Source organism: Phaenicophaeus curvirostris, chromosome 15 (genome assembly GCF_032191515.1).
Source record: "Phaenicophaeus curvirostris isolate KB17595 chromosome 15, BPBGC_Pcur_1.0, whole genome shotgun sequence".
Taxonomy (NCBI): domain Eukaryota; kingdom Metazoa; phylum Chordata; class Aves; order Cuculiformes; family Cuculidae; genus Phaenicophaeus; species Phaenicophaeus curvirostris.
In genome coordinates, this window is record NC_091406.1 from 11,794,085 (window position 1) to 11,846,934 (window position 52,850).

The 52,850-nt window shown below is 40.4% G+C and overlaps 1 protein-coding gene across 2 annotated transcripts; it reads left to right on the forward strand.

The window, feature by feature from the left end:
• The first annotated feature begins 8,035 nt into the window (after positions 1-8,035).
• On the forward strand, positions 8,036-43,375 carry ADRA1B (adrenoceptor alpha 1B). 2 transcript variants are annotated; one of them, XM_069869721.1, is made up of 3 exons: positions 8,036-8,117; positions 23,476-24,756; positions 40,808-43,375. In XM_069869721.1, the coding sequence occupies exons 2-3, from the start codon at positions 23,796-23,798 to the stop codon at positions 41,353-41,355; spliced, it is 1,509 nt and encodes a 502-aa protein (XP_069725822.1). In that variant the 5' UTR covers positions 8,036-8,117; positions 23,476-23,795; the 3' UTR covers positions 41,356-43,375. The 2 variants fall into 2 exon arrangements, with proteins under 2 accessions (XP_069725822.1, XP_069725823.1); XM_069869722.1 differs by lacking the exons at positions 8,036-8,117; positions 40,808-43,375 and adding an exon at positions 27,569-27,813 and having other exon boundaries at positions 23,351-24,756.
• The last annotated feature ends 9,475 nt before the right edge of the window (positions 43,376-52,850 follow it).

The following is a 52,850-nucleotide window of genomic DNA, read 5'->3' on the forward strand; positions in this document are numbered from 1 at the left end:
TTCCTATTCAACAAAGATCAAGCAGATCCCAAAGGGAATAACTGACTTGTGTTGCCTGGAGCTATTTAGTTGTACTATTAATCCACCTCTAGTTGTAGCCTTTCTCCCACATAGCCTCCTAGTTTTATATAGAATTTTTATAGTATTTTAATCTCTGAGGATTTAATTCATTCAGATAAAGCCAGTATGAGGGTCGACAGCTCTTCTGGATAAGGAAAAAATATCCAGTAACTCTTAGCCAAAAACAGGAACAGAATTAGGAGTTTTACCTTCTTCCAATTAATTTTACTTTTAAAAACCTAGGCTCTGCTTGGCCCTGGGATTTTGTCATTTTAAGCACAGCTTTTGAGACTCACAGCAAACACACAGAAGAAAGGCAGACACTACATGAAAGGTTCTAGCAGAGGAGCAACAAATTAGTCAAAACCAATCCCACACTGGTTGTGTTCTTTCATAACTTCAAAAACTTATTCCTTGATAGCTTTGAAAAGCAGCAAGCTTCCTGCAACAAGTTTATCCTATCCACACTAGCTCAGGCCCACCGAAGCCACTAAGTCTCACCACTACCTGCAGTAAGCATTACAGTAGCCCCTAATCATCATCTCCAGCAGCCGTTATCCAAGGGAAGAGTCTTTCTGAACACAACAGCTACATAAGGTGAGATTAGCTTTGTAAGACCTATATCCATAACATGTAAAATATTTTCATTACACACAGTGCTGTTGAGTCAGAATATCAAAAGGAGACAAGACTTACCCTTCACTGCTGCAGAGCACATCTACTCAGCCCCAGATTCAACCCAACAACAGCTCCCACCACCTCAGGTGCCAGACTGTTCACTAACTCCACAGGTGGACTCAATTTGAGGAAAATCTTTCCTAATCCCTGACACTTGGGCTGTGGTGTGAGCCAGGAGGGTTTGTAGCCTTCCAAATCCCTGCTTTTTCCTTCTAGTGTTTACTATCATTTTCTCATTTCCTATTTTCGTTATACTCCATTTACAAACACTGACTAAAGATTCATCGATGCTGCTCTTATGCATTTTGAAGGTGTGAAAGCCACATGTGGGAACTACAGTGAGTGCCTGCTCTCAGTCCTCTCCCAGCTTCTTATTACACGTAGAAGAGGATCCCATTTCTTGCTGTCACTCTCAGCCCCTTATTTTGGTTTCCAGCAATGTCAGCACAAAACATGAGGACGTTCTCACACTGTGAGATCATAACTTCACATCCTTTGGCGCAGATGCTATCGTACAACTATGAATAGCTTAACATCAACTAAACTGAAATACAGAGAGTTGTGGTGACTTTCTCACAGCTGCAGCTTCATAGTTAGGCTACAGGTTTGATTCCAGACATGAATTCAAGTCCTTCATGATAAGTAGCGCTTTAGTTTTCCTCATCTTATAATGTATACAGTGAAAATCAAATTTAAATTAAATTAAGTTCAGCTGCAAAATGAAATTCCTAATGGTTAGAATTCCCACACATATTGAAGCTGGAGCTAACATTTCTTTCTTTGTTCATTCATTTTGAAAACTGAAGGAGACAAGAAACTTGAGTATACGCTACAAGAAAATTTAATTGCTACCACGTGATTATGATAGACTGTTAACTCCTTCTATGACTTCTGGAACTACATATGTGACAGAGATACATTAAAGGGAAAAATCATCTCACCTCACCATCCTTAATACGTTCTCCCTAGGAACTCCCACTTCAGGAGATGAGCAAAAGTGTAAAATTGGGAGGCTGGGAACACAGTGAGTATGCACTGCTGGTAAGACTATCTAAATAAGATCTGGGCTTTCTCTATCCTTATATCCCTCTCCACAATTTGTATTGCTGCTGACCTCAGGGGAGGAAGACCCAAGTTTGTGTTTCATTTCAGTGTTTGTAGTTATTAGCCTGCAAATATCATCTGAGAAATCTTAAATGAGAGAAGGGAATTCCTGTTTTTTTTATACTGTTAGTAACACAACCAAACTAGTACTGCCTAGAAGGTGGAAAGATGCAAGGACTTTTCACTCTGCTGAATGTCAAGCCTCATCTGCTGAAAACTGAGATGTTAGAAAACCTTTTAAAAATAAATCAACTTGCAAGAATACTTCCATAATCAAGACTGTTGAACAGTTAGATGCTGAAAGCATGTGATAGCACTGTCTTGGGCAGATGGCTGGAGAGCACTCCTGAACAGCAAGGATCAGCCACCCAGCCTAGTATGAAGGTACCTGGGGATGCACATGAACACATGCAACCCTCTAATCCACTCTGCTGACAGGTACTGACCTAGTTATGTGCTAGAGGCCCTCAGCAAAGAAGCCAGCACTGAAAAACCTGTAGGACACAAAGGCGTTTCCATGGGTTACTCTTTCTTGTGCTCCCATCACAGGCCTGTTCTGAAGAATCCTCAAGACAAAGGGCAGCCAGCAGCACAGCTCACACTTGGCTCAGAGTTGCTTTGGAGAGTCTGCTTTTTGGACACCCAGTCCAGATCAGACACTGGACAGAATCTGAGTATAACCTGAAGAGAGAAAATAAAATATACTCTCCCCAAAACTGTAGTCCCCTGTCACCATATACTGTTTGCCTGTAACACTGACTCTTACTTGTGTCGTTTTTTGAAAGTCATAGAATCTTGGAATCTTTCTCAGTTTTCCCAGATACTGTTTTGGCATCGGCACAAGATTTCAGTGTGCTGAAATTTCATTTATCATTCTTAACTGATCAACAGCAGATACCAAATGTTATCCCTCACAATTGGCTAAAATTCTGCACTATATTCTCACTTGTAAAACAAACATTTAACTGCATTTGTATCTTTCTTGCCATATGTCATGGTGCTGAGAAAGAAGATTCTATTCTAGGAAGAGGAAATATGCAATGAACTGTAAGCTAACCTGACCACAAATTTGTAGACAGTTACTGCTCTGTGCAAGCCACAAAACATTAATTAAGATTATTTTAATAAAATGTGTATTATATTGCTACCAGATATAATCCAGATCATCTATGCCTCCATCAAAACATCTGCCATAAGTCTGCTGAAAACTTCTCTAAGTAAAAATCCATCATACTCATTATTCAGTCCATAAATGTCTGAATAAAAAGTGGAGGAGGATGATGAAACAGAAACAGAAGTCCACAGAAATAGCAGTGTTCAAGCTGTGAGTTGCACCAGCAGTCTCCTCATCAAACGTAAATCACTGCTGTGTTAAACCAGCTTGATGCAGCTATGACTTGCCTGAAGTAATAGGAGAGAAAACATTACAGCACAGAATGGGTAAAACACCCAAATGAAACAATGTCTGAGAAGTTTGACCTCAGGAGGGTAATAAACTTGAACTTATTCCATTAAACAGAGTTTGAAGTTTTAGGAAAGGAAATGAGACAGTCTCGAAGCTACAAGAACTGAGAGTTGAAATTACACTGTTGGATTTTTTTTGCTTTTTTTTTCTTAAATAACCTCAGTTTGTGCCAGCTCAGAAAGCTGCCTCTGCCTCATGACTCCATGCTCTAGTAACAACTCTTCTGGCTCTCCTAGTTCTAGGAAATGTTGCGTCTCTCTGACGATTTCATTAAGTGTATCTGATTTTGCTGGCTGCCATGGCACCAGTGCTCACAGTGCTCACAGACTCAGACTGAGAAGCCCAGGACTCCTATTTTTTCCTCAGTAGCTGCAGAGTTTGGTACACCCTTATCTGGCCAAGACACATACAGGCAGGTTATGGGAATGGGTACTACTCAGGATGAGATGTGGGTGACATTTTCAGAGGATCGTGTCCTTCAGGGCAGACCTGTGCAGACGCCAAGCTCCTCTCCATCCAGATGTTCTGTACCAGAAGTGCTGCATTTATATCCTACAAGCCCATGAATCAGAAATCCAAATGCCTTTGCATGGCACCTCTCCCAACAGCATGGGCAAAACTCTTGAAAATACTTCTCTTTTTTGGCTGGCCTTTCGCAGCAGGTCTACAGGTCAATCAGACGAAATACCCTGCTAAATTCAAGTAGCATGCTTAGCAAACCCCTCTGCGATGTGGGAAGGCTCATAAACAAAGCAAGAAAAAAGCAGTCCGCATCATATCCTATGGATATGATGAAGCAGATCATTCTGGAGGTGTCAAGTCTAGTATAATTTCTGTTTCTGTCAAGCAAAGTAGGTCAACAGCATGTCTACAGATGATGCAGCATGTTATCATTGCTTAAACCTCCATAAAACATAGAACAGCTGGCATAATGCTTAACAAAAATAAATATTATGACATGAAATGTTAGCATTGGTCCTTATCTAAGAACATTAGTAATGCTTTGCACATATTCATCCAAGTCTAGGAGGCAGGAAATATATATGCATAGCTGTTAGAGGATGAAAGGATAAACTCTAACAAAAACTTAGCAGGGATGATGGAACAGAGAGACAGCAAAGGAAACAGACATTCAGTATTCATTAAATGCTGCACCGCAAAATTAAACTGAAACGATTTTGAGATACAGAAAAGAAACTGCCATATATGTAATGCACTATAATGTTACATCTGAATGTTGCTTATGATTCTTTAAATTTACTATCATATCTGCTTTCACACAGCGTAAAACCATTTCCTTGACGCTACAAGAACTGGAGCACTGAGGAGCACTGGTGTTTCATTCATACAGACTCTTTTTTTTCTTGTAACTTATCTATGCAGTATTTAGAACTAATGTTGAAATCATCATGTACAAATGAAACACTGCATCTGCTTATTGATGTGCACAGAGAGATGGACAACCCAGATTCTAAAACTTCGCTGATTAAGGATGCTTCCTATTTAGGAAGCTGTAGAGAAGATGACTCTAGTCAGAATGCCAGGTTTGCATATAATGAAAATGCTACCATCATGTTCTCTGACTTGTCTGATACAGTTTTTTTAAAAAATTGTATTGGTAGAACCTCTACCTCCTATACTCAATAAAAATTATCCCACATGCCATGCAGGTGACAATAAAGAATAAAGGAATAAAGTAGACTTTGGTATTACATGAATGACAGTCATAAGAAAATAGCTTTTCTATTTACTACCAGCTGTTAAAAGACTCTGTCATTTATGATTATTAATGTTGTGGAGCTTGGCTGTATTCTACTAACTAAAGTTGTTTTTTCTAGATAAGGCAACAAGAAATGTAGCTAACAAGTAATAATCACACCTTTCTCCCTAAAACGCATTTAGAATCATAGAATCATAGAAGGTCTCCTCAGAGCCTTCTCTTCTCCAGACTGAACAACCCCAGCTCTCTCAGCTTGTACATTTTACATGTAATAGTTATGTGGATGTATTTTTAGGGTACAGAGAGATAAATGTATAAGTAGAACAGTAACAAATGCAGACCAATCATTTAGCTGACAGTAATGTGTTCAATTAACTGATTCCATATACACAGGATCAAAGCCATTATTTTCAATAAATAGGTAACATCCATTTATGATAGAAAACTATTTTCTTTCAAAGACATGCAAGTACATTAATAAGATCCATTTTTCCTATGAAAGTGTTTTCAGCTAATATACAAAAGATCAAAGACTCCTAAGAAAGCTTTGTGTCTTCAGAAATGAAGGCCGAGTCTGATTTATGGAAAGTGTGGCTATATCGGAAAGGAAAAATACCACTGAAATGAGTGTAATGACAGCATCTCCACAAAAATGAAATAGCTAATAAAAAAAGTTCTGCAGTGAACCTTTTTATTTCTGACCCCTTTAGGTCTTTTCATTCAGTAAATTAAAACAATAATTCCATTACATTTCCATTTACCTATGGGGCCAACATTTTACCTGGAAAACTAGAGTTAGATTATGCAGCTCAAGAAGTCCTAAGAAAGATAAATAATATATTTTATGATGAGTGTCTATAACCCCAACATTAAGGAATATGCAGGCTCTGACATAAATTCTCTAAATATAGTTGTCCATTTCAAAGCAACATTAACACTGTGCATTTGTACTGCTATTTGTGAGAATGCCAGGCATTCAAGCCATACCCTGACATTTTCAGAAGGTCGTTTTGGGTCAGACTGCTGTAAATCACTGCCACAACTCTGAATCTCCATGGGCAGGTGCTAAGCAAACACCTGCAGCCTTTCAGCTAAACTTTCACCCGCTCAACGAATTAGGAAGAGCAGTAAATTGTAACTAGGCTGAGAACACCAGCACTCAGCAGTTTAATCTGTCCAGTTCTGAATAAATGTCAATAAGGAGAATTTTACCAAAGTGTTGCTATTTTTAATTTCACCTGAACGGAATAAACAAGTCAATCAAACCAGGTCCATAAGGAGCCTCTATCCCCATCTGTGTCCCTGCATATTACTTACTTTCTAAACCTGTAATGACTTCAAGCTAATGCAGTTGTATATATTTCGAAGAGGTTAAATTTGGTTCTTTTCACTTGTGTAAATAAAAAGCTCCGCTCTCAAAGATACTTATTAAATATGTATGTTTTGTGAATATATTCTTATTAATGTTTGCAAAATACTTTCAGACTCTTGGTTAATAAAGGCAAATAAGAATTTGGGAGATGCAAAGCTTCAGAATATTGGAATATGCCTTGAGTCATGAAAATTTAATGAGGTTCATTATTACCACTCACCAGAAATCTCAAAATCAATCAAGTTCATTATCCAATATTTAATGATCTTTTATGTAACAAGTTTTTAATGTAAGTTCAGACATGGATCTGCAAATTATACAGTGTTTCTGCTTTCTACTTCTAATTTGTAATAAGTTTTTAGACAAATAGCCCACTGCTCTTCATTTGCTGAGCACATGATCACAGTTGCTTCCTTTGGGGCTTCCCTTGCTACTGCAGGAATGGTATCTGGGCAATCGTTTAATGGATAATGGACGATCACACTGGAGATAATAGAAATATGGTTGTTAGACTTCCAGCAAGAACAAAACATATTAACTATCCATCTGATGTTTCCCACCAGAGGAGTAAGCCAAAGGATTAGTCAAATGCCACCCTGCAGTGGGAGTTTCTAAGCATCCTTCCCAGTAGGCTTCACCCATTACAGTCCTCCCCACCCTACTGCTTCCCCTCAAAGCTTCCCCTCCACAGCCCATGGCTCTGACTCACTTGTAGGCAGCAGCTCTTTCTCAAAATACAGCAGATGCATCAGGACAATACTGGAAAATCCATTTATATGCCAGCAGTGATCTCCACTCCAACTCTCACCATGATCACAGATCAGCAGCCTCCACCATCTCTGGGAAGTCTCCAGCAGCTCCCTTCCAATACACACCTTCCTATATTCCTAGAGAAATCTAGCTATTAGTCAACCTCGGTGATTTCTTCAGTCTAAAAGGGGGAAAAAGCCTTATTTTTCACCCTGCTCCAGGTACAGCTAAATGCACTCCAATATTTACCCAATCCTTCTGCGAGCATGCTGAAGACCACATCTACCAGCCAGGTAGCCAACCGAATGCACTCAAAGAAAGCTGCCAGCCAGATAGGTGGAAGAGGAATTTGAATGCTGGCTTACCCATGATTCAGATGAATAACATTGTCACAGAGCTATCTCATGATGGTTCTTCATCTCTCTGATACTGATTAGAATTTCTATCCTGCCACATAACAGTAAGTGAAAGTTAGCAAAATCTCTGCATTTCTATGGGAAATTTGATTACAAAGAATTTAAAACAATTTGTAAAAATTTTGAAGTATTCGTGATGAAAATCTCTTTCACTGGACATTCTGATCAGCATCTCTAAAGCATTTGCTTACCAGAGACACAGCTTAAGTTTCAGACACATGGAAACCTCTTACGGTACAAACCAGCAATAAACAGTAAAAAAAACAAAACAGCTAATATCCCCTACTTGGGAGTTACCTTCATTTTTTCTAGTAGCAGTTTAAATTCATCATGCAGCTGCTGCAAGTGAGACTTGCAGTTGGAGACACATCATATGTTCGGCAGCACTGAGATCACAGTGACGTGCAAAGCAAGGCAAGAGAATCACCCCTTCATCCATTCCAAAAATACTCTGTTACAGCCAGCTGCAGCCGAGCCATCCACCACCAAAAAGACCCAAGTTGTATTTCCAACTGCTCCATTTCCCAAGACTGAAGGATGACACAGAGACAGGTACATCACTAAAGTTCTCGGTTGCTAATTTGTTTTTAAGCATTGATGTTATTTCTCTCTGTAATAGCCTCAGAGTCACACAACAGACGAACAGGCACTCACTCTGTTAGTATGCGTAAAAGGCTACAGAGGCTCTGTGAAAAATTCACTCTAGCAGAAGCAGAGACACAGGAATCATGATTGTAAGTATAAACGGAAGAAAATCACACTTGTGCTGAAGTGGGTTTGGAAAAAAAAATAATATTTATATGCATGTGGAAAGGGGGAAAGCTTGGATATTCGCAGAATTATATTTTTGTCCAGCTAGGAATAGTACCTTTCTGATATACCTCTTGCCACTTAAATGTGTGAAGGTATTTTGCTTAAAAGACAGGCATCATCATTTCCTTGTGAAAGGCAGAGAAACTGAGGCTCTGGGAGAGTGTATGACTTGTCTAAATTCACTCAGCAACCCATTAGAAGAGCTCAGACTACAATTACTATGTCCTCGTGCTCAGGCCATTGCCCTACCTGGTAGCAACTCTGCTTCTCCACACCAGACCCGTGGTGGGGTATAGCAGAGAATTAGTCTGATCAGAAGAGATCACAGTCCAGAGGCTGAGGAAGGGGATTGTGACATTTGTGATATTCTTAATGTTCATTGTGCTGCTGTTAACTTGCCTCTCTGTTATACATATGCATAGGCAAATTATTCATGTAAAATCATGAGAGCCCTTGTTTTCATTAAATAACATGCATGACAAGGACTTTTCTCTCCTTCATCAGCTCTGTATCTATTTTCTTGCTGCAGTTACTTTATGATCACAGTCAAGATGATTGACAGATATATTACAGTGAGACAGCCTGATTTTACCTTTGCAGATGTAAATAATTTTTGTCCTTGAATATATTTCAATACCTTTACAGTAATATCACACTCTGAAGTGGTAGGACTGAAGACAGATAAGTGAAATACAACCTTTTCTCCAATGTAGATTCCAAAAAGTCTTGCAGGGCTCCACAGAATTAAAATTGTTTTAGCTCTTTTGCAGTTTTATTACCATAATGTGCTTATTTAATTTGTGATGGAAATAGCATGTTTGAGTTATCATTAGTCATTACTTTAGCTTCTTCTACAGTTTCATTTGTCATCCTGAAACTCTTCATTGAGTTTTCTTAGGCTATAAATAAAGATCTCTTGGGATCCTGTATCTTGCCTTCTGAACAAAAATTTTGGTGACTCATTCTCAAATTTATTTTCTTCCATTATCTTCATCACAGGCAAATGTTCATTTTCATTCCAAAAGGTCAGAAAGAAAGAAGCTGTGACTAGCTTCTTGTCAGAAGTAGGTCAGAATGCTTTTCCTTAGACGTCCTTAAACAAAGGTGAGTTATTTTTTAACCAGAGACTGTTGGAGCAGTTTCTGGTTACGACTAAGTCTCCTTAAACCACAGAGATGTTGGGTGATTCCTTCCCAAAAAAGGAAAATTGCTAATCAGAAGAGTGGTGCCAGACTGACTGACAACTCTAATGACTTCATTACTAACTTGTAAGCTAGTCGACGCCTTATTGAATTATTTTTACTAATGGATATGTACGGTGCTAGAGTCAAGGATGTCATTCTTAATTACAACAAATATTAACTGGAGTAATAGACTTGGAATGGACAAAGTCTGCAGAAGCACTGTCTGGTGGAGACAAAAATTATCAAAATGAGAACCTACACATCAGCTCATCATAATTTCATATTTGTTTGAAACGTGCGTTTTGTTAAATTAAAAAACTCAGGGACAAGAAATCATTGACAATAAATCAAAACATGATTTTCTGAGAATGCTAGCAAGTGCCTAGCCCTTTTTCATACACTGCAATGTACCATACTCACTGGTGCACTCAGCTTTTCCAAAAGACTCCCACTATGTGTCTCTCCACATACTTCTGGCAGATTCATGCAGACAGTTACACTCACAGAGCTCCCAGGTATTTCTCTGATCTTTACTGGACACTCATAGTCCTCCTTTGTCATTCAATTCTTTACACCAAACACTAGCAGGATAATGAGATATTCTCCAGGAGAGGTGGTTAGGACTGGCTGTGGGTCATACATTGCCTGGTGCTGCTGAGGACAGCCTGGAGAATGATCTTGCAAAAACTCTCTGAAAGTGAATCTGTTCTTGATGTGTCAAAGCTGCTGCCTTTAGTTCATTTTTATTTCTGACTCACAATGACTTCTGATACTTTCAAGAATATCTCTTGCAATGAGCATGCAAAAAGTGTGAATTCCAACAAAATCCTGCTCACTATCTCCGTTGTGCAACAGCCTGAAGCAGCCGCATTCTGCAGCACCAGTTGCTTTGCTTTTGGCAAACGAATCCATGAGCAGATACTCATGCGGTTATAGGCCTTTTCAGGAAAAGGCCCTTATCTTGTATGCCTGGTGCTACAGCTATATTGTTTACGTAAGAAAATGACAAATCAATGACTGTGTTTACCTTTAATAAATTATTGATAGCTCTGTGAGGACTGTAGAGTGCTACTGAACTGTGCAATCTCTGCTCTGCACTGAGCTCTGCACCGCTGCCAGTAAACCTCCAGGTTATAGTCAAGGTGCTGGTTACAGGCTATAAAGTTCTTAATAGCTTCAGTTCCATCAGCTTTCCTGTCCTGCGCAAGCTGCATTTAGCACCAGAACGCTGCAGGCAACTGTCTCAGTGATGAGACTCTAGAGGGTCTGGGATGCAGTCAGGTTGCTCGCAGGAGCCAGCCCTCCTGCCGGGGGGCAGTAGCCAGAGTTGGCAATTGGAGCGTTGTTTATGCTTCTTGGTAATGACTAGACCATTTTTCTCCTCTTCAGAAGTATTTCTTGTTGCTGATACTGAAAAGGATTATAGAGCATAAACTCTGTGTAAAGGTGAATGCTTCTGATGCCAAATTATGTAACAAATCTGGGCACTGCTCTGGCGGGCACAGCATACCTATGCAATCCATAATAAACATTTAGACTACTTAGACGCTTGTCAAAGTAGCTAAAAAACAAAGTGAGAGCTGCAAAGGTGGTTTGTGGATTTTCTTCTTTCCCTCCTTTGCAGTATGGAGGGATCAGGTGATCTCCCTGGCTTGAACCCATTTATGCAACAATTATAAAACCATCTGCATTCTCTTGATTTGCACTGCCACAGGACTCATGTCAGTAAGTAGCGGCCAGATCTCATACATCTCTCTGTTAAACCACAGGAATATGAAAACAGCAGAGATTATTTTAGTTCTATAAAATAAAGCTATTCTTATTGTTCTCTTACACTACCATCAACTATTAGACAATACACAATACAATTAACTTTTTTTTAATTAAAATCAAATAGAATTTGGTCTTTCCCTGTTGCTTTAATAGAAGATATAATTATTCCAAATCTTGACAGGAAAAAGACAAGAAACAGATGTTTCCTTTCACCTAATTTTTCTCTGGAGAAATAAAGCATAGTTATAGATTTTTATGGCTTCTCACAAGAACAAAATATGGAAAAAATAGCAGATTCATGAATATTTAACATTAATTCAAAGAAAAGTTCAGTGTTCCATGTAACAGAAAATACAAGCCAAACTAATTTTTTTCTTTGGAGTTCTCACAGTTCCACCTGTAAGTATGCGTTCTAGCTACTAAGTGCTTGACTGTCCTTGATGCACTGGATAATATTGAAAAATTCATTTATTTCTCCTCTTACACTCATCTCTAAAAGATGCAGTAGCATGCACTTTTATTTACTCTGAGTGGTGAGAAACCACTAGTGCATATTTTAAAATATTATGAGATGATTTGCATTCAAAACGCTACTGTGAAGGAGTAGAATCTGTAACACTTAAATACCTGGTTCTCAAGCTGTGTCTTAATAAAGTGCTATAGAAGAGGGAATATCTTGATTCAACACTGAAACAGGTGTCTCTTATTGTCCTTAGAAGAGAAGACACAAAAGAGTATTTCTCTCAGCAAGCTGTAGACTACAGAATGGTGCAAAATTTTCTTCCCCTTGCTTAGATTAACAGACTATTAATTATTAGAAGTGACACGTTTAAAGACATGAAAGAAGTCACTGTTTCAGTCCTTTTTGCTGTATTTGCTTAAAAATTCTCGCATTCCCTCCTTGTATTATAAAGAGGCTCTCTTTGTCCTTTACTTCTTTATTATCTCAGTGTTTTCAACACTGGACCAAAGGAGCTTTCTCTGAATTTGCAATCCTTCTCCAAGCAATCTTGCCATTTAACATTATCTTTTTTTTTTATTGCAATGAGTTCAGCAAAGAGAAGATGGATAATTACTGAGATGAGTAGGAGAAATACAAGTTTTCAGCTCCTCTAGGATTTTTAGCTGGAGCATGGAACCAATAAATAAGGAAGCCTGGACTCGCTTCCCTTTCTCGGCAATATCCATATCTTACAGTAAAAAAAATAATTCTAAGTAAAATATTTTGATTTAGAAGTAATAAATATTTCAAGAATAAAAAAATGCCTTGATTCCAATAAAGTTACACGTATCCTGGAATATATATAAATACTGATTTATGAAAAGGAACGGATCAAATTAGATGATAAATTGACATTGATTTCTTTGAATTAAGATCTAGGGTACATATTCTAAGGTCTGTGTTATTGCACACATAAAACTCAGCCACTGATTCTCCCAGACATTTTCATTAAGGCAAAAGATCAGAATGGGTTGGTATATCAGTAGAGCAAGATGAATTTCAGTGTTTATCACTAGTGAGTCCCCATCCACTAACTGGCAACAAAATTCTTAGGCTGCAATTGCATATTCTGTAAGCCACAACGATGTAATGAAGAACAGTGCACACCATGACCAGAACTTAACGAAATGGGGAGAGATGGAAATAAGTTGTTATTTTCTTTAAGAAATAAAATACTGATCTTTCACAAAAATGTCCCAATATGTAAAATACAGGTTTAGATTTCAAATGCTGCAGTACTTTAGGATCTAGATTGCTATGATCCGTGAGAGGCAGAACAAACCATTTGGATATTTAAAATCAAAGGGAGGGCTATCATGAGCATGTGGTCAGAGGAGGTGGTCAGAGCCTTGCTCGCCCGACTAGACACCCACAAGTCTATGGGGCTGGATGGGAGTCATCCAAGGGTATTGAAGGAGCTGGCGGATGTGCTGGCCAAACCCCTTTCCATCATCTTCCAACAGTCCTGGAAGACTGGGGAAGTCTCACTGGACTGGAGGCTGATGTTGTGCCCATCTACAAGAAGGGTCACAGGGAGGATCCAGGGAACTACAGGCCTGTCAGTCTGACCTCAGTGCCAGGGAAAGTCATGGAGCAGGTGATCTTGAATGCTATCATGAAGCACATGCAAGAGAACCGGGTGATCAGGCCCAGTCAACACGGGTTCACAAAAGGCAGGTCTTGCCAAACTAACCTGATCGCCTTCTATGGGAAGGTGACTCGGCCGCTGGATGAGGGAAAGGCTGTGGATGGATCTTCCTGGACTTCAGTAAAGCCTTTGACACAGTTTCTCACAGCATTCTGCTTTGGAAACTGTCACCTCTGGCCTGGACAGGCGCACACTCTCCTGGGTGGAAAACTGGTTGGCTGGAGGGCCCAGAGAGTGGTGGGAAATGGTGTGAAATCCAGCTGGAGGCCAGCGACAAGTGGGGTTCCCCAGGGCTCAGGGCTGGGTCCAGCCCTGTTCAATGTCTTTATCAATGACCTGGATGAAGGCATCGAGTGCACCCTGAGCAAGTTTGCAGACGACACTAAGCTGGGTGGAAGTGTGGATCTGCTGGAGGGTAGGGAGGCTCTAAAAAGGGATCTGAACAGGCTGGACCGCTGGGCAGAGTCCAATGGCATGAGGTTTAACAAGGCCAAGTGCCGGGTCCTGCACTTGGGGCACAACAACCCTGTGCAGCTACAGACTAGGAGAAGTCTGTCTAGAAAGCTGCCTGGAGGAGAGGGACCTGGGGGTGTTGGTTGACAGCGACTGAACATGAGCCAGCAGTGGCCCAGGTGGCCAAGAAGGCCAATGGCATCTTGGCTTGGATCAGAAACGGCGTTTTCAGAGGTTTCTAAGGGCCAACATGGTGTTCCAGTACTTAAAGTGTAAGGTCAAATATATCAGGATAGCACAATTCCCCCTCAGTGCAACTACAGCATTAAGGCAGCCTAGAGACCTTTGAAAAATCTCTTTCCCAGCCACATTTCTGCTCTGTTGAAAATGCTACTCTAGGCTTAGCACTTAATTATTAGAATGAAGAAATGGTTTAGAAGAAGGCACAGAAATGAAACTAATTACTTATGACATAATCTGACAGTATGAAAAGTTTCTATCCAGCTTGAATTTACCTTCAATTTATTTCTTTCAACATGGAGATTTATAACGCTATGGTCATCTTAGCTACTTTATCAGTGATTGTTTCGTTAGCCACATAAATGTCTAATCTAATCTTGCACAGCTCTTGGCACAATTTTATCTTATGACAATGAGTAACATAAATTATGTGTTGTGTTTAAAATGTTTTTGTTCCTTCAACACTTAGTTACAGTACTTTTAATGTCACATTAAGGTTTTTAAATGAAGACTAGTTTAATTAATGTAAATAAATACACCCAGCAATATGCCTTTTTAAAAAAAGACTGTGCTATCTGTATTAATTTTACTTTTTATGATTGAGAACAGACTATAATATGGAGATAAAAGCCTCAAGTTCATTGCATCATAATTCTATTCTAAAAGAGTCAAATTATGAGATAGCTTAAATGCATAGGAAAGGAAAGGATTCTTTCATGAAAGCCTGGTATTCCCCTCCTGCCTCACAAGCACAATTCAACTGCTTTACCCAGGAAGCCCAGGCCAGCATCCAACAAGCCCTCTTGTTTAACTGTAGGACCTAATGAGAGGTGAAGGTGCTCAGAGTCTTGCAAAACAGTTCAAATAAAGTGTGGCAACTCTCTAAATGAATCATGATGTCAGTTAACACAGTGACTTCTGGCCAGCCACGGACAGACTTATCTCACTCCACTCGGACTTCACCTTGGCCAGGCTTGGCAACCTCTGGCTGAGAAGCCACGTAGCCGTTCCCCAGAGGTGAGTGTTCAGGCTAAAAAGCCTTTCTGGGAGAAGCAGTGACCCAGATCAACTATCACGGCAGTTCCACTGCTGGGCCTGACAACGCAAAACACAAGCACTGAAACTCATCTGATTCCCATAAATGTCCCCTTATTGGATTAAAATCCTGAAAGATTGCACATGTCAAAGATTTTGTAAAGGTTTAGGACTCATCTCCAGCTGGGATCAGAAAGAAATTCTCTTCCCTTAGTGCAGTTTAGCACAGCACTGTAAGGGATTTACACTCCCTTTTGGACAGCTTCTGTACAAGTTATCATCACAGATGGCACAGAGGCAGCCGTGACCAACCCCCACACTTCTGCTACACCTCTATTTGTAACACTTACCAAGGAGAAAGCCATTCTTTTTGCAACAACTTTCTGATAGAATATTTTTCTGCTGTGCTATATTTAGAATCATAGAATCACCAGGTTGGAAGAGACCCACCGGATCATCGAGTCCAACCATTCCTATCAAACACTAAACCATGCCCCTTAGCACCTCGTCCACCCGTGCCTTAAACACCTCCAGGGAAGGTGAATCAACCACCTCCCTGGGCAGCTTGTTCCAGTGCCCAATGACCCTTTCTGTGAAAATTTTTTTCCTAATGTCCAGCCTAAATCTCCCCTGGCAGAGCTTGAGCCCATTCCCTCTTGTCCTGTCCCCTGTCACTTGGGAGAAGAGCCCAGCTCCCTCCTCTCTACAACCTCCTTTCAGGTAGTTGTAGAGAGCAATGAGGTCTCCCCTCAGCCTCCTCTTCTCCAGGCTAAACAACCCCAGCTCTCTCAGCCGTTCCTCATAAGGCCTGTTCTCCAGCCCCTTCACCAGCTTCATTGCTCTTCTCTGGACTCACTCCAGAGCCTCAACATCCTTCTTGTGGTGAGGGGCCCAGAACTGAACACAGGATTCGAGGAGCAGTCTCACCAGTGCCAAGTACAGAGGGAGAATAACCTCCCTGGACCTGCTGGTCACGCCGTTTCTGATACAAGTCAAGATGCCATTCAAATTACTCAAGCCTTTCAGGCACTCACGTGCCAAGTGATGTCTGTTGTGGGCTGGCAACTGATCTACTGACAGGGCTTCTTTCAGGCACCCAAGCCATGCCAGACTCTGTAGTATTTAATGCTTAGACAGCTGAAGCTTAGATTGATTCTTAGCTTCTGAATCAATAGGTTTATGAAAGAATCTAACTATACTTTAAAAGATCACAGCTAGGATTGAGGTGGAAATTTGACTGTTAAGGAAGGATGAAAGAGGGAGGAGAAGGAAATAAAATAGGATTTCTGATCAGTCAAAGCACCAATGATTATTAGAAATTCATTACAGGGAGCACTGTAGTCCATGGCCTTAGATAAAGCTATTTAGTTTATGTACCCAAGTTTTGATCCCTGTGAAAACAGCTCCTGAAGACTAAGCCAACCCACATTTACTTCCCACTGCCCAGTGGAGAATTCGTAGATTATCTCAGTGGTTTGTGAAGGTAATAAACAAGCTCCTGACTAAGAGTCTCACGAAATTAGAGAGAGATTCCCAAATCTAACACACATTCTCCTTTGTCCCTTTTAATCTCAAGGCATAGTTAATAAGGACTGTTTTAGAGTGGAGACTGATTTTTCTGCAAAGCATGCATATTTCAAGCAACAACTGAGAGGGCACAAGATAACCCTTTGAAAAGTTTCCCTTTCTCTTCCTGCATTTATGGCTTTAACCCATGTTGTTCAGGTTAGCCACACTGCAGTATAACAGCAACTAAGCAATCAAAGTGATGACAAGAGGAAACCAATCAAGAAAGCACATTGTTCAACCAGAGCAAGAGCACACAAGACGCAGGGGCAGTTCTACTCCACCAGCTTACCAAGTACAGGGCTTTTTTGCAAGCACATTTACACTGTGTTGTATGACAGTTGAGTTCAAATGAGTTCAAAATGAGTTCAACTGTGTAATCCTGCACCAGTCAAATACCTCTTCATGGCTCTTCTTACATTTAGTAAAGGTATCCCACACGTTACATGAGTAACTTAGTAAGACTTTTTTTACTGCATTATGGTTTGGCAGAACATCTTATCAGCTAATATTATCTTCCAATAGATCTGTTATCTCCCCATAGTTTGCAATCAGCTCCAAGCATCATGACTTCCTGGAAAAAGTCACAGGAGACCTGATAAAATGAAATTTTCTTCCACCACAAGACCTTATTTTTATGCTTTCAGAAATGTGCTGATATTCAATACCAGGAGGTGGAAATGCTTAACAAGAGACCTGCAATTTATAAAAGCACCACATGAGTGATTGTTCCTGTAGAAACATTTTGATTTTTTTTTTTTTGGCAATAGGGGATGTTACAGGATAGAACCATGTGTTTTGTTTCACAAATAGTCCCAGTGCAACCAAAAGCAGAAAACATGTTGCATGCATGAATTGATAAGAGGGTCATAAATAATGAGAAAATTATATCCTGTATGCCAGACCGCCAGCAGACCGTGAAGAAAAGTCAGGACTTCATGACTTCTCACTTTCTCACTCCTTCTCCAGTGATATTTGTCTGATATTTATCTAACTCTGTGATAGGTAATTCTCCAGTAATTTTTGTCCTCTCCTGGGAGGACACCAATAATATTACATCAGAGCAAGCAGAAGTGTTAAAAGTTGGGTTTTTTTCAAGATCAGCAACCCAATGACCTAGTTCAAACAGCCTGAAGGGGCCTGTTTATGTTTTGTTGGAGTGTGCAGCATACAGTTGCTGCTGGAATTTTAGGGTGATAAGAAACCACTTTCTGAGTAGCAGTGCGTTTCCCTCTCCTTTGTCCCCAACTCCAGGGAGTGGAGAGCAGGTGGCAAAAGGGAGCAAATGGTCATGGCCAACACCATCAAAACACGTAGGTAGATAAACAGAAAAATTACATAGTTTAGATACAGCATAGAAACAAGGCAAATAGACTTAGATGTAGCACCTTGTTACTCTTTTGCTCTTGTTTTGAGGAGGATGAAACAGCTTGCAGTCATCTGTGCCTTCTGGATGCTACGGTGATTTTATGTTGTGATATCTAGAGAAAGACCTGATGTGATTAGCAGGTCCTCCCTGTGTCTTTGCTCTTTGTGGGTCTGTTTACTGCAGTGTTTGGCTGTGAACTGGGTACTTTGTGAAAGACAGGTAAGAGTCTCAGAGCAGAAGACACCAACCAGCATCCTTCTGTCTAAAGCTCTTCAGAGCACTTTTGGAATGATGGTAACACAAGCTATGCAAAAGGATGGCAGCCTGAGGGGAACCTGTGAACAAAACCAGCCCCTCGGTTCTGATGAAGTACAGTTCACACTAAAAGAGCAGCATCCCCCAAAACTGTCTCAGGGAACTGTAACACCTAGGTGTGTCTTTAGAGAGGATGCAATTTGCAGTACTGTGAATTCTACACTGATGTGACTTTTTTTTTTATTCAATTGCTTAGTGACATTTTTGTGAAGAATGAAAGCAGTAATCAAGTCTATCAGCTTCCCAAGCATTTGCAAGTTGAAAACTACACACAGAGACATGCACTCATTCCACTCGATGCTGGAGAAAGACAGGCTGTGTTGATTTCTCCCTCTTTAAGACAGGGACATAATTTTCCCAGGCTTCTAAATACTGATTTTTTACCAGACCCAAGTCCATTATTCTCTGCCCAAAAAAAGTTCAACTGGCATCATCCTCATGAAGTCTGTTTCGGAGATGGGACCTATATCAGTAACCTGTAATTTTAGGGTTCTTTAGCAAAGCTCTTAGCAGAAATGTACAGCTAAAGGAATGTGACAAAACACATTTTTGGAGGGGAAACAGCCCTGCAAAACCTAAGCCTGGAAGAGACTTTAAGAGCCAGTGACAACATAAAAAGCATAGTATTTTAGTAACTTGACTGTATTTTACTTAGAAAATGCTCTTTAAATTGTATTTACATAAAAATAACAAGCACTGAATTACAGCAGAAGAAAAGATTATTCAAAATCACAAGTGTTTGCAACCTTTGTTTTTCAAATTCAAGCTAATAATCTTAGTTTTTAAGACAATCCTGTGACAAATTTTTTTCTACTCTGACAGGGCAACTACAGGTTTTTAAATATTATTACTTGACAACTCAAAATTAGCATTTTAAATGCATTTTTTTCTCTTTTTATCATGGAAATTGGCCCTTTCCTGAGGTTCAGCATGTGTGTGCACATACTCCAAGGAAAATAACTTGTGCTTAACCATGAAAATTCAGGAAATTATAATCCTACGTATTTCCAATGTCTGTGGAAATTTTTCACAAATCGCTAAGCCAAAGATGTTTACTATGAAGGACAAAGATGTCAGCAGTAATGGAAACGAAAGAAAGAATTCTGTGGATCACCCTGCCTGTGGATTTACAGTGTTGTCCAGCGGTGCTTAGAGAAAGAAAGAAGAGTTCAGAAAAAAATCACTTGTATCAAAAAAATAACAATATTTTACACTGTCTGTAATTTAAAAAACAAGCAATAACATACACGTAGCTAAGTAACCAACACTGACATTTCTAATGAAAACAGACAGGAGTTTAATCTTGTTATTAGTCTATTTTTAATGCTGACACCATCTACAAAGAAGCCATATTATGAAGAAAACAATATAGTGCCAAACACCCAGAGTCTCACACTGTTTCTGAGCTGCAGATACATTTTATGCATCCCATGAATCTACACACCCACCCACAATTGTACAAGAAACCTTCCCCAAGACCAGCTCCTCACTCCACTTCTTGGGAATGTTTTGGTATCAGACACAGTGGCAGAGAAGGGACATATTTCTCCAGATTCATCCAATGTCCTTCTCATTGCTTCTAGCTTTTCACCCTTCTTTCATGGTAGGCAAGCTTTCTGGTTTGTGCTGCTATGACAAGAACACTTGTATCCAATATGATCTTGTGTTTGTGATACTCTTCAAGTCCAAATGAATAAGCTAAACAAATTCTGACACTATGGCCTTGTTTTTCTTCAGTCACATCTGTTTATTTGAGTTGTCAGGGTTTCTAATTAAATCAAAGGATTAAGAGGAATTACATAAAACTATATGTAGATATATTTGTTTAAATTCTATGTCAGCTCATACTCCTGTGCCAGTTAGAGGCAGGCTGCATTGTTATTCACTGGTTTTGCAAAAGTGCTTCTGCTGTGTTTCTGAAATCTGATTAAAAACCTAATACATATTTTTAAAATCACTTTGTTAAAGAACAGTAAAAGGAACACAGCTCTTCACAAAACTGAGCCATGACACTAGAACTCCTTTTGCATCATTTATCTAATACCAGAAAATTTATTTTTAAAGTTTATATTTTAAATTTTAAACTAGTCAAAGAAGATACAAAGATGTTCTCAGTGTTTCCACAAATGTATCCATTCTTCTGCTGTTTCAGCAAGCCCTCAGCAGAAGTATGCTTAATATCTAAGGGGCATCCTGTCTTGCTGTATATCATTGTTGAAACAATATTGAGCAGAATGTCCAGGCTACTAAATTTATCATTTCATTGAAAAGTAGGACTTACCTGAACGAAAGTAACTGCAGTGAGTACAATCTGCATTTCTCTGATCAGATGTTTTTGACTGCACTAGCTTGAAGTGCTACCTTGAACTGGGCAGAAAAAGTAGCCTATTTTTCACAGTATCTATTCTATCATTCATCCAAAGGTACGTTAATAGTTAATGTCTATGTCTGGGTTTCAATATACTCTGCTTTGTTATAGCACCTGCCACTGAAGATCTCAAAGCAATTTGTGAACACGAATCAGCTGAGCCTCATGACTATTCAGCCAGTGTGTTATTACACAGACTGGTGAGCAGGGATGGGAAAACACATCAGACTTCCCTGTAGGGCTGTAAGAGAGGAGCAGTAGTCTCTTTGTCTCCTAGAATAGGACTTTTCTGTCTGTTGTTTCATCTAGAAGGGCACAGAAAGTAGCGCTAGTGAGGGAAGCAAACTGGTCCCAGTCCCAGCAAAAGATGCTGAGCAAAGAAACGTGTTTTAGTCCAACCACTGCCAGTTAGAATCCTTATTCCTGCCCTTTCTTGCCACTGCTGTTGGCACAGTGCCCTGGACCTTGCCAGCAAGCTGGAACTGGCTGACTCCTGGAAGTAGCTGTCGAAAGGCTATTGAAAGATCTCCTTCGTCAGGGCTACAACATCTTAATGTGGTGTGGTGGAAGCCAGGGAGGAGTCATAGGCCACCCCGTTATTCTTTGCAGTCTGGGCATGTCTCACATGTTGCCAGCTATGAAACAGAAGTAGATAAATTTACTCCCTCACTGATACTTCCTTATCGGCCTCTCCACATTTTGCAGTGATTTTTTTTTTTTACATGCCAAAGGCTGAAACATCGTTATGTCTGCACCTAATGATCTAATCAAACTAGCTTTAATCAATTTAGCTCAAGCACCAACACTGGAAAGATGAAGGCTTCATTGTAGGCTGTGCAATGCCACCAGGATGCCTGGGCAAGCAGCTGCTCCTGCTGCCCCCTGCTCCCATCCCCACTGCCACACTGACACCAGTACTGAGTCGGATGCCCTGGCCACACACAGCTGTAATCACACCTTCACAACAGGAGAGATGCCCTGGCCTGAGGAACTCACAGTTTAAACAGACAAGGCAGAGAAACAAAGTCAGAAATCACAAACAAAACTGAGAGGGGTTAAGTGGGTTCCATCAAGAATGGTAAGTGTGAAGGATATATGCCCAAAACCAAAGGCTGTAACTGTTTTACTAGCAACAAAAGTTCTGCCTTGGAGAGAGCAGAGGCAGAAAAGCAGAGGCTAAGCTCATAAATTGTGTGTTCCTCTTCCCTTCAGTGACTCCATGGCATGTTATCATGTCATTCTTGTAAATGTTTCAAAGAAAAGTTAGTGAGTGATAGTGCTTTGCCACAGTCCCTGCTGTTGGGGAGGGCTATACAAACATCTGCCATACACTCCTCAAATAAAATTCAACCAGAGCTTTAGTTTACATAGTTTGTCCTTAAAACCAGTGCTCAGCTGCAACTTTCAGCCATAACTGTCGAATTAAAAATGAAGCTTTTAATTTAAACACAGTACATTTTGTAACAGAAAAATCAATACACAGAAACCAAGAATACTGCAGAAAACAGCTGTAGGACATAACCTAATGACAGAAAGTTGAGAACAGCTTTTGGCAGTTAGACATTCAGCTAATCTTTCACTTTTTGGTTTTGATGGCACCAAGCAATAAAGATCTGAGCTTTCTCCCCACCTGGTGATAGAAAGCTACACAAAATGAAGAAACCAAGAAACCACTGTTTTCAACATTAAAGGTTATTAACTGAAAAATGAATTAGTTCTTACTTATGTCTTCCTTTATAGGATACCGTAGATCTTCCCACAGCTGCAGTGAGTTAACAACAGTCTCAGTGACCCCACAGCCCTTAGCAAACATATAGGAAGGTGCTTAAGCATAAAGAGTACCTTAAAAAGACTACTAGTATTTGTCACTGCTTTCACTTTGGCTTTTGGCAAGGGTGCTCATCTCTATTCACGCTGGGATTCACAATGCACCTATGCCTAGAAAAGTTATCTGAGTAGAAAAGAGGAGATGAAGCTACAGATGTGCCTGGTACCACACAGGCATATAGCACAAACAAGATCTTAGTAGAGAGTTTGATTTTGATCATGTTACCTTTTTTTTATTACCAGAAAGCTTACAATTAGAAACAAACTACTCCTTATATGTTTTTATGCCATCATTAAGTACTGAGTCTATGAATTACTAGGGATTTCTGGAACCCGCCTATTTGTCCTTAGAAGTTTGGAGATGATTAGTTCTCTAAAAGGGCATCTGATTCACTCCAACTACAAAATAAACTCAAAGCTCTTGGTGAGCAAACGGCAAGTGGTGCTGGATCATTTTGTACTGAAATTGCTTTTTTCATCACATCCCACTGAGTATTTTTCTCAGATAATGAAACTGTTTTTCAAAGGTTTCCAATCCAGATTTATGTGGCAAATGCTTTAATTAAGATCGATATATTCCATTTGTTTAGCTTTCAGACTTTGATATGGAAGTTTTAGCTGGAATCGCATTGCCCTCTAGCGCTGTGACGCTGGCCACGGTGATGTCACCAGCACCGGCAGTGGGAGCGCAGGCAGAGCTGCCTAAGTGCTGACAAACCCTTCCTGGAGATGCATGTCACAGCAGCTAGACAGGGGCATCCTTCCAACAGAACCGCAAATGCACAAGGGAAAGCAGTAAACCTGTCTTTTATTTCAGGGACGTCATGATCGAAACAGCTACCTTCGAGCTCCAGCCAAGACTTCTGCCTGCTGATTTCTGTTTAAACAAGTTCCTGTGAAAAATTAAGCAAGTTCGAACAGCCTATTATTTCTGACAGGCTTCAGAAGACTTCATGCTGTGCAAGTTTTGCATGCTCACAGCTGACAGCTTGCTGGGGACATGAGTTCTCAGTCTAAAGCTGGCTGGGGTTTTGCAGCAACTTCTTGGATAGAGAGATAACTTTCAGCTGAACTCAAGACATCTGCTTGTTGTGCAAGGGATCCAAGCACAACTTGCTATGGAGGAAGATTTTTAAGATGAATACCTACTTTGGTGATAAATCCAATTCATCAGGATCTGGATATATGAAAGTGTCTGCACTACATAATGGCAATTTTTCGTCAAACAACTCCAATGAGACAGCAAGCAATCTGGATTCACCTGCCTTGGATATCACTAGAGCAATAATTGTGGGGCTTATCCTAGGTGCCTTTATACTCTTTGCCATTATAGGTAATATCATGGTAATTCTCTCTGTTGCTTGCAATAGACATTTAAGAATTCCTACAAATTATTTCATAATTAACCTCGCAATAGCAGACTTGTTGCTGAGTTTCACTGTCCTTCCATTCTCTGCTACACTGGAAATCCTTGGCTACTGGGTTTTGGGGAGGATATTCTGTGATATCTGGGCAGCAGTTGATGTGCTGTGCTGTACAGCTTCTATTTTAAGTCTATGTGCAATTTCTATAGATAGATATATAGGAGTACGTTATTCTCTCCAGTATCCAACTTTGGTAACAAGAAGAAGGGCAATTTTAGCTCTTCTAAGTGTCTGGATCCTTTCCATGGTGATTTCTATTGGGCCTCTTCTGGGCTGGAAAGAACCAGCACCCAAGGATGACAAAGAGTGCCGTATCACTGAAGAACCATTCTACGCTTTGTTTTCTTCCTTGGGGTCATTCTATATTCCTTTAATTGTCATCCTCGTGATGTACTGTCGGGTCTACATAGTGGCAAAGAGGACTACTAAAAACTTGGAAGCTGGGGTTATGAAAGAAATGTCAAACTCCAAGGAGCTGACTTTACGGATTCATTACAAGAACCTTCAAGAGGACACATTAAACAGCACCAAACCCAAGAGTCACAATCCCAGGAACTCCTTAGCTTTCAAACTTTTAAAATTCTCTAGAGAAAAGAAGGCAGCCAAGACGCTGGGAATCGTGGTTGGCATGTTTATCTTGTGCTGGCTACCTTTCTTCATTGTTCTGCCCCTAGGTAAGCTGGTAATCAAGGGACTGTAAGGGGTGGGGGAGGAAGAGGGTTCGTTGTTTACTACAGGAACATCATGGAAAAAAATCAGATTAATGATAAGTAGGTACCATTTTGATAACTGCAATGAGTGGATGAGAGGAAGGGAAGTGAATACAATTTACTTCTGATGTTATTTTTTTTCAAAGAGTCATGCTGAAACTTTGTGAAGTGTGCAGCCTGCAGAAAGTCTGCTTATCTGGTAGTTCTTCTCAGTGACAGGGCAGATGTCAAATCAGGGGACACTATCTTCAGAGTTTATATGTTAAATTCTCCTTTATGGTCTTTGTTTTAATTTGATAATGTTTCAGAGACATTTTTCTAGGATATCTTAACAAAAAATCCTGGATAAAAACACAAAAAGACTTTCAGCATTGAAATGTTCTTGGTTTAGTTTGCTGTTAGATGTTTAGACTACAGTAAGGCTTCTGGCATTATTAGGTGTCTTCATTGGAAATAAACTTCATTTAATGACAAGGTGCAAAACTCCCCCGAGCTTTGAGAAAATGAAAAAGTTCTAGTTTGCAGTTCAAACCTCAGGGATTAAATCCCGAAAGCAAACATACAAAGCACATTGATCCCCACAGAAAGGTTCTCGCTGATTTCAATAGGTCTTAGTTTAGGCTTCTCAGGAGATAGACAGGTAAGATTTTGGCAGCCACTTTGTTCACTTTCAACTTAAAAAGATTTGATGTAGCCTTTAAACATTGCTTTGTGTTCCCAAGTCCTTGTAAAATTTGCTTGCATTGCCTTTAATACTAGCAGTGCCTCTGAACTGGAGTATCTCAAGACATCGAATTACTAAGGTCTCAAAAATATCTGTCCAAAATTCACTTCTCTGAGAGCAGACAGTCTGGCAGCCTAAATATGGGAAGAAGTGGGAAAAATAAAAGGGAGAAAAATCCTTGATTAATGTTCTATATTCGCATTTACTTAGTTACCCTACCAAAACATTTCTAATTGAGTGGTAAGCAAATATTTTTAGAGACTTTTGTAGAAAACTAAACTGAGTTCGCAACCTGGTCCTGGTGAAGTGTTACAAAATTATAATTTCAGTGAATGTGTAATACCATTTAGACTACAGCCTTTAACAAGATAACTTTATAATCTCTAGCTTATTGTATCATGAACTTTAAAATCTTTATGATCCAATATCTGCATAAAGCTAATGTTAAGCATGTGAAAAATTCCAAACAGGAGGAAAATTGTGAGCAAAGTTCACTTTGGCTATTGAAGTTTAAGTGTTGTGCTGGTTCTTAAAGAAAGTTTATTATGTAGAGCAGGTTTCCAACTATTGCCAAAATGCATACCTGTAGACAGAAATACATTTTCACCCTATAGCTCTAGTAGTAGTACTAGATAGGTAGCTAGTAGGTCATGAGCATCTGATCAATATTTTCTCTCCTTGATTTTGAATTGCAGAAGAAACTTTGGAGAAAAAAAAAAGCAAATGTAAATGCAGGAGAGCATGTCTTCAGGTAGCAGAAGCCAGTATTGCTACTGAAACTGTTCAATGAACACAGAGGCAGAGCAGTGCATTAAAAACATTATGGTCACAGGTTAGAAGCAATATGAGAAACAATTAAGTTTATGGAAAGAGTGTCAGTTTTCCCCTTGAGAAGTTATTTCAAAACTCTTGGTCTTTCCTGGGAGTTTTAATGAGTTGTTGCTTAAGACACTTGAGTGTAGAATTTATTGCTTGTCACAATACAGTTTTCCCTCTCCTATAAACTGTGTCTAAGGTGTTGGTGAGGTGACAGGCTGAAAGCCTCCACCACAGCACATTGTGTGTTGGCAGAAGTGGCGCTGAAGGGCTAAACCCACTGCTGTGGGCTCTGACCTGACACAAACTGAGTGCCTGTCGCCCCTAACATGCTAACTTCTGCACTGCGAGCACTTGGTGTCCCACAGAGATGAGGCTACCATCGTGTCAGAAGAGTGCAAAAATCAGCATCATGGCATTGCAATATAGACAGCTGGCTTCCCAGTCCTCTATCTAGAAATTATCTCAGGGACCCAACTCTTAATTGTCAGCCTTTAGTCTAAGAAAGGAGAATAGATGTTATACATAGTATGCAATACAATGCAGAAATATATCTAAATAGTACGTACTTTCCTTTTTTTATTTTTGCTGAGTAGGAGTAGGGCTCGTTTTGTTCTTTGTTCCTGATCTTTTTTTTCTTTATTTATCCAGCACAGTCTAGAACCTTGCACTGTTCATCTCTGTGTATCAGTGCAAAGTGAGTTAATGTTAGGCATGACTAAAGCATTGCTCACTCAAACAAGGGGAGAAAATACCTTTTACTGGCATGCATAATGCAGCCCTTCCAAACTGGAGGAGAAGGTAGAGCACTGCAGAAAGACTTCCTAAGGAGCTAATGTGTCCTGTATTCTTCATATCAGAAATCTTTTGCATTGTCTTGAAGTCACAAAATTGTATGAAATGCTATTAAGAACCCTTACAAAAAAGGACACAATGTTATAAAATAAATTTCAGTGTCAGGCAAAGTGTAGAATCTAAAATGTAGTGATGATTTGCAACTCTCCATTGTGCCCAGGGCTGCTCTAATCACAACCCACTCACTCATCAGTGCCAGACCGCAAACTACAAGACCTTTTCTGCTACCGAGTCCAGATGAGATATTTACCTTCACTGTCCTGGAAGAACAGTCTTCTTCCTTAGCCAGTATTTCTCACACCTTACATTTGCACTATTAACCTGAATCACACCTTCCCATCCACATCTTCAGTGTTATGTTTTGCTCCCTGTCTCGCTCAGTAAAGCCATGACTGCAGAATGGCAATAGCAAAGCAGCTGTGGATTTCTGAGGATTCCACCATAAAACATCTGACAAGCTGGTAAATGCTGTTTCTGAAACACCCCAAGCCCATGTCTTAACAAATATGCATATAGTAGAGGACTTTCCTTCATGTTAAAAGTGTTCTTCCACTAGTTTCCCAAACAAAATTATAATTCTTCCACTCTGGAATTTCAATATATTCTGCAGCTACCCGTTTTGATATCCCAGACAAAGGATTATTGCATCAGATCCAGATTTATACTGGGAACTGATACAGTGCTGAAAGCAGAGATATCACTTGAATAAATATACCATGACAATGAAAAAGAAATAACATTAACATGTACAGAATGATTTCCATGCAAGAATCAAAAGGCTTTGCAATGAAAGCTCTCTGACAGAGCTCTGTATACAGCTACCGAGAGGATTTATAGCACTGACATGATAATGAGAGATGGCTGAGAGAGCTGGGGTTGTTTAGCCTGGAGAAGAGGAGGCTGAGGGGAGACCTCATTGCTCTCTACAACTACCTGAAAGGAGGTTGTAGAGAGGAGGGAGCTGGCCTCTTCTCCCAAGGGACAGGGGACAGGACAAGAGGGAATGGCCTCAAGCTCCACCAGGGGAGGTTTAGGCTGAACATTAGGAAAAAATTCTTCACAGAAAGGGTCATTGGGCACTGGCACAGGCTGCCCAGGGAGGGGGTTGAGTCACCTTCCCTGGAGGTGTTTAAGGCACGGGTGGACGAGGTGCTGAGGGACATGGTTTAGTGTTTGACAGGAATGGTTGGACTCGATGATCCGGTGGGTCTCTTCCAACCTGGTTATTCTATGATTCTATGATTCTATGATTCTATGTACTGAGCATTATTACACAATCAGCATGAAGAATGACCCACAATCTCTTTTTGTTAGACTGAACCATGCTGTCTTTAGTGTTAAGCACCTGATGATGCAGCAAAACTGGTATCAACAAAACCATGTGAGAAATCTGGTTTTATTCCAGTAGCTACCAGATATTATTTCTGGATAGTAATGGAGCTATAGAATATCCTTCTTGTGCACATTCATAAATGCTCCATGGCTTTGTAAACAGTTGTCTTGCCACTCAATATTATTTGTGGTACAGCATGAAAAATAAAAGGAAGACATATGTGTCTTTGAGACAGCTTCTTGTGCCATAAATTCAGTGACTCAGCTTTGAAGAGTAAATATCTTGCTTCTTTAAAATAAATGTTCTTTTCCACCCCTTAGGCATCAGGACTATATTGAACATGCAGTGCTGAAAAACACTGAGTAAAGGAGATTTTTTTAATCTAAAAACTAGAGCCCTGCAGAAATAAGGTAATGCTCATTAAAACTCACTCCTTTAAATAAAGGGATAACCAATTTTATGCTAATAAAAAATGAATCCAAAATGAAGGATCATACATTTCCCCCTGGCTACTAAGTAAAGTTTAGCCTCATTCCTGTTAGTTGAGATATCAGAGTGGGCTTGGCAGTCTTCTCCCAGACAAAGACACACACACAGAGCCCACAAAGGGAAAATTCACCACCTCCAGTACTTTAACTAAAGCATATTAACCTCCTCAACCTACTGCTTAACTCCAGCAGAGATCAGCAGAGCATTATTCATTTCCCAGCTCAGAGTGTAACTCCCCTGCTCCCATGAAATCTGTGATCTTACCCACTGAAGTCAGAAACAAAATTCTTGTAACTTAACGGGCAGTGGGATAAGGTCCCAAGAGCCTCATAATGAAGATACAACTGTTTTGACTATCCTTACATATTAAGCTTTTGAAACCTCTCTATAAAATAATAAAAAGAACATAAAAATATTCTGCATGCTACAGGTCAGCCAATACAAAATTATTCTTAAAATAAAATGTTATTCAAGTACAGTATGTAGATTTATGTTACGTAAGGCCAACCTCTGCATCTCTGCAACAAGAATATCAAATTAGATCACTTAGTTTCCCATGGGAAACACTTCTAGACATTAGGCCTAGTGCTGTCAATGCTACTGGGTCCTGATTTCTGCAAGTCTTTGGGCCGTTTGTCCTTCACCTCATTTTGGTCTTGCCCCATGTCCCTCTCTAACTTTAACTTGCCCTTAAGTTAATAGTTACACAGAATTTGGACAAATTATTGATACGTGTGGCAATCTAATCCTCTGCCTGTTTGCAGGTCAATCTTTGGTACAATGTTCAACAGCACAGGTGATAGAAGGAACCTGCTCCTATTTTCTAGTCAATTCCTGTAAAACTAAACATAATGAGGGCTTTACTTGACCATTACATGTTTTGTCATACATGGAGGACTAGATGATTTCAAGATGATTCATTTTACTACTGAAATAGCCTCCCTTAGTCCCTGGTTTAAGTCTTTTGGCTTTCCAAGGATGCCAATTATCAGTTACTTACAGACTTCTGTTTTTTAGAATGCAGTTGTTTGCTATCAAAGCAGATGAAACTGAAAAAAAATCTGAGGTACTTCCTATGTCAGCTTTTGATTTGTGGGTCAGAGGAACAAAGGGAAATCTTAAAGTGTACAGACTTACAAACACAGATAGGCAAAGCAATACAGAAAAAATATGAAGAAATCAGCTCATGATGACTATTCAACCCCAGAGACAGAAGCAAGTCCTGTCTCAAGTGACCAGAAAAGGAAAAAAAAATTCAGGACTGAACCACTGGGCAGCAATAGGAAATCTCAAAACTATTGATATCAAAGCCAGGAAAGAAATTATAATAGTAGAGAAAACATTGCTTTTGCCATCCAGCAAGCCTGTGGACACAAGGTCCTTATACCAAAAGCATTTGCAAACATATGTTCTATTGCTCAGATTGGTACTCATGATAAAAGCACTGAGCAAAGTTACAAAGTACAACTGCGTACAGTTCTAAAGCATCAAGGCCATACCTCAGGATCTCAGCTGCATGTTCTTTAGTGTGCCTATCTATGAGATACAAACATGAACGAAATGTGATGAGCTTCTAAGTACCTTCACTAAAGCTCCTCCACAGCCCATCACAAAATTTTGAACACTTTGATGGACTTTCAAGTGATACCTAGAAACTGAAAAGCAATAACCATCAGTCTCTCAGTAACAAAGTGAATAAAGATAATGGGAAATCATACAATAGCTTTATAGCTGTGTTATTGAACTCCATGCTAGCTTCCTATTACTTACCAATGATGTCCAAGACAGATTGCCTCAGTTATAAGTCAGAAGCAAGAAGGAGAAAAAGACACAAAAAGATGCCCAGTAATTGAAGATATATAAGTATAATAAATGAAATGTCAGCAGATTTAGATTAGCTTTTCTAGACTCTCTTAATCACCTAATCTTTTGCAAAACAAACATAAGCTTGGCCCCTGTCCCTTCTAGCAAGCTGCAATGGTCTGTAATGCTTTCAGACAAAATAATAACATCACATTTCTGTCCCTATCTACTGTCAGTTTTAGAGTACCATACAAGATTCTTACTAAAAGTGACCTTGATGTTACCATATTTAATAGAGGGCAACACAAGTGAAATCTTTCTATGATGTAAGTCAACATAGCTATTCTGGACTGAGAGGTGGTAGACCAGTATATACATGGATATACAGGGCTTATGTCAAAAATGCAAGCGCTTGATGGGATTTTGCCATATCTCATGTATTTTCTATATCTTGTATATCCATATCTTGTTATTCAAGACATACTCAGAATTTTTGTTAATATGGCAACTATGGATGAGGCATGAAAAACTTTAATCTTGTTGCTTCTTTTTAATTGTTCTTTTTTTTAAACTACAGTTTTCCTGATTCTTTTTCTTTCTGGGCTGGGCAAATAAGGCTCCTACTTTTATTTTCTGTTGCTCTTCTAAATACCAACTTGCACATGCTCTCTTGAACCCCAAGCTTCTAAAAATAATTTTCAACTCTCAGTGTTTTAAGCATCAACACCATCTTTTGTATGATCCTGTAGGAATGACAGTCATGAACTGCAGGTCAGAGCAGAATCTCTGGAAACGATTGATTATCTTTTAACTTCTGACTGTCAGAGACAATCCTACCATGCCAGGAATGCCAATGTTAGTAGCTCTGTGGTTATATATATAGGCATTCTCCCTTTAAAAATGGCAAATAAAGCTACTCTGCTGTGCAATTGCTTGTTATATAAGAGGTTGTAGCGACTTTAAGTCTTAGTAAATAGATCTGATCCCTATCTGTACTACAACATCCATCAGCAAAGCTTCAAGGGAGGTAAAGTCCTGGCTTTATATTGGTCATTCTAGATAAGTGGCTATTTTTGGAGCCTTTAAAAGGCTCTCTTGAGTCATTGTGAATGAGGTCTCAAGTGAGAGAGACCTATCTTTATCAGAGATAGATAGTGTGGATGACAAGAAATTGTGAATTTTAGCTAGGATAAGAAAATAGAAATCATAACCTTTTTCAGCCTATGAGACAGCAAGGGCAATGCTTTCCTTCAGTTTTGCTCTTACTCATAAACACATCCACAGGAGGATTTACTCTTTATGGTCAGATTCTGCATTTGTGTATGTCTGCTACTTTCATTTGGCTGCTTAAGAACTTGTCTACACAGGATCGGTCCTTAGATTGTTTGGAGTTACTGAGTTTAGTTAATACCAATAATGTATTGGTTTGCAGATAATTATTTCTGTGTTTGAATGGGATGGAGGAATGAGTGAGCATAAACCACTTCCACCTGGTCAAAACAGTTATGAGAGATTTCTCCATGTGACTTCCTCAACTCAACCGGAAAACAGGGAAATTAAAAACTCAAGGGCTAAGGACTGGTTGAATGATAACTTCATCACCTCACACGTGTTTGTTCACTGCAGGGCCAGAAGGCTCCAGCAAAGAGAATCTCACAAGTGCTGGACACAGTTAGTCCTAGGATATAAATTCCTCACAATCAGGATGCTTTTCTTAATAGCTGACCTAGATCCTTGGACATATATTTAATGTACCTATTAAAACAATGAAGAATGAGAACTGCTGTACTTGCAACAGCATACTGTATGTATTTCTGTTTCTCCCACACTATCTTCTGCAATATCATTGTCTAGTCAGTTATTCCTTGTTTTATATTTCTTCTTCCTCAACAGCAAAGTGTTCTTTCCTAACACACACACACAAAAAAGTTCCTGACAAGCACGGGAGTGCAGCTCTGCACCATGTTGATGACTGTGGGATTACTGTGATTCCTATGGTGTTCCCAGCCTGACAGCCCAGGCACCACTGGGTATACAGCCCAAGGCAGCCTACAGACACCAACATGTTTGAAAATAACAACAAAATTCTAGCCATCATTACTTGTTTGTAGTAGTTATAATTTAACCACCTTTCCTTTAATTTTCTTTATTGAATTTTATTCTGTTGAATTGGATGCTCTTCTTACGCCTCAAAATCATTTTTCACTGTTATCCTAACCCTCTTTTCCAGAAGGCATCCAGTCCCTCCCAATCAACTTTTAATTGTATAACCATACTCTATATTTCATCCTCTACTGTTTGTAAACTCTGGGGTTTTTTCTCTACTAAATAAGTCCAGGGTAATGTAAACAAACATTGAACACTGGAAGCAAAGAAATCAGGAGCTTTAGAAATCAAATTAGCTTTAAAACCTTGTCATGCTGACTTGGCTAAGCATGTAGTAAAACAGACCGCAGAAAGCTTAAATAAGAGGTGAATACATCCTTTCCACATTCTCTAAGCTCATATTCATAGCAACTCTAATCAGAGGCAGTGTGCTACTTTTACAGGGAGAATTTTACTATCTATACTCATGTAGCATTTGAGCTACATGAACCCCGTTCGTTAAGAAGTGGCTATAACTCAGCCATCAGCAGTTACCAGCTGTTATAGCCACAGCAGGAATCTCAGCATGAACTGGAGGGGAGAAGAAGAGGTTCCCAGACAGCCCTTAGCAGCCATTGACTATCTTGCACCGGGAAAGTCTCTCACTCATCCCATTACAAATTTCACCAAGTCACTTCCCATAGGAAGACTGAGTTCCATCATCAATTTCTTGCACAACAATACTCATTTTTGAGAAATGTGTCTTCTTGAGAACAGACTGAGCGACAGGGTTTGATATTGTTGAAGCTTCCTGGTTTTATTTCATGTTTCAGAACTCATTTGTAATCATTTTGTACTTTGCAATGCTTTCCATCACTACAGCGATTTTTAGAATATTGGAACTTTCTTTTGCATGGAATGTTGAGAAGTTTAGATTTAACTACAGCCAGAACAACTCCAGAATGGAATAATTCTCCGCGCTGAATGAAGGAGGCTATGTTTGCCTTCCAAGATTACCTTAACTATTTAAATTTGACCATACTCTATAACAAAACTTTCTAACACTTATTACTATTTCTCTAACTATTTCTGTTTTATGGTATTCCAAGAAGAAGGAGGTTTCCTCTCCAGACTTCAATTTCTATTTGTTACAAATAAAGACAAGTAGTTACAAATTTTAAGGCTTTTCTTTAACCTTAAGACGAGGACAAACACCTGTGCAGTGAAGCTCCCCTTCTACCCTATTATTGTTTGGCGACATATTTTATTGCAGTTAGATCGCTATTACTGGAATATCAACTGACACACAGTGAAGTGCTTGAACAACTCCAGATTGTTTCAATATGTTTTGTTCCAGTAAACAGGAACATGCACTCATCCTAGGTTGGCTCTTATTTAAGCAAAACTGGATTCAGAAGTTTGAAATCTGAAACAGGCAGAAAACATAGCACCTAATAACCCAAACCTCACCTATAAATAATTTTTCTCCTTAAATCCAGGAAATTCAACAGTGTTTCTGCCCAACTATTAACTAATCTGAGCATCAGATACTTGCTTCCAAACAGAACTGGTGATTCTATGAGTAACTTAGATACTTAATTGATGTCAAATACACATCCTATGAAAAATGAATGTTTAATTACAAGAAAGTCAATTATCACAACATAAAGTGATTAGAAAAGAGATTAGCAGTTGGAGTTAAAAAATAAATAAGACATAAGGAGAGTAGAAACAAATATTTAAAATTAAGAAGACAAAAGGAAATTATTAACTGTAAAGTGAACACGCCTGGATGGATAAAGAAAAAGCAGAAAGAGAGGGCATACCATAGAGGGGAATGTGGTTAATTTTAGCTTAAAAAATCATTAGTAGTTTAAAGTTTTCCATCCATTGGGTACAAGTAATAAATATACGGCATTCTTGCAAATACACATACATATACAAAGAACAACCGCTCCCATGCAGATGACTCACAAACATTAACATGGGATGTAAAACTATTCAACTGACCCTATTGAACACAAGCTGCAGCATACTGGGCTGTGTAACAGGAACGGAGCCAGCAGATGGAGCAAAGCGATTACACCCTTTTTACTCAAAATTAATTAAGCTGTGTCCGTAGCACTGCACCCATGCAGAGGAAAACAATGATATATTGGAGTGAGTCCTCTGGAGGCAACTGAAATAATCATGAGGTTGGAGCACATTGTGTGAGGAGACGATGAATGAACAGAGTTTCTTCAGTCTGGAGAAGGGAAGGCTTCAGGAGACCTAACACAGTGTTGACCATGCTTTGAGCAGGGGGCTGGATGAGAGACCCCATAACATGCCCTCCCACTGAAATAGTTCTTGTAATTCTATTAAGTTCTTGGCTTTCAGTTCTGTAATGTATAAATTACATATACATATATATATTCCTTGCATGAAGGATGAAGGGAGGAAATAAAACCACAAAATGGAAATCAGTGGTATTTCACAAATTACTGTTGTTCCAAACACCTTTTGGTTACTTACACATAGTTGTTTAGTTCTCCCTGTGGCTGGAAATAGCACACAGAACAGAATGACACAGAGATATCAAAGATTATTTTGGAAGTTTTAGCTCATAAACATTATCTTACATGTTACTTTTCAAATTTAAACTCCAGCTAGTCACCGTATCTAGTCTGTGATTTTCTTGCTTATGCACACAACTGGAGAAGCAAGTTTTCTCCCTTCTCCTGGAAGCAGTCAGTGAGGAGGGGTGTCTGATTGGTTAGTTGTACTGGCAGGTCTAATTTTGATGCTACGTTCTTTCTTCCATGAAGTGGAAGTGGAAAGTCAAACATGTCTTGTGTATTACACTTTTGTCAAGAAGCTCGCCAACTATTACATTAAGGATCCTTAAATAGAAGGTCTTAACTTTCCCATCCTCCTTTCTCTAAGAATACAGCGGTCAGTTGTGAGAGGTAGCAAAGGAGCAGATATTTAGATAGAAGAAAAACAGCAGAGCAGGAAAGAATGAGAGACAGTTTTGTGTGTGTGTGTGCACACACACGTGTGTGCATGAATGTGCGTAAATGTGTGCTTCTCCTCTGAAGAGGGCTACATCAAAACCTCCTTCAGTGAAGAGCTTTCATTAATTAGCAGTACTTGGATTATGCCAGTCCAAAAGATTTTTCTGCTGCTCACCCCGAAGTCGACTGAATTTCTTATGAGCCTTTACAAAGGCTTTCAAAGGCTGCCATTGACTCCAGTGGACTGTGAGTTTTACGGTCTCAGTCAAGCTCTGACCAGATATTCTGCACAATATGTGAAGATAATTAATATGGCAAATCGTTTCCCACAATGTTCCCTAATTGCACTGACGATGCTTTACTTACTTTCTGTGTAATGAACATTCACTATAAAGAATCAGTCAGACCCAAAATGAAATCAGCTTTTACTAAGTAAAATACTTAACTCCTTTTTATGATGTTTGCTGTTGCTCAGTGTATTTCCAAGCAGAATATCTCTATCAAGTCTACTGAGCATGGTTGAAAACCAATCAAAACTGAATAAGTCAATTGAATTTCTGAAATAATTCCTGTTCTCCATTTGTGCTGGACACAGGCTTTGCAAAAACTTCATTGGTGTCGAAGATGTAACTAGAGGAAAGCAGCTTCATTCCCTTAGAATGTAGCTGCTAAGCATGAAACATCACAAGAGAGATCAGTTTGAGTATGGAAGTCACTCTGACTACCACCATTGCAAATAAATTACTGAGGAGGTAGATAATCACACAAAAAAAAATTCCAGCAATATCAATCAGTATAGGGAAATATTTAGCCTGTTTGTCAGACTGCAGTGGGAAAGTAGTTGGAGGTTAGGGAAGGAAACATTAGTCTGATGTTTAGAAAGTGTGTCTAGGAGGCTTAGCTTTATCGTTTTATCAAGGTATCAAAATAGCCTACAGTTGTTTGCTCCTGACAGGTCCGTTATGAGGTAAAGCAGGTGTGCAGCTAAATAAAAGGTATTGTTGTTAATTCCAAGTCCAAGGTAAGAAAAAGGGAAATGTTAAAAATATACAATCTAATAAAAATATTTTTCATATCTTTATACAGTGAAAGGCAGTGGAGCCTTGTGTAATAGTCACCAAGTTGAACTGTATTTAGAAGTACATGGCATGTATAGTGAAACCCCTCTAAACCACCTTCTGGATATTAAAGAACAGCTTTTCTTCTCTCTTTGTAGAAAACAGTCTGGGATTCCACCCAGTGAGGAGGGACTGAACACAAAAACTCAGAAACTTCCCAAAGCCCTGAAGAGATTAAGTGCCCAAATAAGTATCTGGTTTGGACATTCCTTTTTTCTAACAGTTAATCCTCAGCCTAAATAATGGATATATTTACTGAGCATCTAAGACTACAGTGTCAGTGGGATTCCAGTAGTGCAAATGTATAACTCTGCTGGGCTGCCAGAACTTAAGCCATAAACTTTTCCTGATGAACACAGTTATATCCTGCAGAGTTAAGCATAGAAAGCAGGACTAGAAGGGATCCGAAGAGGTCATTTGGGGTGTCCTCCAACCCAAGGACTGGATCAGCTATACATAAATCAGTAGATGTGTGTCCACTCTGTTTTTAACAGCTTCCAGGGTTGGATTTTTACACCCTTTTTAGGTAGCGTGTTCCAGAATTTTCCTATCTTGGAAGACAGAAAGCATTTCCCAATCCATCATTTCAGTTTGTCTTGCTGCCATTCAAACCACTGTGCTTAATAAATTTGCCACTGTGGGCATGGAAAACAATTTAACTCCCTCCTTCTTTGCAGGTAACTTTTATGTTTTTAAAGATGAATTGTCATGTCTCTCCTCAGTCCTTTTTCCTTCACCATGATGAATGTTAAAAATGTATAAAACTACTGCTTTTCAGATTATCTGTAGCTTTTGGAGATGGAGGATCTCTTCATAGGTGGAGTTCTGCTATGATGATGTAGTCATCACACACAGCCCCTTCAGGGCCAACAAATGGATCTATTTTCTGTTAATGACTCACTAGGGTCATGGCAGCTTTTAAATGACTAATCGAGGCTCAGTGGTTTTTCTAGAATCAGGCCTGAATACAAGGTGCCTCTGTCAGTCAGGGTTGCTCTGAGTAAATTCTCTGCTTTTCTGTGTTACTGCCCTTTAATATAAAAGAGCTCAGAAAATGCTTGCTGCAGCTGCTGAAAATGGCCTGTTGCCACTTTTTTTCAAATGGCATCTGAGAAATAGATTATGAAAGATAAGCATAAGCCCCTTACCTTTTTTCCTTAAGTTACACATACTTTTTGAAGCTGTTTACAAAGATTAGCCATTTGGTAGCACTCAGCTTCTTACTTTTTCTCTACTTGGTCTCTTAGTCTTTACTGTATATAGTGATATTCAGTTCATGTGCAGTATAGATTATACAAGCACAACTATTCTATCTGCACTCGTTCACAGTTTTCTTCTCTATAGCTTTGCTCATTTCATTTGTCCTTAGGGAATTTCACAAAATTTGTCAGCAAACTTCCTTAATATATTCTTTTAATTTATTGAAAACTATACCGTAGCATTTCCTCTGTCCCTATTTAACCTGACTAAAAATATTTAAAGCTAGTAAAGGAACATCCTGTAGGTTCTCAGTTGTTACAGTATGAGAGAATGGCAAACCAACTAATCTGGAAAAATTCACCACTGATCATTCAACATTCACACATAAGAAAAAACGGGAGCTCTTTAGCCACTTCACAAGGTTTACTGGGCTCTAAGAGCTAAAAATAATTTATATTTATATTTATATTTTAAAGGAGTTCAAAAAAATAATTTACAAAATTTTTCAGTATGAATTCCAAAATCTTCCCTGTTGCACATAATAATGCTTTGTACTTGCTTTGTAAAGTCACAAAGCTTCTCTTTTCCCTAAACTGAACGGAAAATATTGGCAACTATAATTCACCAAATTCATCTTGAAGAAGTTTGCAGCTGTGCATGTGGGAGATTTTGAAGCATCTTCCTCATCTTGGCTGCAGCTATAAACTTAGATCAACTATTCCTAAAGCTTCTTAAGGATTTTACAGCAATCAATCGCTTGTTCCACAGAATCAGATGAATTGTTGCTGAATCTTTCATCAAAGAGTATGGAACTCAAGATGCAGTTTTAAGAGCTTGTGTTGATTTATCTGTTGGAAATTTATCAAATACAGTTCATAGTTTCTCTGATGTTAGACTTGTTGCACTCTCTGCACTTTCTGCACTATCAGTCAGGACAGGTGTAGGATCTCCATCAGAAGGACCAGAAAGGAATTTGCCAAACCCTACAAATCATGAGCAGTAATAAAGCAACAAGGGACATGGATTCACCTTACAAGAGTCTTGCACATGAAGTAGAAGTCAGTAAAGTGCAGGAGTCATGAAAGAAATACTTTGAACCTTGCAACGTAAAACCACCATTTTAATCTCCTAAGCAATACGTAGAGTTAGTGCCAGCTGGCACCATCCCAGACCACTACCAGGGAAAAAGTCTATTATTCTGGATTCACAGGATATTTCCTGACTCCTGTTGCCCAACTGAGGGGGAGGAAGAGTTTCTCCAGTTAGCTGATGCCATCTCAGCATCTCATTTTCTTTTCTGAGCCAGCTCAAGGACTAGTTGACACAATAAGGAGGGCAGTAGATGTGTGAGGAATGACACATCCCTCCCTTTGGCTTTCTTGGGAGCTAAGGAGACTCAGACCCCCCACAGTCAGTGCCAGGCCAGCACTGTCATCTCAACAGCAGTATCTGCTGTGGCACATAACAGCTCTTTATCTAAGAAGGGAGGAAATGCTTTTGCATAGTTCTGTGGGCCCAGCCATGGCCTCTACATTGCTATTAGGTGGGAAATATGCCTAGAATCATATCCCTTCCCACTAAGGCATCCTGACAGTCACAACTGACTCAGCTGCTTTCACAGCCCAGGGAATCTGAAACCACTCCAGTGTAAAAGGTCGCCCTTCTCAGAGATGTAGCATTTAGGTTTGAGTGTCACCTCCCATTTGAAAAACTCCTCAAATTTCAGTCTAGTCCTTGACATAAGAATTCTGTCCCCAGTCCCAGCTTTTTGAGTAAGACACAAAGGTGTTTTCCTAGCTGGATAACTGTTGAATGCTTGTTTTGCTTTTAAAATGTCATACATTCTTTCACAAAGCCCCATTTGCTAAATTTAGGTCATTAATTGCATGTTTTTAATACTAAAAGTACACAAAATGGACTTTCCAGTATGCATTTTTCATTTGGGCAGCCTCTTAGGGGAATTATTGGGGTGTGAATGGAAGAGGAAGCATTCATAAAATAACCTGTGTGCCATTTTTATTAAAGCCTGAGATAGGGGAAGTACCACAATTAACTTGAGGCTTCAAGAGGTTCATACTAACATTACAATCTAGATAAATGGAGCCATGTTTAGAAGCTGCCAGAGAACGTATTAGAAATTATAAGGTATGTCTGAACACACTCCTTCTGAGACACCTGGGAACAGTTAGAGCTTTTTCTTCAAAAATTACATTTACATTTGAAAGCTCTTTGAAGAAGGCACAACCTTATTCCATGTGTGCACTGTGCAGCAGCAAGGACAGTGGAGGTTTGAGCTTTCATTGGGATCAATGGATGTTAGTGCAACATATATGTATATTTAAACACAAAGAGTATTTTTATTTTTTTAATTCTACATTATTTATGTGATCCTTTAACTTTCAGATGGTGGAGAGCATTCTCTGATTAGCTTAAACAATAACAGAAGTAACATTTTATTACCAAAAGACTAAAAAAGAAAGCAACATGTATTACAGATTTTTAATAAAAAGATTCTATAAGTGATCTGATAGGACATTCCTAAGGGCAAGTAAACTAATTATCTCAGATATTGTCTCTACTTGTTTCTTCTGGACAGGATCTCTGTTTTCAGCTCTGAAGCCCCCCGAAACGATCTTCAAGGTGATTTTTTGGCTTGGCTACTTTAACAGCTGCTTGAATCCAATCATCTACCCTTGCTCAAGCAAAGAGTTCAAGAGGGCTTTTATACAGATCCTAAAATGCCAGTGCCACCGTCGAAAGCAGCTGGGGTGGTGGGCCTACAGCTACAGAAACTGGAATTGGTGCTCCTTTGAACATCCTAGGAAGGACTCTCTAGAAGACAGCGGGAGTTTCCTAAGTGGCAGCCAGAGGACATTATCTTCAGCATCTCCCAGCCCTGGCTACCTGAGCAAAATCACTCACCCAGATATGGAGATGTGCACATTCCAGGAATGGAAAAGCCCCAGCTCTTTCCTGAGCCCCTTACAGGAAGGCAGCAGACAAAAAGACCCATACCAGTTCTTTACCTTCAACCTCTTAACAGAGCGCAATGGACACGTTCCTGCTGGCAGCCAAGCTTCCAGCAATGGGGACCACGAAGCCATCTCAGACACACCGACAAAACTGACTGTAAAGCAAACATAATGCTGGAATGAACAGATTATGAACGGCCTGTTCTCTTTGTATGCTAACCTGCTCAACATTTGGCCAGGTGAAGAAATGGACCTTTCCACAATTTCTCAGCACAATTCTAGAGGGAAGCCAGTGAGGAACAGATTTGTCATATGAGCAGCAAAGTGCAGGTTAACCATATTCCCAGGCAACTGCCAGAGAAACTACTGAAGCAAGAACAGAATGCAGAGAAGGCGCTTCATAAACCCAGGGAAGTGCACATTCAATTATTTAGCTGTTGTGGAAGCAATGTGGAACAGCCAAACACATATGTATGTAGAAAGAATTATAAATATGGGGGCTGGCAGGGGAAATGTGTATGAATGTGTGTGTGTACGTGTGTGCTAGCCACATGTATGAATGCTTGAGAGTGGAAGTGCGCAATGCAGTATTGTTTGTACCCTCCAAGGGTACTAGTTGCCACTGAATTTCCCTGTAATTTCTTATTGTTGTTGTACTTCACTGTACATTAGCACTTTCAAAATGGAAAACAATATCAAAGATTAAAGTAATTTCGCAACAATTTAAACACCTGTACCTATTACTACAGGACCGGGATTCAGCCAAGTTCTGTTCACCACAGTCTTCACTTAAGAATAAAATGCTCATAGCAGTTAAGTTTGCCATCGTAACTCCTAGGATGATCTTGAATCCCTCTGCAGTTTCTTCGCTTCCATGATTCCTTTATCACCAACATACATAACTCTTCTATCCTTTGCCATCTTCTTTTTTGAAATTTTGAAAATACCAGCAATGATAAGATCTCACAGTCTACACTGCAACACATTCGTAAGTGTCCTGTGTACATACAGGCTACCAGAGGATCTGATTTTTAAAAGCAACACTCATAAATCACTCCAAATACTTCATAAATAGTGTTGTGAACACAGCTTAAAAGAACACTGACCAAAGGAGGTCCAAAACTGAGTCTTAGGACAAATACACTGATCCTCTAGTTATTTCATCATGTTTTGAAAATAATATTGCACATTTAGAGGATTTTACTTTGCCACTCGGATAAGAAAAGAAACAGTCAAAACAACAGAATCATGTAAGTTTCACTGTCATTAATATTTTCCAGCTCAATAATATGTTACCGATACAGAATTCCTGAAAATATCTTCTAGGACTTTTCAGGTCATGTTTTAAAATTATTTTTATCTCTTGCAATTAAGTGTGAATCATGAAACTAATGACTGATTTATTTACGCAAAGGAGTACAAACTGTAGACATTGGTATTTACTCCTTCCTGCAACTGAGACTTTCCATATTAGGAATTTTAGTGACATTTTTAAAGCCTGAAACAGAGAATGAACCATAACAGATGTACTAAAACATTGAGCGACAATTTAACACTGCTAGGTCTCGAAGGAAAGCCATTTCCTCTTGTTTCCTTAAATTTGTTTTTTCTCATTAAGTTGACAGGGATGGATGTGGCTTGTGGTTAGATGAAATATCCTCCAGCTCAGTGGGCAATGATAGGAAAGTTATGTTCCAAGGTCTTCCCATGGTCATATGCTATAGTAAGAACCACATAAGTATGTTTTAGGTCTTATTCTGCTTGAAGTTATGGCCAACCTCCTATTTTAATAATTCCATTTTGAGGGTGGAGAAGGTCATAATTTCATCTTGAAAGGACAATGCTTATAAAATTTAAAAGTATTAAAAAACAGATAAACAAACTCTTGTTGTTCAGATATTGAGGTTGCCACAAAGAATATTCTGTTTAGCTGTGATATACTAGTATGAAGCTATCCTGTTTGGCCCCTAAATGGCAGAAAACTATATTTCTAACCTACTGTTACAATTTTTGAAGGGAATGCAGAGTATTCTGACAAACACTTTTGGGTGTTGTAAAGCTTCTTCAAAAGTACTGTTAATTGGAAATAAATTTGTTTAATCTAATCATCTGACAGCACACTTCAGCTAAATTTTGAGTCACACATGACTTGAATAGTGTAAAGTAAATCCAAATAATTTTATCCATATTTGACAATTTCTTTTGATACTGCAAAGTTTCAGAATAAATAGCATTCCATTACTCTAAAGCCTTTAACTATATACGTCTCAGAGACTGATTATTCTTTTAACTAGTTTCTAGTCCTAACAAAGGCTGTGTGATCTCTGATTATCATTTAAGCTTCTTAAACAATGACATAATTCTCTAATTACCTTGGAAATCACAAAGGCTTTTATCCCATACAGAAGCGACCTATGAGTACCTACCATCTTTGCACATTTTTCCATGTAATATTACAAAACCTGCAAATACTAGAGATAACAAGAAGGGGAGGGGGGGGAATTTATTGACCATATTGAAGTTGGGAAACAAGACTTTGGAAATAACCACAGACAATCAAAACAAATATAATCTGCCATTTCAAAGACAGACATTTACATCAGGCCCATTCTTCTTAGCATATCCATTAGGTCACATCTAAGGGACCATCTCATTCAAGCCCTAGCATCATACAGATGAAGCAATGAAAAACTGTCAGCTCCAGCACCACAACCAGGAATGACAGAACTAAGTGAGAACAAGTTCAGGCAGTACCTGATATGTATTTCAGGTATCATTTTAACAAATCGTGCCTCATTCTTAATCACTACCTAATTAAATTTTAAGACCAGAGAGTCTACAACTTATAATTGTAACAAACATAAGATTTAATGATTCTTAATATATCTCCAAAACACACGTACCTTCTTTAAGCTTTTATCCAGGTCATGTAAGTGCACTGCCATGCCAGGATATAGCCATGCATGATATTGTACAGGTCAGGGCATCATCATCAGTTACAGGTTAGATTGATTAAAGCTTGTGACGATATGGCTCCCCAAAAAAAAAAAAAAAAAAAAAATTTTTGCCTGGAGAAGAGGAGGCTGAGGGGAGACCTCATTGCTCTCTACAACTACCTGAAAGGACGTTGTAGAGAGGAGGGTGCTGGCCTCTTCTCCCAAGTGACAGGGGACAGGACAAGAGGGAATGGCCTCAAGCTCCGCCAGGGGAGGTTTAGGCTAGACGTTAGGAAAAAATTCTTTACAGAAAGGGTCATTGGGCACTGGCAGAGGCTGCCCAGGGAGGTGGTTGAGTCACCTTCCCTGGAGGTGTTTAAGGCACAGGTGGATGAGGTGCTGAGGGATATGGTTTAGTGTTTGATGGGAACGGTTGGACTCGATGATCCGGTGGGTCTCTTCCAACCTGGTTGTTCTGTGATTCTGTGATTCTGTGATCAAACCTTGTGGGACAAGCCTATACTAGCCCATTTTTTCAGTCCAGCCAAAATTAGACAAGTAGCCCATCCACAACCTAGTGACATGGCGACTGGCACACGATGGTGGTCTATCAGATGCGACTATACTCCATCAAGCCTATTTTTATGCATATTAACAGACCTTCTGATTAACTCATTTTGTGGGCAAATAGATTTGCCTCCAAAGAGGAGTTGCTGCCATTTAGCACAGAAGGTGTTCATAAAACACTGTGAATTTCTCCGGGTTAAGCTACAGTATAGCGCTTAATCACTAACTAGGGGCTTGTACAAAGCCATTAAGTTGAGAGGCGCAGCTGTAATGGCTCATATGGTATTGTTACAGCTCAGCTGCACATAAATTAAACCCATTAGACTTCAATACACTTATCTATCGCAAAAGTGCTTCTTATTTTTGAGAAGAGTTGTGGTAAAATCAATCCAACTGAATGAGACTGAAACTCTAGAGCATTCTACATTCTTTACTCTCTGGAAATGATGTTTTCTATTATCTCTCCAAATGTGACAGGGAGAGAAGTGCATTTCTAGTTTGGAAAATGTAAAAATAGCAACTTTCTATTTGACAGATGTTCTTTCTGCTCTCAGTTTTTGTGCTTGACTTTCACCTGATACAAATGAGCCCAGCCCAGGAGATGATAATACACAGTAGCTAGGGTATGGAAGCATTGGTACACTAACTACTTGTTCTTGTTAGTGGCCACAAAATAACCAGCTTATTCCCACAAGAATAAATTGGATTCTGTTTCAGTACACTCAACAACTGATATGCTTACAATTTTCCAAACCATGCTGACCGTTCTGACCATGCTATGGCTCACACACTTCAGAGGGCAGAACATGGTATCGCAGAGATGATGCATCAGACAAAGAAATACCATTTTCATCCTGGAATGGTCAAAAGAAAATACTTCAGAATATGAAGACGTATCATGATAGTTTAAGTCACTTTAATGGAACCAAAAAACATTTCTATCCACAATAACTTTTGGGGGGCTGGGAGGGGTACTCATGACCTTCCTCGTGAAGCATGTTATTTATGCAAAAGTTAAGTCATGATTCCCAAGATCAGTTAAAACTCCTGAAACGGTAACGTAGTGGTCAGGACACTGACCTAGGAAAATTCCATGACATTTCCTCCCCGTTGCACAAGTCATCTTGACTTCCCAGCTATACAGTAGCACGGCTTCTTATAGCAAACACCCACCAAAATTTTTTCCCTAGGGTTTAATGCAGCCCCTAGAGTGAAGAGAAAACTGAAACCACGAGTCCCTCTTACAGAATTAATGCCACTTGCCATTCTGTAAGAGTTGGGCCCCTTCTAACTGCCTTTTAAAAAAGAGCGAGCTTTATTCTTCCCTCCAAAGAACAGTTGCAAGTACCTACTCTCAGCAGATATATCTAGACTGTGGATCCTAAGTGTCTGGGGATACCTTCCTGGGGCATACATCAAGGTCTTTGGTCCTTTCAGGGTGCCTTCTGTCCACCCAGCAATATCCCACTACATGCTAGCAGGCAGCTTTCAGCTTAGGATTTCCCAGCTAGTCTGTGTTAGATCTCATTGTCAAACACCTAAGTCTCTTCATGCACTGCACACAATCCATAGACAACAGTATTTTGTTGTCTTTTGTTATCATCCTAGATAACTCTTATTTACGCAGGCATGTTTTTCTTTTATCAACTATTTTTCCATATACTTGTCTTGCAAGAGTTTAATACTTTCTAGCAGAACTATGTATAGCATTCAGCAAATGTGTCAAGTAAATAAAACCTCCCCAGGCTCACAGAAGAAAGGGGAACAGCTATTTTACATATATGTGCCTCATTAGAGCTATCTGCTCAGATGACATTACATGGGGACAGAAACAATATATCTTATTAAGTTCTCTCCATCCATTACTTGCTATTTTAGGTTTGTATACTTATACATGAAAACATCTCTAAACTCCCTCATTATTCTCCTGGGATGTGTAACTATTGTTTTACCTATGAAATGCAAGAGAAATTCATGTCTGAACATATAGTAATCACAACATCATTAATCATGCTTTCTGTGGTAAAACGTACAGAAACTTCTACTCCATTCTCCTGCCTGTGTAAGGGTATCTGTGCCAGCCAGCTGAGAACAAGGACGACGTTTGAAAGGCATCAACAAATTTCATATATACTGGACATACACACGGGACATTTTCTCAGAAACAGAGAATGAAAAATAGATATAAAAATAGATGTGGTTTAGCCTATTCACAGAAAATTCTGGAGTGAGGAACAGACACCTCATTCCAAAATATTATGCAAAGCTGCTTTCATCTGCAGTTAGAGATGAATATATAAATATATATAAAACTCCGCAAATAACATTACTTATTAACTTGCATAAATCTTTACCCTGTTTTTTTGAAGAAATGAGGCTCACACAATCTGTCTGTCCATCCGTCAGCTTCCTTTCCCATCCTCTTCTGATTAGCCTTTGAACCTCTTCATTGATTTCTACCAAACTGAACAAGAAGTTAAATTAAGAAACATAATCAATTTTGTATCATGAAATTTTGTGGCTGAATAGAGGGAAGGGACACAAATTAGTGCCTCCTCTCAGGAGAAGACCTTTATAAGTCTGTCCCTTGACCATTTTCAGAGTCTGTTGGCTATTAAGCCTCAGCACGTACACTAGCTGGTCAGCATACGCATAGCCCAGAAGCAGCTGAGCCACATGCTCTCAAGTGCCCACTAACACAGGGCTATGTGGAACACGGCATGTGGGAGGACAACACCAAAGACAAATGAGGGTGCTGACAATGCCAAATGGAAGGGGTAACTGTTGAGAGATAAAGGCTGCAAATCCATAAATCAGCCTTGATTCATCCTAATGGTCACAGGACAACTTGTTATACCACATTTGTCTGATTTTTTTATAAGTAAAATGAGGAGATAAGCAAAGCCTCCTTGTGGAGAACAGCAAGTCTATAATGTCAGTTTATGTCACAATGACATGGAGAGATACATCTGTGCTTCTCTGTTCTCTTGGCTATAAAACCACAAAGTTAGGCTCAATTCATACTTTTTCCTAGAATATACACAGTTTTAGGAATATCAGATTTAAATTTGAATACACAGTTCTAGTAAGACTAATTTGAAATATTTTTTCCTGCTTTTCAGTCATTCACAATGATGCACTTAAGGCTGATTTTAATCAAGCAGTGGCTTAATGTTAAAAGTTGCATTTTTTATTTATTCCTGTATCCATAGCTCTGTAGATATTACAAATGTGTCTCAGGCACTTCACTTCTCCATTAGCATCACTTGAGGGTGTGAGTCAAATCAGCGTAAGAAGCAGCAAGCCCCAAATGAGAGTCACTGGTAGGGCATGCAACCCCAGCAGTGGAATCAGTGACTTCACTATGGCAAATTCTACTTTAGATACTCTGCTGATATGAATTGGCATAGTTCTGAGCTCAACTGAGACAAATTAATTTACGCTGGCTGGACAATGAGCATTCTGTCTCTACAAAACATGTAAACAGTGATAAATGCAAAGAATAGTCTTAATTAGCAGGTTGGACCTTTATTTTATGCCCTGTCAGCTTGAGTCAAACTGATGAAAACAATGGAAGCCTTGAAAAAATCCTGGGATAGGGTTGTTCAGATAAGTGGAGGGTGAAAGGGAAAGGAAATTTGGTGTTGTTACTGGAAATTTCTTATGTCAAAATATATTCTCTTGGTCAATGAGGAGCATACACCCTATCTAGTAATTCCCATAATCTTTATAGGACTCCAGCCAAGACACGGAAAAAATGAGAATGGAAGTTCAAAATTAATAAGAATTCTTCACATCCTCCTTAATACATCAACCGCTAAAGCGGATGTAGTAAAACTTTAATTTATAGCTGTGAAGCCTTTAATTGCCTATTTCACAATTTCCTTTAAAATGCTCTTTGGGAAGCCAAATAAGTTGATTCCACTGAGACTTGTGTGCAAATGTTTAATTCTAGTGAAGAATCGAACTTTATACGACCTCTGAAAAATGGTAATTTTCTTTGCTTGATTTCTTGAGCTTTCATTTCTTCATTGTGATGATCAAAAAAAGCTGTCCCCAAAAATAAATTTTGTATATGCTCTGGAGACTGAGGTAATTATGGAACAGGTCATCCCCTTCTTCTAGCTAGCTGAGAGCCCAGTCCTGCACTATTGTGAGACAAGGGACCTTTAGCCCTGATTTCAGTAAGAATTTGATCAGTTTTACGAGGATAGAAATGGGGACCCGGCTTAGAAAATCCAACAGCGCCATCTATTGGACTTTTATTCTGAGTGAGATTCATGCTCTAATCCAGATAAATTTTCTGGAATTTACACACTACAAATTCAGCCTCTTTAACAGTAAATCAGGCAGACTTCTTCTTATGCCAGCAGAAGAATTCAGACATCCTACCTTCAATATCAATTAAGTCTCTTTCAGAAGTGATGAGTTCCCAAAGCTCAGTTCGCTTTTGTTGAAATGTTTCTTTTTTTTTTACAGTAAAATCTATCATAGAATCATAGAATAACCAGGTTGGAAGAGACCCACCGGATCATCATGTCCAACCATTCCTATCAAACACTAAACCATGCCCCTCAGCACCTCATCCACCCGTGCCTTAAACACCTCCAGGGAAGGTGAATCAACCACCTCCCTGGGCAGCTTCTGCCAGTGCCCAATGACCCTTTCTGTGAAGCATTTTTTCCTAATGTCCAGCCTAAATCTCCCCTGGCTGAGCTTGAGGCCATTCCCTCTTGTCCTGTCCCCTGTCACTTGGGAGAAGAGCCCAGCTCCCTCCTCTCTACAACCTCCTTTCAGGCAGTTGTAGAGAGCAATGAGGTCTCCCCTCAGCCTCCTCTTCTCCAGGCTAAACAACCCCAGCTCTCTCAGCCGCTCCTCATAAGACCTGTTCTCCAGCCCCTTCACCAGCTTTGTTGCTCTTCTCTGGACTCGCTCCAGAGCCTCAACAACCTTCTTGTGGTGAGGGGCCCAGAACTGAACACAGGATTCGAGGAGCGGTCTCACTAGTGCCGAGTACAGAGGGAGAAGAACCTCCCTGGACCTGCTGGTCACGCCGTTTCTGATCCAAGCCAAGATGCCATTGGCCTTCTTGGCCACCTGGGCCACTGCTGGCTCATGTTCAGTCGCTGTCAACCAACACCCCCAGGTCCCTCTCCTCCAGGCAGCTTTCTAGACAGACCTCTCCCAGTCTGTAGCACTGCACAGGGTTGTTGTGCCCCAAGTGCAGGACCCAGCATTTGGCCTTGTTAAACCTCATGCCATCAGACTCTGCCCAGCGGTCCAGCCTGTTCAGATCCCGTTGCAGAGCCTCCCGACCCTCCAGCAGATCGACACTTCCATCCAGCTTAGTGTCATCCGCAAACTTGCTAAGGGTGCACTCGATGCCTTCATCCAGGTCATTGATAAAGACATTGAACAGGGCTGGACCCAGCACTGAGCCCTGGGGAACCCCACTTGTCACTGGCCTCCAGCTGGATTTCACACCATTTCCCACCACTCTCTGGGCCCTCCAGCCAACCAGTTTTCCACCCAGGAGAGTGTGCGCCTCTCCAGGCCAGAGGTGACAGTTTCCGAAGCAGAATGCTGTGAGAAACTGTGTCAAAGGCTTTACTGAAGTCCAGGAAGATCCATCCACAGCCTTTCCCTCATCCAGCAGCCGAGTCACTTTGTCATAGAAGGCGACCAGGTTAGTTTGGCAAGACCTGCCTTTTGTGAACCCATGTTGACTGGGCCTGATCACCTGGTTCTCTTGCATGTGCTTCATGATAGCACTCAAGATCACCTGCTCCATCACTTTCCCTGGCACTGAGGTCAGACTGACAGGCCTGTAGTTCCCTGGATCCTCCCTGTGACCCTTCTTGTAGATGGGCACAACATCAGCCTCCAGTCCAGTGGGACTTCCCCAGTCTCCCAGGACTGTTGGAAGATGATGGAAAGGGGTTTGGCCAGCACATCCGCCAGCTCTTTCAATACCCTTGCATGAATCCCATCCAGCCCCATAGACTTGTGGGTGTCTAGTGGGGCTAGCAAGGCTCTGACCACCTCCTCTTGGATCATGGGAGCCTCATTTTGCTCCTCTAGCTCCTGGGTTTGTACACAGATGGAACAACTTTCTTTACAATTAAAGACTGAGGCAAAGAAGGCATTAAGTACCTTATGCCCTGTCACTGTTGTTCCTTCTGCGTCCAATAGGGATTGTATGGTCTCCCTAGTCCTCCTTTTATTATTTATATATTTATAGAAGGATTTTTTGTTATCTTTCACAGACTTTGCCAATCTGATTTCTAGCTGAGCCTTAGCCCTTCTGATTTTTTCTCTCCATAATCTCCCTTCCCTCCTGTAGTCCACCCAAGAGGCCTATCCCCTCTTCCAGAGCCCATAAACATTTCTCTTCTTCTTGATATCACTCAAGATCTCTCTGTTCAACCAAGCTGGCTTTCTCCCTTGCTGGCTTCTTTTCCGGAACATGGGGATGGCTTTCTCCTGAGCTGCTAGGATTTCCTTTTTGAAGAGCTCCCAGCCCTCATGGGGTCCCTTGCCCTTGAGTACTGTCTCCCATGAGACTTTGCCAACCAGCCTTCTGAAGAGTTCAAAGTCTGCCCTCTGGAAATTTAATGCTACTGTCCTACTAACCACCCTCCTCACTTCACCTAGAACAGAAAAATCTATCATCTCATGATCACTTTGTCCTAAGCGTCCTCCTACTGCCACATCCCCCACAAGGCCTTCTCTGTTCACAAACAGCAGGTCCGGGAGGGCACCCTCCCTTGTGGGTTCATTCACCAGCTGTGCAAGGAAGTTGTCTTCCACGTACTCCAGGAACCTCCTAGACTGCTTCCTTTCTGCTCTATTGTACTTCCAGCAGATATCAGGAAGATTGAAGTCTCCCACAAGAACGAGAGGGATCCATCTAGAGATTAACCCCAGCTGTGTATAGAAGAGCTCATCAGCTGCTTCTCCTTGGCTGGGTGGTCTGTAACAGACTTCCATCACAAAATCTACCTTCTGGTGGGCTCCTCTGATTTTAACCCACAGGCACTCAATCTCCTCATCGCCACAATCCATCTCAATGGTGTCCAAGTCCTCCCTTACAGAGGGCTACCCCGCCTCCTCTCCTACCCTTCCTATCCCACCTGAAGAGTTTGTACCCCACCATAGCTGCACTCCAGTTATATGAGTCATCCCACCACGTTTCCGTGATAGCAACGACATCATAGGCTCCTTGCCCTACAACAGCTTCCAGCTCTTCCTTCTTATTCCCCATGCTGCGTGCATTGGTGTAAACGCACTTCAGCTGAGCTGCCGAGCCTTCAGCCCTCTTAGAGGGCACAGAGTTCATTCCCAATTGCCTGGTAACTGGAGTAGCTAGCTCCAGAGTGCCCGTATCTCCCTTAGCAGCCCAGGTGTGTTCTCCCCAGCTTTCTGTGTGGTGAGGTAACAGCGATTAGTTCTAACATCAGGAAAGGGGCAGGGACGCTCCTCTTCCTTGCCCCTCCCTTCGCGCGAGCGGCGCGCAGCGGCCACGCCCCCCGAACTGCAGGCAGCGCTCCCATTGGCCGGAGAGGGAGGAGCGCGAAGGCCACGCCCCCTCGGGCTGCAGGCGCCGCTCCCATTGGCCGGAGAGGGAGGTGCGCGGAGGCCACGCCCCCTCGGGCTGCAGGCGCCGCTCCCATTGGCCGGCGGCGACCGGAAGTGCTCGCCGGGCGAAGGGCGAGGAGCGCGGCGGGGCCGGCGCAGGTTTGTGCTCGTTGTGGGGCCGGGTCTGTGCTCGCGGGGCTTCCGGGGGGGGCTCCCTCCTCGCGGGAGGCGGGTTAGGGCTGGGGTGACGGAACCAGGAATGGCTGCCCAGGGGCCTGCCTCTGCGGGGTTGTGGTGGGGCTGAAGGGGAGCGCGGGGCCTGGAGTAGGAGGCGCACAGGGGACGGAGGGGGCGCAGAGGGACTGTGAGGGGCTGTCAGGGAGTATGAGGGGGCTGTCAGGGAAGGGGGGGGTCTGTCAGGGAGCGTGTGGGGGGTTCTGTCGGAGATGGGGGGGCTGTCAGGGTGAGGGGTTGGGGGCGGCATGGGAGCGTGTGTGTGTGTCAGGGGCATGGAGGGAGCATGTGTGTATATGGGGAGGGATGTTGAGGGGGTGTGTCTGAGGATTGTGTAGGGGGGTGTGTGTGT

Bases quoted from the DNA above. Each gene is read 5' to 3' on its own strand.
- ADRA1B (XM_069869721.1), top strand. From the start codon at position 23,796: ATGAATACCTACTTTGGTGATAAATCCAATTCATCAGGATCTGGATAT. The intron at 24,757-40,807 runs GTAAGCTGGTAA...TCTTCTGGACAG, and splicing joins CTTCATTGTTCTGCCCCTAG to GATCTCTGTTTTCAGCTCTG.